At 34.4% G+C, this 72089-nt stretch overlaps 3 protein-coding genes across 3 annotated transcripts; all 3 read left to right on the top strand.

Moving 5' to 3' along the window:
- Positions 1 to 14719: 14719 nt before the first annotated feature.
- On the top strand, positions 14720 to 15756 carry LOC142340704 (enkurin domain-containing protein 1-like). The gene has a single exon (XM_075391401.1). It carries the CDS (start codon positions 14856 to 14858, stop codon positions 15657 to 15659), a length of 804 nt encoding a protein of 267 aa, XP_075247516.1. The 5' UTR covers positions 14720 to 14855; the 3' UTR covers positions 15660 to 15756.
- An 11637-nt stretch (positions 15757 to 27393) lies between these two features.
- Positions 27394 to 30430, top strand: LOC142340703 (neuronal calcium sensor 1-like). Its single transcript, XM_075391400.1, has 2 exons — positions 27394 to 27712; positions 29961 to 30430. The coding sequence occupies exons 1-2, from the start codon at positions 27430 to 27432 to the stop codon at positions 30242 to 30244; spliced, it is 567 nt and encodes a 188-aa protein (XP_075247515.1). The 5' UTR covers positions 27394 to 27429; the 3' UTR covers positions 30245 to 30430.
- A 7243-nt stretch (positions 30431 to 37673) lies between these two features.
- LOC142341441 (calcium uptake protein 1, mitochondrial-like) lies at positions 37674 to 48640 on the top strand. The gene is made up of 9 exons (XM_075392383.1): positions 37674 to 38084; positions 38372 to 38519; positions 39159 to 39196; positions 42821 to 42929; positions 43347 to 43429; positions 44374 to 44571; positions 45312 to 45545; positions 45948 to 46146; positions 48268 to 48640. Exons 1-9 carry the CDS (start codon positions 37710 to 37712, stop codon positions 48450 to 48452), a joined length of 1569 nt encoding a protein of 522 aa, XP_075248498.1. The 5' UTR covers positions 37674 to 37709; the 3' UTR covers positions 48453 to 48640.
- The last annotated feature ends 23449 nt before the right edge of the window (positions 48641 to 72089 follow it).

Here is a 72089-nt window from a genome sequence, read left to right as displayed (position 1 = left end):
GGGGTTCTTGACAGTGAAATGTGGGGTTATAACCACATCCGGCACAAAGAAACTAGAGAGATGCTCGCGAAAACATTATTGATGTTTGTTGGGACGTTGAGGTTGAGCCTTCACTTCAGTTGCATGAAGACAATTATTATACAACGAAAGTGACACTTATGGCAACGCTCTTTTTGGCATCAAAATAAACGGCTTGTGATGGTCCAGGTTCAACCAAATTTTCTTCGACGTAAAAAAACTTAATCTTGCGGCCAATTCATGCCAAAAAAGCCAAGGTTGCTTGCACATACCATGAGGCAGTTGAAAATCTAAATTAGCGTTAACAGATTTTAGAAATTTTAAATAATTGTTTTGTTCCGCTCGTGTTTTCCTACATAGGAGGCGCAGGTAGCTCTGGAACACTCACTATAAAGCAACTACCAACTAAAATCTCTTAAAGACAAAACGACACAAACAATAGCACACGTTGCAAAAAGTGGTCTCGGAATATGTAAAGACATTTACATTTGATACTTTAACAATTTGTGAGTGTTTTAAACTGAAACGCAAAGCTCGAAAACGCTTGTTTCAGAAATCAGAATTAACTTTCAATTGACATATAAAATTCTTCTAAATCACTTATTTTATTGGCGGAAACGAAAAACTATTACAATTCTAGCTGCGTCAGATTTTGAAAAATTTTAAGCGTTTTTATCAATATGAGTTTTCCAGATTTAGCGAGATGGTGCACTTGTTGGCTGCAAGCTGGCTTGATCACTCTAAAATTAGTCTCCCGTTTTCAGGCAGCAAGCGATAACGTTCCAGAAATCGAGGATGGATTGATGTCTATGGACTGAACAAACGGTACGCTTCAGAAGCTGCCGAGGTCTGGGAAAGTGGTGCTCAGCTTAACGATTCATATAATTTTGTGAACGAAGACAAAAACACAGCGCAAAAATTATTGTAAGCTGAACCAAGAGAATGAATTGTAGATCAAGACCTTAATACAGTTTTACGTCACGAACACAAAAAGAGATGTCTGCCTAAGAAAGGGAAAAGCAAGAAACTGGACAACAGGCAAAGGAGTCTAGAGCATTGGCAAGACGTGTGCAGCAAACACAAACTGAGGAGGAGCTCCGGGAGAGTTAGCTTTATTTGTGCCCTGTCCTTGAACTTTATTTGAGGATGTGATTGCTTCTGCCAAAATCGCAGCTCAGTTGTTTTTGGTGAAGATCCCATTGCTAACAACTTGTCTTGCATTTTTGAAAAGCTTAAATAAGGTCACTATCTGCTATTATCTATTGAAATTTTTAAACAATTTATTAACAGCTGAATCATTCCGCATTTTTTGAGCTTTTGAACTCCTAGAAACGAGCTTTTGTTTTCAACAACTGGTGCCTTAATTTTTTTTAAGGCTCTTAAGAAAAAGAAGCAAAACCGTGCTGAAAATCCATAAAGTTTTTGACCAAAAGCTAGAAACGAATAGGAGTAACTTTCAAAAGAATTTGAGATCAGAACAGATCTGATGTCACCCAAAATTAGCCACATCAGGCGTAAAATGAATAATTACTCCCCAGTGGTAAAAACGGGCTAAACGATAAACTGATTAAGATGACAGATAGATGGGACAGACTACTTCAGAACTGCTCTTATAGTAAGATTGTGAGAATGAGTTGAGGTGGACTTCCAAACTTTGTACTTGAGGTCCTATTGTTGGCAATTAAACAGCCTGTATGGGACAAATTTTATGAAGTGCACTTCCTCGCATAAGTTGACAGATTGGTTCGAGAAGTGATCAAGCAAAAGACTGAGCATTAGAGGCTTTGTGAAATGGAAGCGCAAGCAAAATGACGTTCAAAAGAGTAAAGCAGAATTGATGAAGCACTGTAGAATGTAAACCACTAACCAAAGGTTAAGAATTTGCTGGAAATACCGTTCAAAACAGGCTGCCAAAATTGCGTGATGAAGAATTCAACTTACAGAGAAACATCTTGAGGATACTCTGATCAGTTCCAAATTATCAAGTGAGCACAAGATGAAATTGTGATAAAAACAGAAAAACAATTAAAGAACAGCATGCAACAATTGATGGAACAGAGAAAAACCATTGACAAGTTTACTAAGTATAGAGTTCAACTGGTTTACAATCAGCAAATTTTCACATTTTGTCAATATAATCAAAGGTAAACTTCTCAGATCTGTTCTTTCAATGCAAGGTACCCATTAACCCGTGTCATACATCATAAATTAATTTAGTGCAGTAAATTTATTATAAGATGTACTTAATTTAATTTAGTTTACTTATTCTTGAAGGGCATGTGTATAAGTCAATGTTATTTCACATGCTAGTCTGTTATTCCCATCTCCCGTAGCGGGAAATTATTGTTCGTATTTGTTGTGACTTCTGTAATACCAGTTGCCTTAATACTCACTCTTTTAGTTTTGCACTTGGCGAACAGTTGCCTAATTTAACTTATTCTTCATTAACTGTCTTACTAATCAAGTAAAGTAGACTAGTAATTACCAAGCGATTCGCTAAGCGGATTCATTTAGAAATTGTTTAAAGCGCACTCACCGCGCAAGTTAGGATATAAAACATAATCGTCAGTCGCGACTCAAGATTAAGTACGCAATCTCATTTGCGTACATGGCGCAGTCAGCAACTCAGAAGCGGACCCCACTCGGCATTGAGCCATTTTGGGATAAACCTAGTGCAGACCCTCCGTTGAAATGGGAAAAGTGGCAGATGCAGGCCAAGTTAGCTCTTCTTGCGAAGGAAAATATTACACTAGACACTTTGTTGGAACCAAAACCCGAAACAGTACAACTACCACTTGAACCTATCTATGAGGATACGATAACAGGATCATCGGCACAATCGGAGAGGGAAAGATTGGCGAGGAAAGCTCAATCAAAAATGAACTGGGAGAATCGGTGTCAGAGACAACTGGAGATAGAAGTAATGTGTGGAGATAAACCGTGGGCACAGACTGATCCAAAGACTGTGTCAATGCTATATCTCAGTTTGGGCACCGAAGGACGTCGAATTGTTTGTAGCAGAAACCCACACCTCAAGATGGACATTCTAACAACAGCAGAACTTTGGTTAATCATGGAATCAGCATTTATTCGTCAGCGCAATATCACATTTGATAGGTACGTACTTCTCACTACAAAACAGAGAAGAGGAGAATCTATCGAACATTTCTTTGGAAAATTGAAAGAACTTTCTGAAAATTGTGAACTCGGGAGTCAAGAAGATACTCTTATTAGAGATTTATTTATTGCGAATATGTTAGATCCGGAAATCCAAAGGGAATTGCTGCGAGAAACTCTAGAACCAGCTCAAGCATTACGTTTGGCCATAAATATGGAATTAGGTCAAAGAAATCAACTACAAATTACAAACTCGCAACCTGCTCCACAGGTTAACGCAGTAGTTTCTCAACGACCTTCTCGACCACGGAGTCAACGGCCGACTACATCTAGTTTCACTCGACCACCAAATCAACTCTGCAGAAACTATGGTTTAACTTGGTCAGCAAATCATAAATTCAAGTGTATTGCGAGAGGCAAGACTTGCAATAACTGTGGTTTACAAAATCATTTTTCGCGAGTGTGCAGGAAACCGAAGTCATCATCAAATAAACCCATCCGATCTAATGTTAACTCTGTTGAAGAAACTTCAACTGATCAGACGGTAAATGCCATACAAAATATGAATTATAACCCACGATGCGAATCAGATTCCGATAGCTCAGATGATAATATGGTCGCCAGCATCGCAAGTAACGCAATACAGATTGAACCAAAGAACACCATCTTGCAAATTGGTAATACCCAAGTAGGATTTCTCACTGATTTAGGCAGTGTATGCAGTATTTTACCCAAGTCTGTTGCTGCGGAAATAGTGGAAAATTCTCCCCCTGCTCGATGGTTGATGATAGCGCCTCCCCAGGAACTCAAAACATTTTCAAACGAACCCATAAACGTGACGGGTATGATACAGGCACCAATTGCGAGCAATGGATGGCGACTTGAAGAAGCTGAATTTGTGGTCGTCCGTGACGGGCTAAAACCACTGGTTGGTAGAAACTTGTTTGACGCTCTCGGAATCTCTGGAACTCAAACCCCAAAATATGAAGGTAGTATGGTCAACACTATCACATCCCATGGTCCATTTAAAACACGTATTGCAAAACAATTTCCTCAACTTATTACACGTATTGGTAGCTCAAAAATACACATTGTTAAATCTAAATCCCATAGAAATTTTCAACCAAAACATCAAAAGGGCAGAAGAGTACCCATTAATTTACAAGAACGAGTAAATCATGAAATTAAAAAACTTCTTGAAGAAGGACATGTAGAATAATTGAATAACTGTTCTGATCAATATTTTATTTCACCTATTGTAATCACAGTTAAACGAGATCAAACAATAAAGTTAGCTTTGGATTCCAAAACTCTTAATAAATCAATACACAAGAATAAACATCAGATGCCAAATATTGAAACACTTACGGATTCCATATCACAAATAATAACAAACTACAAAACAGAATCTGCGGATAAAATATACTTCTCTACTATAGATCTTAAATATGCATACAGCCAACTAATTCTTCACCCTGAAACTGCTAAACACTGTAATTTCAATATTGTAAGTGGTGACATGACAGGCACATATCGTTTCAAAACGGGATTTTATGGTCTTACTGACATGCCTGCCAAGTTTCAGAAGGCAATGGATTACACTTTGATTGGCCTCAAAAATACATTTTGTTTTCTAGACGACATCTTAATTGTAAGTAAAGGTTCTGAAGATGATCACTTACAATTTGTATTAGATTGCCTTGAGAAACTGGACGCGGATAATCTCCGAATTAACCTTCCTAAAGGCCATTTTGCGAAGCAAAAAATTTCCTGGTTAGGATATAATATAACTCAATCTGGGATATCACCACTCAAATCTAAAACATCCTCTATTATGTCATTACAAAAACCTAATACACTTAAAAAATTACGTTCATTTCTCGGTTCAGTCCAGTATATTAGTAAATTTATTCCCAATTTAGCTCAACTCTGCCATCCTTTAAGACCTCTTCTTCGTAATTCAACCAAATACATTTGGACTGACGCTCATACTCTACATTTTAATGCCATAAAAACTCGCATAGCAAATCATACAGAAAACATTCACTATAACCCCCAACTCGAAACACGAATCAAATGTGATGCTTCTCGCTCCGGATTGGGAGCAGCACTAGAACAACTAACAGTTGATGGTTGGAAGCCGATCTCTTTTGCATCAAGACTTTTAAATAGTAGTGAAGAACGTTATAGTATTAACGAATTGGAACTTCTTGGGGTGGTATGGTCCATAGAATATTTTAAAAACTATTTGTATGGTAAAGAGTTTACTATTATCACTGATCATTGCGCATTACTTTCTATTTTAAAAGAACATCGACCAAATAAAAGTTACAATAGTAGGTGATCACGATGGGTTGATCGTCTTTTGCCTTATCAATTCTCAATAGAGCATCTGCCCGGCGCGAAGATGGGACTAGTTGATTACATCTCTCGGAATCCAAATCAACGAGCAAAAAGTGTGTCAAAATATGATGAGGAATTTTTAGTCGCAACATTATCAAGCATACACTCTGATGCTCAATTACTTCAACAAAAACACAACATATTAGCTCATTCACTTAATAAATTATATATTGATATCGATGGTGAAAATAAAAATACCACCACTAATACTGAACAAGTTTTAAATATAGATTATGTCAAACCAAATCCTCAAACAAAAGTTAACGAATTATTCGCTCCGCGAAACAATAGTTTAAAACTATTCTCAAAACAAAATTCTAACTTTGACATAAAGTCCGCTCAGCGTGTACGCTTAACAAATGTTAGTTCAAATCTCGCCGGCGCGAAAATACAACTCTAACGTAACCTCCCTTAAATTCAATAATCAGTATAGTAAACACGCCTCGCGCGTACACTTAACTCAAAATATTAAATCACTCGCGGATCAAGAGTATAACCCGATTTTTAATCCCACTAATAGTATTAATTGTACTAGTGCACATGATCAGCGAGTACTTTCAACTCAAAATGAAACAGTATTCGCACATACATATCCTACTTCAAAAGTAAACACTTACAAATTAATTAATACCAATTCTGATCACGCATCGTGAGTACGCTTTTTATTTAACAAATTAACACTCGCAAGGCATAATACTTTATTAAATACTCAAAAGATTAGATTGCATTCTTCAGATGCCTCATTTGCAAAGCAATTTACTAAATACCAAATTCATTCTAAATTTGCGTCAAATAGTCTACCATTTACAATTAAACCTCTACAAATTGAGTCTCAAATGCTTGTAGAAACAGGAAAAGCGTCACTCGCTTACCAAAATACTCCTAAATTTGCTTCAATAAGTCATTCTCACTTGTCAATCAAAAATCAGTCTCAAATTCCTACCTTTTTTAGTAATCCAAACTCAAATACTTTAAATAACTTACGTGCCCAATCAACAAACAACAAACAAGTGCTTTTTGCCCAAACTCAACCTTAAATTCAGTTGCCTTCCTCTTTGTCAATCAATTTAATTGAAAAAACTCAACTCTCATCACCAATGAGTCAACAAGCTTCATCTCTAAAGGGAAAATCCACCTCATCCCGAACAACAAAAGCTTCGCCCCGCGTATCATTTACGGATAATGCAACAACAAGCACGCCACGCAGATCATCATCTCACTCTAATCTAAGCACCCCACTCACGGATAGCCCTCAAGTGGTGTCCTTTGAGAAAGTGGTGGGCAAGGTGTTCAACAAAGGGCTAATTGCATCCCTAACAAGCAAGGATGCAGTTCTGAAGGAGGTTCGGGATTGCATAATCAGGGGAGATGAAGAACGATTAAAGGCCCTCAACCCGTATCTCCATAGCTATTGGCGGGACCTTCATGTGAATAGCGGATGTGTTTGTATGGACCAGAAGGTAGCCATACAAAACGCGCTCAAAGATGCACTCATTGAAGATTTGCATGCGAGTCACCCAGGTCGCTGGGGGATGGTATGTATGGCTCAGCACTGCTGGTGGCCATACATGAATCGTGATTTGCTCGTCAAAGCAATAGAGTGCAAATCTTGCACTACTATCGGTAAAAATTTAAAATCTGTTATTCCCGCAAAACAATTTAAAGCACATACACCATGTATAGTTCCGAACCAAGAAATACAAATAGATTTTGCAGGGCCTATTAATAACGAAAAAGAACATGAAATATACATTTTCACATGTATTGATACATTTTCAAAATATCCTTCTGCAGAATTAGTTGATAATGCAAATGCATCAAATGTAATAAAATTTTTAGATAATGATATACAAATTAATGGAGTTCCTCGTTCCTTAAGAATAGACCAAGCTCGTTGTCTTATAGGTAACCAAGTAAAAATTTTTTGTATGAAAAATAAAATCACATTAATACCAGCTCCGGCGAATGACCATCGTGCAATAGGACTAGTTGAAATACTTATTGGTACTATTAAACAACGCTTAGCATGTATAAAAGAATCAAATAAAGAATTAAATTCGTTCACAATTAAAGCAGCATTAAAATCAATTATATACCAGCTTCGCATATGTAAACATAAAACAACTAAGCTTTCGCCATTCGAATCTCACTTTGGGTGCAAAGCCAATACACCGCTTAGTAACATAAGTACTCATCCAAAGTCATCTGATCTAAGTTATGAAAAAATTTTGAATCATTATTTAGATGAAGAAACAGTAACTCCTAATGAATTGTTGCCGGAGGACCACTGGGGTAACAGCTGTAGCGACAATGAAATCGAGCGCAAGATGTGCAAGGCAACAAAGGACGCTACCACACGTGACCGTCTAGCAACAGACAACGAATCCCGTTTCCTTCGCACCACAAAAGCGCATCGTCCACTACCTCTAAAAGAACACGCCGTACAGTTGAACATTGCTAGGAAAAAACATCTCCATAAAAGATCCAAGAAAAATCTTGATGGACTGTATGAGGTGTTGGCTCCAGGATCTGTGGTACAAAAGACCGATCAACATACTTCTGTCATTCGCGAACCGGGGAAAGTGGAAGTAACAGTGCGCAATAGTGACATTGCCAAATTTGGTACTCGGGAAGAACGGAAAACGAAATTAACAGAATATATTAACCGTTGAGGACTCCGCACGCATGAGAAGACAACTGAGGCTAAGATACTTAGCCACATAAAAGACTCCACGCGCATATAAAAGGGAGATCGGAAGATGAAGCATCGCAAGCGAGAAACTGGAAGCGGTGTCTCATCAAATAAATCAAACATTGCTCGTGCAATGCGGGTACGTATGCCCAAAATTCCGGAAAGTTTCGCTCCCCAAGTATTACCCGAAATTCCCGAGGCTGCTCCCGAACAGCAAATCATAACTGGAGAAGTATTGATCGCACCCCTCCTACAAATAACCAACAAGAATTAATCTTGCCATCTACATCGGCTCCAGCAATAGCATTACAACAAATACCGATCAGAGCAACAAAACGGACTAGAAAAAGTCCTAAATACTATGGATACGATAAAGAAGACTCGTCTGGTGAATCTACTAATTCGTGACCCCCGAACTTTGCTCCTCCCCCCAGGAAACGACGCGTAGGAGATATTGAATCGATACAACCTTCAGTTGTACAAAAAATTGTAGACACAGCATCGCGGGTTGAACCCATAGAAAATGACTTCCCATCGCCTATCATAGGTCTGGTATCAGCAACAGATCCTCGTATACAACCAGCGGATCACAGTACATCAAATGAGCTGATAATTGATGAAGAAGACTTATGAAAACTTTGAATAATTAAACTTGATACATTATTATTTATGACTAGCTATGATAACCAGTACATATATTGTTGATACTATTTAACCGGTGAATAAGTTTTAATATTATTCATGTTTTTATTAAAATTTTATTTTACGCAATTTTAATTTTCATTGAAGCGGGAGAAATGTCAAGCATCATAAATTAATTTAGTGCAGTAAATTTTTTATACGATGTACTTAATTAAATTTAGTGTACTTATTCCTGAAGGGCATTTGTATAAGTCAATGTTATTTCACATGCTAGTCTGTTATTCCTATCTCCCGTAGCGGGAAATTATTGTTCATATTTGTTGTGACTTCTGTAATACCAGTTGCTTTAATACTCACTCTTTTAGTTTTGCACTTCGCGAACAGTTGCCTAATTTAACTTATTCTTCATTAACTGTCTTACAAATCAAGTAAAGTAGACACACAATTACCAAGCGATTCGCTAAACGGATTCATTTAGAAATTGTGTGAAGCGCACTCGCCGCGCAAAATAGGATATAAAACATAATCGTCACTCGCGACTCAAGATTAAGTACGCATTCTCATTTGCGTACGACAATCCGAAAGTGAAGTTTCTGGCTCCATATTTCCAAAAAACTACAGAGCGTTAATGTTGAAGCCAGTGTCAAGATAATAAAAGAGCTTTAGAGTCATTTTAACCTGACGATAACAGGCAAAAATTATCTCCTGAGGTAAAAAATTTTTATACCGATATGCTGATTGGATGGGCTGCAAAAATTAATCTAAGAAAAAACTATTCATGCGCCCTGGTTTCGTAGATCCCAAGGTCCTCAACGAAATATTCATTAAAACTAGCAGTAACCAATGATCATTTTCACTGTAACGGAATCTGATATGGACAATCAGATGGCCTAGCATCACTGGGTGAATCACTGGCTGTAGTGCCTACTGAAGTGTGTATGAAATTGTGAGGCATCACAGCAAAAAACATAGCTTAGTGAAATTGTCTCTTAATGTGATCAAAACTGGAGCAGCAAGCAGTGCTCGAAAAAGTGACCTTCCGATTGAAAGGAGTAGAATATGAGTTATTGAGAATTGGTTCCATGCAAAATGCCAATAAGGAGAAGAATATCCCAATATGCAAGACGTTGTTTGGATTTTTACCTACTGCAGTAATCAACAACCAGTTGGGTAGTTTTAGGGACAAAACTGTTTAAAAGAAATTTATAGAAGCACAGTTTGCCCAGTAAGTGGAGACCAGGACGAGTACTTAAATATGTGCAAATATTTTTACACAAAAAGCTGCCATTTACCAAAAAAAGTTAAATTTTGAAGGAGACTTTGGTTTTCCTGATACGAACGTGAGCAACAGTAATAAAATTGCCTGGCATTAGTGTTGAAGGCAACTCGGTTGTTCGAGGCAACCAGAAAGTGGTTGGCCATCGATCAGTTGATTGAAAAAAAAAACAAAACATGCTAGAACTAAAATCAAAATCCTGATGAATGGTCTTCAAAATTAGTGAAGACAACTTGAAACTAAATAATAACTGGCAGTAAAAATCATTTGAAATCAAAACAACAGGAGCATCCAAATAGCAGGGTAGATCTCTTGAAATACCAATTTTGTTTCAAAGTAATGGGGCAACTTTACGCAAACGTTTGTAGGCAAACTGAAAAAAAACTACAAGATTTGCAAATTGTAGTCGCAGCGCAAAAACTTATATAATGCTTCCCTTCCCCGAAGAAAAATCTAAAACCTCACGTGGTTGATGGAAAACAAGTAATTGTTGCGAATCCGTCTATGTTGGGCTGACATGCCAGCATGTTAACACTAAACTTTTACAGCAAAAAAAGAATGATTCACAGGTGCGTCAAAATTTGCTGAATGTTGTGGTTCTACAGGCAGCATTGAATGGACAATGCTAGATACCTTTCACTCAGTGGAAAACAAAAAAAGAAGATATATACGTCAGCAAGTTGAGGCCAGGGTGACACACGCGACCAATTTCGTGTGAGAGAAATCACGCTAAAATAATTGTTCAAATCATATATTTGACTGAATTTTAAGGAAAACATTTGAGTGGAAATTAAAACTTTGCACCAATTGAAAAACCTGAAATATCAAAGATTTAAAAAAAATTCAAAGAGAAGAGTACAATGTGAACAATTTTGATTCACAAGTCTGTGACGTTTAGGATTGCCGATGAAAAATGCAATGCGTTTAAAAAGTTTTTGTGTATTCTATTCCAACTAACTTCCAAGATTGAGCATTGCGCTTCCGAATGCAAAATGAAAACTCACAAAATTATTTTTAAGGTGCTGGTTGTTGCTCTGAAGGCCTTCAAACCTGGTATGTGAACATATCATGTCCCTAGTTTCATTAACAAAATACATAAATTCTCCCAGTTTTCATTTGTTGATCTAATGAAACAAATTCAACACACCTGTATTCTCCTTCCTGTATAAAGTATGCTTCTTTTTGGCCCCTACATAATAATGATGATAAATATTATATCAACAATTATAGAATCATTGCAGAACTAAGTAAGCTTTCTTTAAGTTTGATCGTTTTTTACCATAAAAATTTGCCATTTTGTATACAATCAATTATTCCCTTTTAAATAGATTTTTGAAAATCAAGTTGATCATTACAACTCTTACTTAGATTGGGCCCTCTAAAAGATGCAGTCTAGAAAATTGAAAATAACCTCATTATGTATCTTGATTTTTATTAGGCATATGAAAAAATGCCGCACAATCTCCTTATTCAAAAACTAAAAAATGTTGGCATTTGAGTACTTTTTGCTTAAATTGATCACAAATTACACCACTAATTGATCTCGAGATTTTAAAACCAAAAATTTCTGCTTTGAATTTCTCCCATAACAACTTTTGTTACACGGGGTTCTTGACAGTGCAATGTGGAAATATAACCAAATCCGGCACAACAAAACTAGCAAGATTCTTGAAGACAATCCGTGACGATTGTTGTTGCGTTGAGCTTGAGCTATCGCTTCAGTTGATTGAAGGCAAAAACTTTCACGAAAAAAATCTAGCTTGGACGGCCACGCTGGTCTTGGCATTATAGTAAACGGTTTTAATAGAGTAATCTGTTTCAACTAAGTTTTGACATTAGTCTGAAAACAGAGGTTAGAAGAAAGAGAGCAGCATAAAATTTCGGAAATTTTTAAGACAGTACTACGTCACCAGCATAAAATTAGATGAGTGCTCAAGAAGAGAAAAAAATGAAACTGTGCAACAGGCAAAAAAAGGCTAGAGCCCAGGCAAGGTGGGTACAGCAGACACAAGCATAGAAGGAGCTCCTGAACAGTCGGGTGTCAATTGACCCCTCTGTTTGATCTTCTCTGAGGTATATAATCCCATCCCTTCTGCGAATCTCGTGGCTCAAGTATATTTTGGGAAAATTTTACTGCTAAAAACTTTATCTTAACTGTTTGAAAACCCTAAATACGGTTACTATCTTTTTTTTGATTTCTCAAACAATGCATTAACAATGAATTCATCTTAAATTTTTTGAGGTTTTGCGCTCCTAAAAACACATTTTTATGAAAAAAACATTTGGAAAATATGAGGTACTTTGTTTTCCCTTAAGACTTCTAAAAAAAATTAAACCGTGCTAAAAAAAATCGTAAACCGTAATCAGATGAAAAGTGTGGAATCACTCTCCAGTGGTTTAAAGTAGACTGAATGAGAAAAATATGAACTGTCAGAGAGACGGGACAGACCACTGCAGAGCGGTTCTCATAGCATTGTTGTGAGAATGGATTGAGGTGAAATTCCCTAAATTTCCTTTACAAAAACTTACGATTCGCAAAAAATTACAATTCACCAGTTGTTAGTGGAGACCTGTTTTTTCTAGATCTTAACATAAACATAATTGATTATAAGACAATTCACTGTCATAAGAATCAAAAGTCAATTGATACCGGCATAATCCTGAATTTCTGCAGCTGTGCACCGTTAAAAGATAAGTAAAATGTGATTTAATGGAGTGTGCATAGGATTTTCAATGCAATCAGTGACGGGCAATACTTTGATGCAGCTCTTTAAAAAAATCAAGAGATTTGGATTGAAAATCAGTATCCAACTGAGTGGTCATCCAGCGCTCAAATTTTTTCATGCAAATTAAAAACATTGTGCGATATTCAAATCATTTTCACAACGAGAAAACTGAGAACTCGCATCCCCATCCTGAAACCATCTTTCGATAAGAATCTAAAAACCAATGTGATATATAAAGTTACATGTAATGGATGCAGTTCCATCTTTGTTGGCCAAACCAGCCCACATGTTACCACTAAAATTTTGAATCATCAAAATGAGGATTCCCCTGGGGGTCGAAGAACTAGTGACAATAGAAGTGATCTAAATCAAGACAAAAAACCGCAAATAAATGCGCGCGTCTATTACGGGGGCGGGAATTGATATTGAATTATAATATCAATGCAAAAAATTAGATTTTTGAAATTGAAAAGTTATTTTGGTTCATTTTAATTCGAATTTTTGTGAACCCCAACAATTAAAAAATAACAACAGATAGAAATGAAAGTAAAAATCCGTTTTCAGGATTAGCGATCATTATACCCGGTATTTTGAAGAACTTCGGAATAAGGGTTGAATTACTTTTTGTGTACTAAGTGTAAATAAAATGTTGTAAATATGATTTTAAGTGTAAAAAAATTCAAAATTTCGTTATTTGAACTCATTTTTTTTTAGAATTATAGTCAAAGACAGGTTAATATACTTTGTGAAGAATTTTATTTGATCGTTGAAACTGACTATGAACGCAATAGTCGAAAACTTTCATTTCTTAAATCAATTTTATTTTTAATTGACAATTACTTCTCTGAAATTATATACATAAGCAATTTGAAGCCAGGGCTAAACACGCCACAATTTTCACGTCTGGGAACTCACTCTAAAATATTTGTTCAAATCATAGTTTTGACTGAATTTTAAGAAAGAGCTTTTTGATTGAATTTTAAAGCATAGTAAAATTCGAAAATTCTGAATCGAACGTTTTAAAGAAAATGATAGCAGTAAATATGAAGTTATAGATAAGCTAAATATTGTATGTAAAAATTTTTTCGATAACGCTTTGGATATTGCTTAGAATTGTTTAAATTGTTGTTTCAGACATTTTAAATACATTTTCAACATATGCTTTAGCAATTTGTGAAAGTCTTAACCTGAGGATGAAGGTAAAGATGGAAGACGTTAAAGAAATCAAAATAAATTTTAGTTGCAAATCAGTTCGTTCTACAGCATACATTTGGACGAAGATAAGTTTCGCACTCCTGTGCAGCGCAATTATATGTCTCAGAAGCTCCCGTGGTACTTAAACTGTAACTGAGGTTGATAATACTTTAGGTCTTGTCTTGCGGGAGGGTGTGCTAGACACCTAATTAGAATAGTGTTTTTTCAACTTTTGACGTGGCTCTCCCAGAGCCTAATATGTTGCTGTAAGTTAGATATACAATGCGTTTTTGCGGTAAATTTAAGTACGCTGCTGTGATGTTTTGAAGGGGCTTACTATTCCGTTCTTTGGGTGGAACACACCCTCTTATCTCATTGAATTTGCAAGAAAAAAGGGGTCTCTCCCATTATAGCCACCCCCACGAGATTATAGCCCCCATTGTGTTATAATTACCAGGATGGGGAGGGGGGCTAAAGGCTATCTGATTACTAAGGTGGGGGGGGGGCTATAATGGTAAAGACCCGAAAAAAAACTTTCGTGGGGAGGGGGCTATAATGGGTAAGACACGTTACCTCTACATAACCTTCTATTCTTTATTAATAACTCAGGTTTTATGCATGTGGTGGTGCAGGTTGTTTTGATTCAGATATGGCAAGTGGTGTATTGTCTTCCTGTCCATATCCACCTGACAACTATGTGGAGCAACACAGGCGTGGCACTCTGAGCGCGAGACCCGATTACTATGTTCAACCAAAAATTCGCCCATCTGCGGCTAAGATTCATCAAATGCATAAAGGCTCTGTTGGATTGATGTTCGGACTGGACAAGCACCAAATAGCTACTGGTTACAAATCGCACTCGAACAAAAATCACATGGCTTTAAATGTTCACAAAATGCGAGAAATTCAGAAAAAGAATAAAGAAGTTCACACAACGCGAGAGATAACCCAGACTTTTGGACCAGTCAGGCCAATGACTTCGAATGTGAAATACAGCAGTGTACAATCGAAAGTGAAGCAGAATCTGGAAACGACCAATGAAGCTCCAAAAAATTCAAACTTTCTAAAAGCACATTCAAGGCCTGCAAGTGCCCCCCTGAAGAAGACGGCATCAGAATCAGATCTATCCATAAATTTACAGGAAAAGCCTAACTTTGTCCAGATGAACACCCAATGCATTGCTACTCTAAATAAAACTAACCCCAAATCATATCAGGAAATGATGTCCAAACGGGAAGAAGCAGAGCGAAAAGAAAATGCTATTCAGCAACGTAGAGGAAAAGTACCTAAATATATAGCGGATCGAAAACAACAATGGCAGAAGGAGTTTGAATTGGAAATAGCAAGTCAGCCGGATCCCGAAATGCCTCCTGGTCATCGAAAGATGTCAGAAGCAGAAAGACAGAAAACTTTGCGGGAGCTGGAGGACTCAAGAAAAGAGCTTCTGGCAGAACTGCAGAAGCTACCAATTGCAATAAGGAGTCAGAAGGCAACTCAAAGGAAACAGGAAATTGAATCGAAGCTAGCGTCTGCTGAGGAGGCTATCCTGATCTTCGCACGTCCAAAAGTTTTTGTTAAAATTGATCAGTGAAGTGGCGATAAATAAAATCAAATTGAAATAAAATTGTAAATAATGTATTTACTTGTGAGATATGTATAATAATAGATTAAATCTATGTTTTTGAATATGTCTCTTTAAACGCTCGCAAGATTTTCTACTAAATTGAGTCTTGTTGTTCTATCTGAAATTTGCACAGGTGCAAATTCCAGACAAACTTCAGAGGTATCTGATAGGTTTTGAGCATAGAATTGAACTACTAAAACGGATCTTTTCTGTTTGTGCCCCACCCCCGTACGTTATAGAGCACGTGCCATTACATGGTAAATCATTATGTAAAAATATAGCACGTGCGTCTGGGGGGTGCAAATGATATGAACACACTATGCTGGGGGGACACAAACGGAAAAGATCAACAAAAACAAATTTCGGATCTATTTTGTTTTGGCCCCCAGTTAAAAATTATATGTCGTTATATAGCACGTTACTATGTAAAAAAATGGTACGTGCGCCTGTGGTGCGTAAAAGATATAAGCCCACTAAGCTGGGGGGAGGGGCAAAACAGAATAGATCCCGAATTTCGAGAACGCAGTTTTCGAAAAAAAACACTTTTTGACAATTGTGAATTGGAACAAGATTTTGGCCAATTTCGACATAATTCTAGTCGTTGCAATGCGAACTTGAATAGCTTTTTTGCTATTATGTGTTCCCTGCATTTAGAATTCAAATTCATAAAAATTCCAAAGTTAGTTTAGAGAAAAAAATCTGATACTTGCCCATTTATGGACATTGTGAATCGCATATTAATTTTTTCAAAATATCAATATTTGACTATTTTATGGCTGTTTAATTACTCTCAAGTGACAGCAATTATATTAGTTCTGCAGTCTTTTCTGATGCGATTTTTTGCTTGATCTATTTCTTCATGCTTTTGAGTTCGCGGGTGACCTTTATCACGTTTGATTTCTCCATTTCTACTTTCACTAAATTGCTCATTCAGAATTGATGACCCAAAATCAATCAATTGAGGACATGGTTTATGATAATCGTTTAAACCATCATTTTAAGCCCGTTAAAATGATTACCGCTAAAGAACGGCACAATTTACTCTCGGCTGTCGTTTGAGCGCAATGCGGCTGTTTTTATTGTTCCGACCCCTCTTGAGGAGGGAGGAACTATATACTCATGGGTTTTTTTGTTCAGACAGTTTTCGCTGATCGATATGTTCATCGTTGAGACCGGTATCATTAGAAAGTTCGTCCAGCGTAGAATATGGAATTAAAAAGATTTTTTTTATTTTCGTTTTTTACAGGGAGTTATCGGGGTTTAAACTTTGAGAAAAGTAGAGTGAATTCCGTCAATTTTATTCACATTTTCCGGAATTTTCGTTAATTTTGCTAAAATTTGTTTAAAATTTTTATGAATAGTGTTGTCGATTTTATTTTATAAGACAAACAAAGTATTTTTGATTATTTTGATTTAATTTTTTGCCAAAAATTCTGGCTAAATATTTCAAAAACCAACGTTTTTCATCAAAAACAGCACGAAATAAGCTTCTTTAGTCCACTTTGATTAAATTTGCCGGAAGTACAACCCCAAACAACACTAATACAATCTTTATATACTCAAAAGAGGTCTATTCCTACTTCAACTTCTGTTGAGAGTGCCCTGTAATTAAAACTTTGCCGTTTTTAATTGCTCTCAAAAGAAGTTTGTAGCAATTATATTAGTCCTGTTGGTCTTTTTTTTTATGCGATTTTTCGCTTGACCGATTTTTCGTCTGACGCTTTTGACTTTTTGTCCGCAAAAACGGGATAAACAGGTAGCGCCCAGCGGGCATTAAGTGCTCTTAGAGCCTTTCAGCTCTGTTTCAGCTCAAACTGTTTTGGAGACTTAAACTTATGGTGTGAAGGGCGGTTCTGAGAGGTTGAGAACCCCCCCCCCCGTTGACCCCCATCCCCACCGCGCTGTTGCCCCCCAACCCAGTGTTGCCCCCATCAGCCTTCAGTGCACCCCCCGTGGCTAGCTACTGACGAAGCCAACCGCTCGCCGGTCGTTTGAGAGCAATTCGCCCGACGTTAGTCGGTTATGTTTTGCTAACTTTACTCATTGATTATCAAAAAACGCAGAATATAGTTTTGAGTTATTAACTAACAAATTATTTCTATCTATAACACTCGAAAATTTAAGTGTTTCTAATGGACGAGAAGCATTAGCAGGGCTAGTTTTGGAACAACCTTGGACTGCTACAATCCAAAAAGAATTCGGATTGTAATTTATCTTTTTTATATTAATTAAAGAACCGATTTCATCAAATCAAAGCTCAGGAGTGATAGGTTTAATTGGCTTCCTATGCAACTCAAAGCTAATACATTTAGTTTTTAATTTTAAGCTTATGGTCGTTTTGACTTAAACAATTGATAAATAATTGATTTTTAAATAAATAATAGCTTAATGAAATTTTCCTCTTTTTTTTCTTAGTTTGGTCAACTTTTAGCTTAGTGTCAGCAAAGAAAGAATGCTTCTTTTTCTATTGATTTAAATTTAAATATCTTTTGCGGTTTTAAGCATTAGGTTATTTGTTTTTGGCTTTGATACTACCAGATTTTCTGTTTTGATATTTGCCAGTTTTTCACGTTTTCTAGTTTTGTCACATTATCACTTTATTGACAGTTCTCATATCACTTTATTGGCGTTCAAAATAAGGAACAATTGAACATGTAAAAATCCTGAAAGAAATAGATTATCATTTTAACGGCTTCGACACTTCTTTCTTGCAGAATTTAAATCAAATTTTTATTTTCTTCAGCTGTCGTTTTTACTTTGTCATTTTTGTCGTAAGAAGTTTCTAGTATAATGACAGGTTTCTTTGGCTTTTCATGGAAGAATAGATGGGACGATATTCTCATATTAGTAGATAGCTGATGGCTTTCATGACTTTGAAATTAATTGTTTTCCAAAATAAAAAAAACTTAACTTCGCAATTTTGTTATTTTTTTATTGTCTTTTCATTACCTAGTCTCGTTAATTACAGGTCAATATGACTAAATTGGTGTCAAGGGAAGGTTTTTAATGGGATTGGTGTCACAAAATTTAATATTTTTAAGGAATTTGTCATAACCTTACGGTCTTCGACACCTGTATTTCACAAAAAAGTTATTTGATTTTTGTCATATTAGACGTTCTTTTTGTAGACGCAAGACATATTCTGGATAATTGCAGGTCTCAAGGGCTTCCTTTGGACGAATAAACGAACCTATTTAATTATTTCATTTCGTAATTAATGGATTTTGATGACTTTTGCAAAAAAAGTCAAAAGTGTTACTTTTGCGCATTTTTTTCTTTGTCTACTTGTTATCTAGTCATTTTTGAAAGGCCACATACTAAATTATTGAAGTTTGAAGAAGGCGCAGTCGAACATATATAAGGCCAAAATATGGCTTTACGGCTTCGACACGTTTTCTCGCAAGTTTTAATTGAATTTTTGTTTGTTGTCTTTTTGTTATTCTTTTTAGCCGCATAAAAAATTGAATATGGACAGGTCTTAATGGCCTTCTATAGAAGCATTGGTGTTAATAAAGATATGGGATTTTTTTGATGGATTTCATTACTTTGAAATTATTTGTTTTAAAAAATAATTAATTTTTTGAGTTAACTGTTTTTGTTCTATTTGTTTAATTGTTACCAAACCTTTTTATGTACTGGTCCCTTATTTTTTCTGGTGATTCATAAGTTATTTTGTTTAGTTTCAGTTTTATCTGACGGTGTGTTGACTTTGTTTTTAAGTTTTATTTTTTAAAACGGACATAAAGTTTTTGATGTAATCAATGTGTGTTATTGTTGTTTGATTTTGCTGTTCGTCTTAACTCGCTTTTTTTAATATTGGCACATCTCATCAATCTAGTAGATCATTTTTTTACTCCACTGATTATTTGCTTTGGAGGCTATGTTTTTGTTCACACTTTATTTTTTTGAAATATACTTAGGCTTTTTTGGGTTTTTTTTGGGGGCGGTTTTTGGGATTCCCAAAAATAATTTTCGGGTTTTTCTATCTGTTCCTCATTTGGTAGATAATTATGTCAAAATTGTGGATGAGCGGGGTCGGAACCTTATGTGCGATTGCACATTACCGAGCCTCCTTGTCTGGTTATATTTTAGTCAAATTGCGACAAATTAATTGAGATATGGCCTTTGATATAAGCTCATTTTTAACGTTTTATTGGGAAAACTGGTTGATTTCTGTTCAAATTTGCAAATTAGAGTCAACTGTGTATTAGGAGAATATCGTGACATATTTTAGGAAGACAAAGTTGTACCGAGAAAGACAAAAGTAGTCTGATCCGTCTGTAGTATCTTCTAAAACTGTCTGCTGGCACAGTTCATTGTTTTTGACATTAATTGAAAACTGGTAATCTGAAAAGAAATCGGGGGTCTCATAATATTCTATAAAACTTTTTCGTAATATCTTTTTTTTGGGCTCAATTGGACTGTGATAAATGAAAGATGGTAAAAGTTTGTTGTGCATTTTGGCGAAACTAGTTTTCGTTATTTTTAATCAAAATTTGTGTCTTTTTAAACTGTATTGTTGCAAATTGAGCCAAGTTCTAAAAATGATTTTACTCTGCTGCTCTTATGTCACAGTCTTTGGTAATCAAACAGTTTTGCTATTTGCTGTATTCAACGGGTATATTTAATTTTTGTCTATTCTTGAGGCCCCTTATGAAAAAGTAAGTTTTTTGAAAGCTTTATATTTGTCTCTTTATAAAATTTTTTTCAGCCTAATAAGAATGATAGCGAAGTCAAATGAAACAGACCAGAAAGTTTTACTGATTAGAAACAGCTTTCCCAAATTATGGTGCATCAAATCATAGGAGGAAATTTAAACTTTAGGGTGAACTTCCTGGTATCATCTCCCATTCAATATTCCATTGTTTTCCTAGTCGGTTTTTGGCGAAGAATTACTTTCAAAAATTTTTGTGCAAAAAATGGAAATGAGCTCCTGATAAGTCAATAAGTTGAGCTAAGCTGCAATTTTGTGGTTTGTGAGTTAGAAGTCAACGGTATCTGGCGGTTTTCGCGTTAGAAACTACGGACATATGAGATATATTTGCATTAAGTCAGAAATGACATAGGTTTCTGGCTTTTAATAGCCTCTGCGAGCAGTTGCCAACGGTCATTTTTGCGCTGTTTATTTTTTACAATCCAATTATAATAATAGGTAAGCTTGAAATTTTAGATGTTCGACTTCTAGAAGGCTAATTGATAAGCTCAGAGCTGAAAATCATTCAAAGATCTAAAATATCAGTTTATGTTGGAAATAGTGTCACCGCAGAAATTCTACGAAACCCACACCATCGTGAGATTTTGGGTCTCTCGACAATCTCCTAAAAAGTATGGTTAAATTCTTCATTGCAGGGTATTTTTCTTCACTTTGATTCTAAGGCTGAGTTCTTAAGTTCATTTTCGAACTTAGGTTTTTCTAATTTCTGCAACAGTTTATTTAACTTTGGTTCTGAGGCTGCGTTCATTGTTTTTTCGATCTTTCTAATTTCAGTGACAATCTTGAACATGTCAATTGTTCATTGTGACCTTGACACGAAAAACTGCACATACTAAATTAGATATATTTGTGGTGGCTAATATTCTCTACATCGCGGTTCTTTCACCCTTGCCGTCAGGTGTTAGGGTTCAGGTCATGAAAACAAAAAACCGTGCCTCATAAGTTTTCAATCCTTTGAACAAAGCAATCTTGGAGTGTAGTATTTCCTTGTAACTATCATTAAACCGGAAACTATAAAACTAAAGTTGGCGCAGGGCAAAAATTTGCGTGTCGAAAATTCGATAAAAATCTTACAATGATCATTGTGCCTTATAATTGCGATTTCCACCGCTTTGAAGTCTTCTTTTCTATTCGCTATCAGTGCAAATAAACTCGAATGATTGTAGATAAAGTCTTGTGATAACCTAACGTAGTTTGTCCACGAGATCTCCCCTGAAAATGAATAAAATTTTTGCATGTTTGGTAAACACTTTACCGGGGTTTCTCTTGTTCTTTGCGCTGTGCAATAGAAGAGGCTGGCAGTAGAATAGGCTCAGAAAAGATGACCTTTTATTGAGAAGCAATTGTTACGTTTATTGTGATCGTACAGAGGCGGAAAACCCCAAGGTCTTTCTGTTGACAAAATACTCAAAGCCCCCAACGAACATATTAAAGGGAGAGAAGTGGAATTTGGCCCCAGACGACTTGTTGAAGTCAAAAAAATTTGAGAAGATCGACCCCCACAGGGTCACGAATGGAGTTATGGTAAAAAACCAATAATAACAGCTGGCGCTAACTTTCCAGCTCCATGACATCAGTGTAAAAACGTTTGTTTGGTCCGGATTGCTGTTAAGTTCATCACAGATATAGACACCTTACTCGGTCGTTTTTTGTCGTCAAAGTCAATAAACATCACCTTACTGTTTCTTATAAACATTAATGCCCTCACTCAGAGATAGAAGTTCAAGAGATGATTTCTGCTTGTAAAGCGTCTTCCTTAAAAAATACCTCGACTGTGGTTAATTTTCTCGAAGCAAATTCCTTATTTAAGGTGTCTCAGCCAAACGATGTACTTGTGCTGGACGTAGTTGAATCAAATGGATTTTATGACCTGAATAGAGTGGAAAAGTCAAGACGGCTGTTATTAATAAAAGGGGTGCTGCCGTAAATTTTGCAGAGGAGACAGGACTTCACGATCTGCAGGACCTCTATTTGCAAACCGAAAATCCTCCCGTGACTTTGCCGGGAGCTCCGCGGGTCTCGTCTTTCTGAAGCGCATTGTTGATAAGAGGATAAGAAAGAAAGCACCCATTTCTGATCAGAGTATTTAATTCATCAATTTCGTCTTCAGACAGTCACTGTATCACAACAATACAAGATTAGTTGAGATTTGAAAAACAATTTATCATTTATTTTTTTTTCTGTAAAAGATAAATAGGAAGAGGCGAAGAGTAACTACAGCAGGGATAGACTAAAACTCCTGTTTTATTACTGGCTTTATCAGATGGGTCAGTGTGGAATATATTTACAGGATATTGAGCAAAGAGTACTAATTTCGCCATTAATCGGGACAACAAGAATTTCCTCCAAAGGAGAATGAAGAAACAACCTCTGGAATCTCTCTAAGTTCAATCTTCTGTAGAATTGGACATCCTCGTCGCCGCTATGGAAGCACCAAACATGGACCCAAATGCTGAAAACGAGAATATGTAAGGAGCAGAGCTGTTTCTAGGGGGATGAGGTACCCCCGGAGCAAGAATACATAACTCTCAATGTTCTCAATTCCCACAGAGGATCCGCTCCAACATACGAGTACGAGGGAACAAAATCCAGATGAACTATTTTGGTCAACCAATCGTACAAGATACCAGCCTTGGTGGGTCGGGAAAAGCGATGCCGAAGATGAGGATGACGAACCACCGCCACGACGAGATGACCCAGCAACCCCCAAGGCCGGAAGATCAACCAAACTATGAGCCGCCTCAAGATACCTCAGACGATTCAATTTGAGGGCCCTTCATCCACAACCATTGAGCTATGTGTTCTCGCGTCCCCCTTCCTTCCTCTTCAACGCGAGAACAAAATTATTCGAACGTGTCACAATAAACGGCAAACGTCTCAGGTCGGCAACTTATACTCCTCTAATAGCTTCAATCGACTTCGGAGATAAATTTGTTAAAATTTTATCTCAAGGTTTTCGCTTAGTTTTGGATTTCATTTCAAATTCACCTCGAAAGAAATCGCCAGCATCTCAAAAAATTACTTGTAACTGGGACATTGAAACAAATTATTACTCGACCACTCCGTGAAAACATTGCAAAGTGGATCACCAGCTCCTTTGAAGCTGAGCTCGCCAGCAAAGATATAAAGTGGATGTTCAACCCTCCCATCGCCCCACAGGGTGATAACAGAGAGAAGTTGGTACAAAGTTTCAAGGGCGTGTTGTATACTATTTTTGGCACGCGTCGTCTCACGCATTATGTTGCAAACTAGCTTTTGTCTCGTGGAGCATCTCAATTCGCGTCCGCTAACGTCCGTAAGCTCTGACCCTAGCAATTGGAATCCTTTAACGCCCAACGATTTTCTATTGGGTGAATATTCTACCGGTGTTACGTCTCTTATTGGCAGTAATGAGTTTGATCATCGCAAATGCTATGCCCGCGCAGTCGTACTTTAAAGCTATTTGGTCCCAATGGAATAGAGAGTACGTACCGACGCTGAACCGACGTTAAAAGTGGTGGACGCCTGTCGAGCAACACCTTAAGACCGGTGATTTGGTCTGGGTAGTTGAAAAAGCCAACCCTAGGGGTTACTACCATACAGCTCGGATTGTAGAACTCCTTTACGGCTCCGATAGCGTCGCATGCTTCGCTGTCTTACGTAATTCGACCTGTTCACTCGTCCGCCCGTTTGTGAAGCTTGCACCGATTTGCCCTACTTCGTCCGGAGGATGTTACCGGGCCGTAGGATGTTACCTAGTAAATAAAAACACGTAAATAAAAATCAGAACAAAGATCCGCTTCAATGCGTTGCTTGACTTAGCTTCGAAAGCTTTTTGATTAAATGGAAAAGATGAGTAGCTACAGGAGTGTTAGACAAAAACTCCTTATATTTTGATCTAGTGGTTTTTCATCTGAAACAGAGACAGAGTGGACTAGATTCGCTGGCTGTTAAGCCAAGAGTGCATTTTCTGGCGTTGAAAGGGGAACGGTCAACCACGACCGATACTAAAGTAGTGGGACCATTGTTGGAGCGCTGCATCGCGGGGCAATCTAAGCTGCCGAACACGTGGCCACGGGACTTTTGCCATCTGCTGCGTCAGCAGCCTTAACTGCCGAACCCATGGACATGGAAAACTTGCTCTAAGCTAAGTCAGCAACTCTTTCTACAGCTGTATCCTAGTTAAATGCGCACTCAGGTTATTTGGAGCCAAATTTAAGGCGGTCAGGTAAATTGACCTTCCACCAAAGTTCAACTCAGCGAATTGTAACTCAGTCTAGCCGTTCAGTGTTTTCTTGTCCGAGAGAAAAGACTGAGCGAGATAAAAGACGTTCTCTCTTTCCGTTCAGCCTGTTCTCTCAATCAGTATCTCTCACTCCGACAGCGGTATCTTCGACAAAGGTAACGGAGTGACCATCACTAGCTGAGCTCGTGACTTCACCCATAGCATCTTCAACGGTCCTCTCAGATAACTCGGAAGAGATATTACGATGACGTATCCTGCGTTCAGAGAAAAACCGATTTACTCCTACTGTCTATCGCCACATAAGACTGTGTCCAAACTGAAACACAGAGCTCGTATAACCGTATTACGAAGTTTCTGTCGAATATTCATCTCTTCTATGCTTGTATTATAATAGCGTGATTTTGTTTTGATTTTTACTTATTGGCCTGAGCGTAATTTGTTTTTATAGCTGAATGAAGTCGCTTTTTCAAGGACTTCATTTATTGTTTTGGTTTCTTCATGTCAGATTTATTCATTTATGGTTACTGCTAGTGTAGCAGTGGAAATACTGAATGTGCACCTCCAACCATTCAGAGACTGAGAAGACACTATTCTCTTTTATATAGAGAGAACTGAACTAACTGAAGTCAGTCTATTAGTTAGATACACCATGTGTATAACATTGACTCCGTTGCTATACTTCTTAACCACCGTAATAAAAGAAGTTTACTCTCAGTGTTTTACTGAGTCGGTTAGTCTGAGAGATATAGGTAAGCCTACTTTGCGCGCAGAAATAAGTAGCCCTAGCTCTTTATACTAAAAGGCTGTAAAAGGAGCCCACATCGGGTCTGCCTTACTAGATGGGTCCCTAACCTCTGCTGAAGCGGCATGAAAAAGAGACAATTGTTTTGGATGGAATCAAGCAGGTTTATGGTTTGTTCAAGAACAGAAGTTACTGACCTGATGGCACCACTACCCAATCAGAAACCCGTGGAAGCTGTTTTTTTACACGCTTCCTGCCAAAAGGAGTCTGACCTTAGCGTGGGTGCTCATGAGAGTCCTGGAGGAATAAGTTTCATGTTCAAGTAATTTGTAAGCAAAATTTTATAGAAACAGCAGCCAATATCAAGCGCTTAATTGCCTCAATTAAAAAATACCTCTACTGTGGTTATATTTCTCCTCGAGGAAATTCCTTATTTTACCCTTTTTCTTCAGAATTGCTGACGTGTACAGACCGCACAATGATGTTGCCCGGCAACTGTCAGACGCCGTCAGCAATTAGTTGGTGCTTTTGTATGACGCTTTTGTTGTTACCTATTCAAATAATGCGTGATGTTTTTAATAGCTTCCAGGCAATAGCTGGGGCTATTATTTGTCTCATCGTGGTTTGTCTTATAATACAAGGGTTTGGATTAGATTGGTGCTCTGTTTTTTCTAACACAAAGTTAATTAGTTTCGTGAAGTAAAATGTTTGCAGGGCAGGCTGATTCAGAGGGCTCTTTTTGCTCAAAGAGGTCAATTTTGCAGTTTTTTAGACCTGAGTTTTTAATTGCTCTCAAAGGAAGTTTGTAGCAATTATATTAACCAGTGGTCTTTTTTTCGATTTTTCACTTGACAATTTTTCGTCTGACTCATTTGACTTTTCGTCTTTAAAAACAGGATAAACTGGTAACGCCCGGAGGTCATTAAGGTCTCTTAGATCCTTTCAGCCAACTAGGCTCTGAGTGTGCAATTCAACGAAACTGTTTTGAAGACATTTTCTTGGTGTGATGGGCGGTTCTTGGAGATGGACCCCTCCCCCCACTTTGCACCCCTTGAACTTTACTGCCACCCTCTCCCTGGACGCCCTCCCCTCACATCAGCCCCCTCGATCAATCCTGAATATCGTTCCACCCGTAACCAAGCGCCTTGCGCTCGACCCCCCCCCCCCCCCCCCGTGCGCTTACTAAATGTCCTAAAGCCTCGAATGCAGAAGATGGAGCTCTTTAAGAGATCGGATGTGATTTTTATCCTTAGATGACATGATTGTTGAAAAATCTAAAATTTCGATGATGACATGGCTGTACTCAAGTTAAAACAACAAACCAATAGTAGCGTGACACAATTTTTTATCAATTTGTTTTTTGTTATCGATTTATTAGAAACGATTATTATCCAATTTTTATCTCTACTAATTAGATGCGAGTTATTTTCTTGTTGGTTCTATTTCTTTTCACCCCGATTATTTCAATCCCGAGTAATTTATTATCAGTGCACCCCCCCCCCCCCCGCTTTATCATTTTCCCCTCAGTTTAGTGGTCGGCATTATAAGCATGTTTTGATTCAAAGCTAAACTGTTATTTGGGTAGAGAACTTTAAAAATTCGCAGGTAATCAATTTTTAGAAACAAAAGTAGCTTGTTTTCTGTGGCAAAACTTATGCTCATCGTCAATTTTCAGATTGGTGGTTAGATATAGATAGTTTTTGGAAGTCTTATTGTCTTTGCAGTTTTTCTCATTATATTTCATTTTTAACACCATATCATTTCACCTCTCAAATAAGCATTCAGCATTACAAGCATGTGTTCTCATAACTAAATGGATATTTTATTCCCATGGCTCGTTGCGTTACTGTCCCGTTGCGGTACACATTAGGCCTTGCCATATAATTTTGGTACCATTTTTAATAGCACCGATTATATGAAGATCAAAATCGAGGTGAAATGAGAGCTGTGAAATAATCGGTTTGGAATAATTAACGGTTAAACAAATATGGTTGAAAAAGAGGACAGTGTTTTGATGTCATATCTAAACAGTTTGGATATTTTTTTCAAGGTTGAAATGGGCAGATCAGCGAGCAAGTTATCGACTCCAAAGTTGCAAGAATATCTAGAAAAAACAGCTTTCAATGAGAGTGAAGTGAGAATGTGGTACAGATATTTCATGCACGACTACCCAGAGGGGAAAATGAACCAGCATGACTTTCAACAAGTTTACAGAGTATTTCACCCTGATGGGAAACCAGACCAATTTGCAATGCATGTGTTCCGCGTATTTGACAGAGGACAAAAAGGCCACTTAACATTTGATGATTTTCTTCTATCCCTCAATATAACAGCACGAGGTGAGCAGATTTTTTATTCACTGATGTTTAATTGCTCTTGAACGAAGTTCATAGTAATTATTGTAAACGTGTTGGTCTTTTTTATGCAAATTTTTTGCTTGACAATTTTGCGCTTTTCTTCTAGAACATTCTTTGACTTCTCAAGTGACTTTTTCACGCTTTCGTTCTTCATTTTTGAGTGATCTCTATTGCTCTCACTCTGAAGTAAAGCTTGTTGCTAATATAAAGTCGGTTGCAGCAAAGCAAAGACAAGGACATGAAAACCGAGTGGTCAGTGCATCAGGTTATGGATCGGGAGGTCAGTGGTTCGAATCCCGGCGGGGTGAAATGTTTTTCCACCCGCCTGTTGTTCGAGAGCAATTCTTCCGACATTAGTTGGTTTATTTTTATGAAAATAATTGGAATGGACCCCCCCCCACATGCTAGAATGCATCCTTTTATAACTGATATTTAATTGTTTTCGAACGAAGTTTGAGCAATTATTGTAAACGTGTCTTTTTTATTCTTCGCAATTTTTTTGCTTGACCCTTTTGCGCTTTTGTTTTAGAACTTTCTTCGCTCTCGAGTTACTTTTTGATACTTGACCTGTTGCTTTTTGCGTGATCTTATTTGCTCTCATTCAGAAATTAAGTATGTTGCTCAAACAAAATTGATTGTAATATAATGGGTTGCAAGAAGACGATAGACGAGTGGTTAGTGCGGCAATGTGGCAAGCATGAGATCATGGGCCCGGACCTATTCCCAGTACAAAATTTTTGCTCCCATTAACAATTTATCGACGCTACTTTCATCTATGAATTGAATTGCCCCGCCTGTCGTTCGACATCTTCCAGGGTCGGTTCTTTTCTTTAAAAATTTATCTGGGCTACACCCTATGGAACCAAAATGCCCCGCCTGTCTTTTAAGAGCAATTTGTCGAACGTTAGTCGGTGCATGTTTAAATTGGTCTCTAATGTAACAACAATAGTTTTTTGCATGGCGTTTTCTGCAGTTATGTCTAGCTCAAAGATGTTTTTCAGTTATGGTGTATTACCGGATAATCTTATTTTGTGAGACCAGGTATTCAATTAACGCTGTTTGAGTGGAATTGTCGGGGTTTTAAAGTTTTTTGACCATCGGTTAATCTTTTTTTGTCCGTTTCAATACCTCCTATGAATATGACCGTTTTTTTCGCAGATTTGTTTTTGAAAATATTTTGCGTAATGGTGTACTTTTGTTTTGAAGTCCATAAATGGTTGTTGAAAAAGTTAACACTATTTCTGCAAAATGTTGACCATTTTTAGAGAATTTGCATATTTGTTTCATAAAAACTGGCGCAAAATCAATTGTTAATAGATAATTCTTTCTATATTTCTAAAAATCTTAAGAATCAAAAAAGAAATTATGGCTTCAAATATCCAGTAAATTGGTCTGTTAATTACAATTTTGTGAATTTACTGAGCAAGAATAATCAAGAAAATTGTGGAAACTTCACCATATGCCTTGTAGTATCCTTTTGGGTTTCATTAAAAATTTTGAATGAAGTTACCTATTTGCAGAACTTCGTGCTTAGAACAATTTTTTCAATGGTTTGTTTCATTAGAGGTGACTTGTAAAAGAAGTTTTTAAATGTTTTTTGTTATGCTCTTTTTAGTTCTTCTCTTTACATATAAAATCATGTTTTTCTTTATCCACATCGTTTTATGCTATGGAAAGTGACGTGCCTTAGATATTACTTTCTTGCATAAATGGGCAAATTCTCTGATAGTGATTTTTGTTAAGTTTACTAGCGCTCTTGCCAATGAATTTTCGTGATTATAAAGCAAAAGCGTTATCGCCCGTTATACTTTTTGTTCGGACAAGGCGTGCAATTTTTTGCAGAACAATTTAAATGAAAATTTGTTTGAATCATTGTGAATTTGATTTCCTAGCGTTCTAACGTTTGTCAGTTTGACATTCAATTTAGCCTATCACTTTTCGTATTCAAAACGTAATGGGCGAACTCATTACCGAGCTTCTTTGTTTGATTTGAGTAGTAATTTTTATCGAATGTATCTCTAATTCCATAATCTACAATTCCACCATTTTTGTAAATTATCAAAATGTTTTTCCTAATCTATTAATTTTAAACTAGGAATTCATGGAAGATCATTTTGCTACTTATATATACATAACACGTCTACGAGTACGAAGCTAGAATTATTGGTATTTCAAAACAACAAAACATTTTAAAGCACCAGAACTGTTTCAATAGTTTAATTTCATTCAGGTACAAACGCGCAAAAGGTCCTGTGGACATTTGCTCTTTACGACACAGACAGTGACAGTAAAATATCGAGAGATGAACTCCTAAATGTAGTAGACAGTATCTACCTGATGATTGGGAAGAACTACGCACACGATGAAGTGAGAAGGGAGGCTGCGACTAGCAAAGTCGAAAGTATGTTTGCTGCCATGGACATCGACAGAGACGACTTCATCAGTTTGGAAGAGTTTAGAGACGGGGTTGATGAAGACCCGAATATTCTCAGAGTTATTCAGCAAGGAATATAGAATATCAGGGAAGTAATGATAACAACTAACGTTTAGGTAGTTGGTTTTAGAAGCCAAATTGTGATATTTTCTATCCGCTGTAAATTGTACATATGTGAATTGATGACCAAATTATAGATACTCTATTTTTGAAAACAGAATGAAAATTTAAATTTATTAATTTTAAATTAACACTGGTTGTAAAAATCTGTTTTGAGAAACAAGTCATTGAACTCTGAATATTACGCTTAATAGGTAAAATTGTTTTATAACCAACAGGGTCGTAAAATTGCCTCAAAGTGTTGAATTTTACAACTGAATTGCTAACCAGTCGATTCTTGTTTTCTGAAAAGTATCTCAAGTATGATTTGTCCGTTTGGTGAGAATCCGTTTAGATTTTTGAATTAACTTTTTCGTAGAGTTTTGTATTTTTGTCGTTGGAAGGCCTCTAGCTGGGGACTGACTAGCGCCCAAAAACCTATCAAGATTCCGAAAGATTTATTTGGTAGTTCCTCTTGTTGTAGGGAGCGTATTGTGTTGTCCCCAAAAATGTTGCTCTCTCGGCTGATTGAAAACTTCACTCGGGATAATTGAATTAATAATCGAAATATGTAATACCAGCAACAAGTAATGTTATAGCCAGGGACAGTTAATTAAGTAAATTCAACAATCAAACAGAATTTTTCTATCAAAACATTAATGGTCCACACTGACTCAAACCAATTCAATCACTCTCCGCAAGTATCCACAAATCCGTCACTATATTTCCTATCCCAGAAAACTAAAATAAGTTCTGCCTCCCAGTAGCTATGTTAATGGCCAGAAACTTATAATCTTCGCAAGCAAAAATTTTGAATAACTGCAGTTTCACTCACTGCAACTGCGAAACTATGTTCTTTCGCAAGTAACTCACTAAACAACTGCAATTTTCTCACTCTGAGAACCAACTGCTCCAATTGAGTGTTCTCTCTCTCAATTTTCACTGAGACACCGCTGTTCTTCAGTTTTGTAAGTCTCTCTCTCTCTCTCTCTCGGACTCGCTCTCTCGCGTCTGCTCGTTTTCCTTGTGCTTAAGGGTACTCAACCTTATCAGTTTTCATCAGAAAAACGTAACGTGTCGTTCCTACTAGAACATTTTGACCTAACGTATAAGTGCGATTGTGGGCGTAAAAGTTTGGTGACAAGATGCAATTTATCTTAGGTAGATGTTTGCTCAATTTGACCGGAATTTCGTGAAGAACTCGCTTTGATAAGTTCAAGATCCAACAAATTTTATGGTTCATGTTCAACAGTTCTCATACAAGTACATGCATTCTGTTTTTATCCTTTTCCATGTTACTGATACTTCTCTGCTTTAGCCCATGAATACGTTTGCTCCCCCTGTGGATCTAGCAATGTTTGTTTTAACCATTTTTTAACTATTTTCTTATAATCATAATGACAAAACAATCAGGGAAAATTAAGATCTTTCTACCTTTATCTTTGTACAATATTCGTTAGCGTTAATGCCATTAAGCTGAAAAATAACCAATTTGCGTTCTTCGCGTTTGAATATCGTTTCTGCTAGATATTTTGATTCTGGTAAGATTGTTGTTTCTTTCATAGAAGAACAAAAAAATCAGTTATCGCCTCTTTTTCAAATTGTTTTAAAAGCCAAAATGAACGGTTTCAGAAACCGGAAAAGCCCGCTGTTCTTCTCATTGAGTATGTAGTGGTCCGAAGAGTCACCAGTTAAATTTTGAGGTCAAATGGACTTCAAGTAGGATTTTCAGGACTTGCGGGATGTGGTGGAATTATGGACGCTTGATTTTCTAGCGTTTTAGTTTCTCTCTATCGGAATTTCTTCCAAACAGCCCTTGTGCTCTTCTGGACTTATCGATCTATTCACAAGAATACTTCGGAGCAATAATTAGTCCTATCTCAAACATCGAACTCACTTCGTAACTCGTTATTTCCACTAATAATTCTCTTGCAAACTTTTTGACCTTTTGAACTTCCAAAACCTCCTTTAGTTAGTGGTTTGTCTTAACAATAGTGATTCTCTCCACTGTGTAATAACTTAAACTATAAATATGTTTCTTTTACCTAGCTCTGTTTCAATTAAGTTCTGTAAATTTCCCAAATTTCGCCTGATATACTCAACTGTATGACAATTTGAAAATCAGAACACCAAAAATTTTTTGCCCTTTTTACTCAGATTTGTTCCGTATGCGCCCCTTATTCACAAATTCACTATGAAAATGTCATTCCACTGGATGCTCCTTATGATTACCTAAAGACATTTCATCCAAAACTACAACTATATAAATAACAAACAAGAATTTGATTCAGTTTCTTTTCTTAGTTTCAATTCTTCAGTCATTTCCTTTCAACCAAACTTCTGATCTATTTAATTGCGTTTTTATACCAAACCCGTCTAATTATTCTACAAAAAAAACAAAAACCTGGCCAATTACACCATAAAAGAACCATTTTTAGTTATCGAAATTCTTTTTTCTACCATTCACAAAATGAAAACAATTGGTAAGTGCTTTCTCTTCAAACAATGAAATTGGTGACAAGTACTGTTATCTGCTTTCCTTTGCTTTCTTTCTCTCATACTGTGGGTAATCATTAGATGCAAACAAATATCCTTTTTCCGGCAAAAATTCAATAAATTTGGCCGACAAATCCTTCAAAACATATCTTTTGTTTTTCTCCCTTCTTTAGCAGTAATTTTTTCTAGTTAGCATACCCATTACATCCTTCCTGAGAACACTAACTTGTATTTGCGTTATCAATAACCAATTTGCGTTCTTCGCGTTTGAATATCGTTTTTGCTAGATATTTTGATTCTGGTAAGAGTGTTGTTTCTTTCATAGAGGCACAAAAAAATCAGTTATCGCCTCTTTTTTTAATTGTTTTAAAAGCCAAAATGAACGGTTTCAGAAACCGGAAAAGCCCGCTGTTCTTCTCATTGAGTATGTAATGGTCCCAAGAGTCACCAGTTAAATTATGAAGTCAAATGGACTTCAAGTAGGATTTTCAGGACTTGCGGGGTGTGGTGGAATTATGGACGCTTGATTTTCTAGCGTTTTAGTTTCTCTCTATCGGAATTTCTTCCAAACAGCCCTTGTGCTCTTCTGGCCTTATCAATCTATTCACAAGAATTTTTCGGAGCAATAATTAGTCCTATCTCAAACATCGAACTCACTTCGTAACTCGTTATTTCCACTAATAATTCTCTTGCAAACTTTTTGACCTTTTGAACCTACAAAACCTCCTTTAGTTACTGGTTTTTCTTAACAATAATGATTCTTTCCACTGTATAATTACTTAAACTATAAATATGTTTCTTTTACCTAGCTCTGTTTCAATTAAGTTCTGTAAATTTCCCAAATTTCGCCTGATATACTCAACTGTATGACAATTTGAAAATCAGAACATCAAAAATTTTTTGCCTTTTTTACTCAGATTTTTTCCGTATGCGCCCCTTAATCACAAATTCACTCTGAAAATGTCATTCCACTGGATGCTCCTTATGATTACCTAAAGACATTTCATCCAAAACTACAACTATATAAATAACAAACAAAAATTTGATTCAGTTTCTTTTCTTAGTTTCAATTCTTCAGTCATTTCCTTTCAACCAAACTTCTGATCTATTTAATTGCGTTTTTATACCAAACCCGTCTAATTATTCTACAAAGAATCAAAAACCTGCCCAATTACACCATAAAAGAACCATTTTTGGTTATCGAAATTCTTTTTTCTACCATTCTTAAAATGAAAACAATTGGTAAGTGCTTTCTCTTCAAACAATGAAATTGGTGACAAGTACTGTTGTCTGCTTTTCTTTGTTTTCTTTCTTTCATACTGTGGGTAATCATTAGATGCAAACAAATGTCCTTTTTCCGGCAAAAATTCAATAAATTTGGCCGACAAATCCTTCAAATCATATCTTTTGTTTTTCTCACTTCTTTAGCAGTAATTTTTTTCTAGTTAGCATACCCATTACATCCTTCCTGAGAACACTAACTTGTATTTGCGTTAACAATAACCAATTTGCGTTCTTCGCGTTCGAATATCGTTTCTGCTAGATATTTTGATTCTGGTAAGAGTGTTGTTTCTTTCATAGAGGCACAAAAAAAATCAGTTATCGCCTCTTTTTTAAATTGTTTTAAAAGACAGAATGAACGGTTTCAGAAACCGGAAAAGCCCGCTGTTCTTCTCATTGAGTATTTAATGGTCCCAAGAGTCACCAGTTAAATTTTGAAGTCAAATGGACTTCAAGTAGGATTTTCAGGACTTGCGGGGTGTGGTGGAATTATGGACGCTTGATTTTCTAGCGTTTTAGTTTTTCTCTATCGGAATTTCTTCCAAACAGCCCTTGTGCTCTTCTGGACTTATCAATCTATTCACAAGAATACTTCGGAGCAATAATTAGTCCTATCTCAAACATCGAACTCACTTCGTAACTCGTTATTTCCACTAATAATTCTCTTGCAAACTTTTTGACCTTTTGAACTTCCAAAACCTCCTTTAGTTCGTGGTTTGTCCTAACAATAGTGATTCTTTCCACTGTATAATAACTTAAACTATAAATATGTTTCTTTTACCTAGCTCTGTTTCAATTAAGTTCTGTAAATTTCCCAAATTTCGCCTGATATACTCAACTGTATGACAATTTGAAAATCAGAACACCAAAAATTTTTTGCCCTTTTTACTCAGATTTGTTCCGTATGCGCCCCTTAATCACAAATTCACTATGAAAATGTCATTCCACTGGATGCTCCTTATGATTACCTAAAGACATTTCATCCAAAACTACAACTATATAAATAACAAACAAGAATTTGATTCAGTTTCTTTTCTTAGTTTCAATTCTTCAGTCATTTCCTTTCAACCAAACTTCTGATCTCATTAATTGCGTTTTTATACCAAACCCGTCTAATTATTCTACAAAAAAACAAAAACCTGGCCAATTACACCATAAAAGAACCATTTTTAGTTATCGAAATTCTTTTTTCTACCATTCACAAAATGAAAACAATTGGTAAGTGCTTTCTCTTCAAACAATGAAATTGGTGACAAGTACTGTTATCTGCTTTCCTTTGCTTTCTTTCTCTCATACTGTGGGTAATCATTAGATGCAAACAAATGTCCTTTTTCCGGCAAAAATTCAATAAATTTGGCCGACAAATCCTTCAAAACATATCTTTTGTTTTTCTCCCTTCTTTAGCAGTAATTTTTTTCTAGTTAGCATACCCATTACATCCTTCCTGAGAACACTAACTGGTAACCCCAAACTTGTAGCTACTTATGGGGAATAAATACTCACTTTTATTATAGCAAAAATTGCTATTAGAGGGTGCATTTTTGGGATTTGGGGGAGTTCTTAAATAATTATCGCTGCTTTTCTCAAAATCTTCCATTCTTTTTTTTCTGCTGTTATCATACTTTGTTCCTTTCGTTTAAGAGTTTTATTCTGACTGTTTCTGACAATTTGATCTTTTTGCAAAGCTAGTCTCTCTTTCGTTTGCTTAAAAAGCAGTTAGTCAATTCGCTCCAACATATCGCTTACGTTCAATCCTTTTGTTTACATAGTCAATATGCTCCAAATTCTGCTCCAAACAATTAGCTCCTAAACTATGCAAACCAACTAAACACTCAAAATCGAAGCTTCAATGTCATGTAAGTTCAACGGTTTGAAGTAGACATTTATAGACAAAGAGCAACGTAAATTGCTTCAACGAAAAAAAATGCAAAAAAGCTGACAATTTCTTCAAATTAATTCTCTTCAATCAATTAGTAATTTTAAGTATCTTTGAATGGTTTTTATCTAAAAGCTATGTAAAGACATCATTTCTATGAAGTGAGTACCTTCAGAAGTGAAACTTTTCTATCTTTTGAAGAGGATAAAACAGGATTATTATGAATAGCTTGAAAATTCCTGGTTCAAAGTTGCGCATAAACGAATTTGTTGTTCCAACCTTCTAAATTTACGAGGGGCGCGGCCCACTGTTTATATGGGGTCAGACTTCAGATCAGTAGTAATTTTCAGCCCGTTTTGGCCATTGCATGTCTCTGTGGTGAAAAAAAAATTTGTATCAGTCTATTCAGTTTTCGAGAACTTTAAACATGAACATCATCTCCGCGAGCATTTAATAAGTGAAAAATATTTTGATTTTTTTAAGTGCTCGAGGAGATCCTGAGGTTCAATCTGTTCGTTTTTCACGTTTTCATTTGGCGCATATACACTAAAATATATTGTTAATTGTTGAACTTATTTATCGGTTAGATTAGATAGGAAGATGGACTTATCAGATCTCGTATAATAGATACAACAAACTAATTTTTAAGAACAGCTGAGATTGAATAAAAAAGCTTTGGGAATTTCTAGATGTCCCATCAAAAATAAACGAAAATGAGCTTAAAAAATAAAAAAAAAAACTAATTTTATTCGGAGACAAATTTCAATATTCTTGCTGTGTGCTTGGGGTCAGCAGATGATGGGTATCCAGTTGCACCTTTTGCTTTTAATGAAAACAATTTGCTATTATTGTTCAAAACTCCCGTTTGCAATCATAATAAGAGATCGGGGTTAAAAAGATTGAGACTTCGGCTTTTTTGGTGAGTCAATTTTGACATGTCGATATCTTTTGCAATCACATGGCGGATTCTTATCATTTAAAACTTCACAAAATTAAACATATCCTTGCCGACAGATTTCAGATTTTTTTCTCGAGGAAATGTTCCGACTATGAATTTGAAGTTATTCCACTTTTTCTTTTTTCACGCTATAAGACAGCTCAAACTTTAGTTTATTTAAGCTTTCTGAATGTCCTCTGGTAGGCTTTGCATTTTGCATAAAAAAATGTTCTTTTGCATAAAAAAATGTTCTTTTCTGTTTTTCGAAAGAAGATGGGGAATGAAAAGTAAGATTTTTTTTGTCGTGAAATTTTTTATTCGAGTGTTAAGATTTGAGAAAACGGTGTTTTTGGAAAACAGAATCTTGGTTTCTTCAAAGTAGTGTTCTTTTTTCTTGTGAAGCAATTTGACTTCTGTTTATACTATTTATCTAGTTTCGCTATTTTTTATATCGTTTTACAAAGCCGTTCCTGGTCGTATATAAGGCAATTTTTTGTTATTCGATGGAAATTCTTTGGTAGTTTAGGACTTGTCGCAATATAGTTTTTTGAGAAATTTTTTGTTCTGACCTTGTGATCACCCGCCAAGAAGTCGAATTGCCCGCGCCACTTGAATGTGTATGTATGAGTGACGTCATTTGTTACTCTATTTGATGTGAGCTTGATAATCATAAGACTATTTTTCTTGAAAGACATTGTTTGAATTGTGGTTTGAAAATAAGGATGGCATCTAGAATCTTGGTATCAAAGGTCTTCTTTAACTAAAAGTCTCAACGGTTTATTTTTCTTCTATTGCATGGCATTCTGCAGGCTATATTTATAATTCTTATCATCTTACCTTTTTTATAGATAGAGATATGTCAAATATTGCGAAGCATGAGTTACGTGTGTTAAATCATTGCACCAGAATCAATCGACAACAAAAAGCGGCCCAAATATTTAATATAAATGGAACTATAACCCAGCTTTACTCTCATAGAAAGATTAGTACTCAGCACTATCAATCCGAGTCTCATAGTAATAAAAACTCAAATGCTTGGGGGCAGTATTGGTTCTTGTCAGCGGGTGGACTTTTAAGCGGTGGTATGTTTCTGTGGTGGAATTTGAATAAACCCCGACTTGAAAAGAGAACTTTGCTACTGAGAGAATCTCAAGCAGTTGCTCCTGATGAAGGACTCCCTGGCGCTGATGCGACCTCTAAAAGGTCGAAGACTGGATTCAGAGACAATCGGGTTAATCTTTGAATGCATTGCGTGTTTAATGCTCACAAGCAAATCAAACATACACATTTAAACAAAAGTTAAGCTCGTTTAAAGTCAACTGGGGGTTCATTTCCTATCTAAAATTAAGTGGGGTTTTTCGTGGGTTTTTTTCGAAACCGGTGAATCACAGTTACTTAAAACTGACTTATAGAGCGGTTCCATGATTTGATTGATTTCATGGATGATAGACTGGTTTCATGGAATGATTTTCTGCTCAACCTGGAAACAAAAATAGTGTAAATAATTTTTAAATGCAGGTGATAGAGTACGAGAACAGAATCAAGAGTTACTCTACCCCCGACAAGATATTCAGGTATTACGCCACTCTCAAGGTCGGCAATGAAGTCTACATGACTCCAGCTGACTTCGTCAGATCCATCATACCCGACACTAAACAGCCAGAAGGTATCCAGCAACAGTTTAATTTATCCATACTCACATGAACAATGAGGTGATTATTTTTCAGACGTCCTTGATTTTCGGGTTTTTTCCCGTTATAGCCCCCTTTACTGGGACAGGTGGGGGTGGGGGTGGGGGGAGTTGAGGGGGAAGGTATAATGGGAAATACCCGAAAATCAATTACGTCACCCCCCTCCTGCCCCTGTAAAGAGGCTATAAGGGATAGTGCTCGATTAGCAGGCCCTGAAACGCACGAAAACTGCAACGAAATCGCACGAACCATTGTACTTCGTTACATAAAGAATGGGAACGTTCCCATTCTTTATGTAACAAAGTACAATGATTGGTGCAATTTCGTTGCATGGTTCATTATTAATGTTTGTTTTTAGTACAGCCATTTCAACGCATAAAATAATCACACATGTTTGTAAACTATTTACATCTGACTGTCAATTGGCTTCCAAGGGGTTTCTGGACCAAAAAAATAAGTTAAGCAGCTAATTGAGCAGCAATCCTCGAAATTGAAAAATTGATCAAGCTATCTATCTTGAAAAATATTAAATCAATGTGGCTGAATTCTGCGTTATTTAGGCATCGTTGCCTTTTCTGTGCATGAATGAGTTAATATGAAAAAAACTGTTTCAGGCTTGGGACTGGACAAATTCAAAACATTCAACCCAGAAGTAAGTTATCGCACAAATCCTTTTGTCATTTTTCTTTATTATTTCTAGTAGAACTGAGGAACAAAGAAATTTTCTGCTTATAAAATCTTATAAGTACGCAAAATAAAAATGAAAATGTTGTCACGAATCATTGTATTCCAAATTCTATTGGTGGACAAGTTTTCATATTGTTTGCCGGCGCAAAGGGGGAAAAACTACCCGTTTTCTCGGAAGATTTAGTTGATTGACACTATTTGCATTTAAGTTTTTGTTATATCTCTAAGTGCTGTACAAAATGTCGTATTCAAGTATTTTGTTGGAATTTAACTTAAATGGTATGGGATTATAAAGTTAAAAACTTCTGAGGCGTGATATTCTGCCTTGAAATGTTTCGGAAATCTGAAAACAGACGAGTTAGTGATCTCTAAAAATTGTAGCATATTTGCTGACTTGTTTTGTCGTGATACAAATTTGACTTTTCAAGAGAAATGAGATAAAATGGTTAAATTTTTAAAGGCGTAGTGCAGTTCTCTTAAAGCTTTACGAGTCTATAAATATACAGTTCGCCGAAACAGCTGAGGAGGCTTTAATTGGTTGCGAAATTGCAATTTGGTCAGCTTGGACCCCCAAAGTTCTGGCTCACCTCTCATCACCCTCCTCGCCATCTGTGCCCCCTTACTCAATGAGGCTCGATTGTGCAATTAGCTTAACAATTTTCAGACTTGACCAAAATTTTTCACTTCGTAATTTTTTTGCTCAAAATGCGCCGATTGTCCGCCCGTCTTATATACATTTTTAATAACAATTTTTGGAAATTTTTGATCGTGGGTTTGTTTTACAGAAAATTTTAAGGGGAAAGTAAGATAAACCTAATCATTCATTCACATTGGCATTACAAAGCACAATTTTAGTTGGCAATAAAATCAAGTCTTTTAATTGCCCTCGAACAAAGTCTGAGGCAATTATTGTGAACATGAGTCTTTTCATGCAAAATTTTTGCTTGACCGTTTCCTTGTAGAACATTCTTTCGATTTAACTTTCCGAGTGACTTTTTCTGTCACGCTTGACTTCGTTGATTTTTTCTGAGTGATTTCAATTGCGAGCATTCAGAAATTAGGCTTTTTTGCTAAAATAAAACCGATTGTGAGAGGATAAAATCGGAACCTTTGTAGTTCAGTGGATGCTGTCCAGGAAGCGCTTCTTGAGATTACTAGTTCAAACCCCTGCCTAGTCAGAAGTTTTTGCATCATAAAAGTTTTCTCGCTTGTAAATTGATTGCCTCGCCTGTCGTTCGAGAGCAATTCTTCCGACGTTTGTCGGCTCATTTTTATTGCTTTCCACTGATTATTGTTTCTATTTTTTTTCTTGTACTTCATCTTCAATATTTTTTTGAATTTTTACTGATGTTGATTCTAAATGAAAAATGTTAAAAGTTTTTGAAGAGCGTCTCTTGTAATTTGGATGAGTTTTTGATGCGAGCTCAGATCTATACACGTGGGGTCTTTAAATCTGCAGTACATTTTTTTTGTAGAATATTTGAAACATAGGTTGATCGAAAATCGCTGTATCAAAAGGTGTTGTATTTGTTAATGACGGAGATCCAAAGTTTTTGGGTGATAATACGTTTGCGCATGTCTACGACAGAAACTAGGGAGACTATTATGTGTCGCGATTGTATCAGCTGGCCCCTTTTGTGCGCTGTACTCGTATTCTATGTGGCATATTGTACCCGATATTGAACTGCTTTTGGTAAATTTGTCAAAAACTAATTAATCGATTTGGATAGGGAAAATAAACGAAGGGAGTGTGGTCATTATTTTTTCGAGCTCGATATTTGCTGTTTTTCACCCTGTAATGAGCTTAGTAGTTAACCCAATGCATAATTTTTTGTGATCGGATGTTTTATGCTCTCTATGGTAGACGTTTTGACCTTTTGCGGTTGTAGATTTTTTGTCACGTAATTGGCTCAGTTTAAGTTGAAACTGAGACCACTAAGCGGTGCGTTTGAATTTCGGGTTTCAAAACGCGCATTTCGTCAAACCCTTATCAAGTTTTATATCAGAAAAATTTTCATTATTTGAAGTTGGCTTAAATACTCCCTTTTCCGTTTAGACCCGGATCAAGCCCAGCCTTTCCTTGGATTGCAATTTTTCCGACGGTAGCTAGATCAGAAAAGAAAACTTGGGACATTATATCAAAATTTAACTCTGATTCCCGAAATTTAACTCTGATACCCTTGGCTGACATTAAATGCTATTTGAGAGCCTCTATGAGGTCGACACATGTAGTCTTGCCTCGCGAGCATTGGAAATTCCTCAGTGGCCCGTGGGACTTGATAGCACTCAATTCATAATCGAACATATTATCTCGACATAACATGTTATACCAATAGCATAGTGTGTTTTTAATTGCTGCGGGCCTATTCAAATTGATGAATTTTTTTTTCATTTTCGATCTACTGTCTCAATTTCTGCTTTTAGATCTGTTTCTCGATCGTATTGTCCTCACAGAGGACTCTAGCCGAATGGGTTTTGCGCAGAATGTTAAAAAATGAGAACTTTCCCTTTGCTCTGACTGGTCGATTTTCCACTCATTAATTTGAAGATATTTTTGTGAAAAGAGCTTAAACAGCCTAACGGAGGACTATGCGTTGTCCCTTTGGGCGTCAGGGGGGGGCCTTGCAGAGAACAAGTGCACTGCAACCGCGCGGTATAGTTTCTCAACTTATTTTCTTTTGAACCAATAAAATTATTTGGCCAATCAAATTTAGGCATTCGGCTCTGATTTCATTTCTCCTCATTCGGCTCCGATTCCCGGTTCCCGTTCTAGTACAATACGGACCATGTTCTATGTTATCAAATGTGACAGTAACTTAATTGATTGTGTTTTCAAGATGGATAAGGTACGGTATAATTAATGCTTGCTGTTTAAGTTGAGTATTGTAGATGCTCGAGACATATGATTGAAGCAATGCTAACAACATTACTTTAACCTGATTGGATCTCAATTCCTTTTTAAAATGCTAATCCTACAATTTTAGATGTTGATGCTTTGAGATGCTTTTGTTGCGGTGCTTCTAAAACGTCTAACTAGTTTGGGGTTTGCTGTGAATTTTTGTTTGGTTATGTTCGGTTTAGTGTCGTTGATGATGTAGAGTGAAGTTTATTTTAGAAATGTGTAAATATGAAAAATATGAGTTGGGATTAAATTGAATCCAGCTTTACAAGATTTTATTTCTTTACTAAACTGGCTTAAGACCTAAATGAATTTTAAATTTTACAATGCTTCATATCGATTGGTTACGAAGTCATGTGAAACGCTATGCTTCAAATTATATGGAAAGAGAAAGTATTTTTCCTGAATTTTGAAAACAATCCCAAATGCAAAATCAACCAGTGAAGTTGCCTTTTAGTGCCTTAGAGGGGTAACGGCAGAGTACAGAAAGAAATAACTATTTTGAAACTTTATATACATAAGCCTATACGTTTTTCATTCATTACCCCCCCCACCCCGCGAAATTGGAGAGTATATAGCTCTATAGTCACTAAGCCGCTGGCTATAATAAAAAAGACTTCCTGAATCAACTGTGAGTTGATGAGGTATGTTATTTTTAACCATCATTTGTTACAAGTTGCTTTTCTTCAGATTGACACTTTGTCAGAAGAACTTCCAGAAGATTCCTTCTTCCATAAATTTGGGGACCATGGAATGATCTCCTTCTCTGATTATGTCTTCCTTCTCACTGTACTCTCGAGTAAGTTGTTTTTAACACCTCACGCGTCTGTTGTCACTACGTTACTCTACTACTACTTTCTAGTTGCCCTTGAAACGAGGGCATGGTAGCCGAGTGGTTAATGCTTTCAGTCATTACGCCGGAGATCAGGGTTTGAGCCTCTCCTTGGTCGGAAGTTTTTGCACCCTTTGAAATTTTCTAGGCAAAAATTTGAATTAAATTGCCCCGCCTGTCGTTCGAGAGCAATTTGTCCGACCTTAGTCTTATGGTTTATGTTTATTAGTGTATTAGAAAGTTGCCTATATAAAAATTTGGAACTAGTGATCCGCTTTAGAGATCATTTCTGTTCCGCTCTGCACCAAAGATTAAGCAAACTTGTTTTATACAACAAGCGATCAAATTTGATATTCAATTTAATATTCTTGTTTGTATTTACAGCGCCTGCGAAGAACTTCGAGGTGGCATTCAAAGTGTTCGACATCAACGGAGACGGAGTGGTCGAGTACCATGAGTTTGACCAGGTTGGTACCATTAATCCTCATATGTTTATAATATTCGACATAGAAAGAAAGAAAGAATTAATTTCTTCTTGCATAAGTGAACATTTTAAAGTTTAAATGACCTCAGAAATTTTTAGAATTTATTAAAAAATTAGATAGATAATCAGGACTGACTGGCACTATGGAAACTGAACATGAAGAGGACAGATAACAAGACAAGAAAGTCTGCAATGATCTGCCAGGATTGATGAATAAATAAAATATCACATTAGAGTTACATAAAATTACTAACTGCCAGAAGTTTGCTGCTTCGACTAAACTTCACCCCAAAGTTTGCTAACGTGGAAAATTATTAGATATAGCGTATCTTCTGCAAAATTCAAATCAAAGTCGTTTTGCCAGTGAGAGTTGCAATTCATTTATTTGATCCAAGTCAACCAGTCTGGGCAGCTCTTCAACTTTTACGCAATAGTTTGTTCATCATTGCTCTATATCGTTTAACGCAACCAATGGATTTTCTGTAGTATATATTGTCTGCTTTAATGAATTGCAGCTTTTGAGGCGAAGTGATATCTATAGTGATATCTTTAGCACTGGAGTCGTAAAAATGGACCTGTCCCCCTGAACAAAAGTTTAGTGCAGAAAAGATTTAAATTTTTCTCTGTTTATCATAAAAGTTGATCACATGTTAGTGTTTAAAATCTTTTCTATATAACCCCAATGCTATATAACCAGTTTGTTTCCAGCGCCCCCCCCCCCCCCCACCAATTATGCACGTTATATTAGTACCCCCCCCCCAAATATGCCCAAATATGCACGTTATAAGAGATCCCTTATATTAGTCATAATAAATTGCAGGCACCGGTAGACGAATGGATGACATTTTTCCGGTAGTCAATCAATTAGTGCCAGAAAGTCATTCCTATTAAAGAAGGCTAATTACAGAAGAGATCCGATGTTTGTAGGTAGCAAGTGTGATCCGTGCGAGTGGTTCAGTGGGCCAGAGACACCGCAACCACAAGACAACTGGCAACGTTATCAACAAAGCAGTCTCATCTGCATTAGCACACTACTTTTTTGGACCTCAGCTGGACAAAAAGCTGTCCATTAGAGACTTCCTCCAGTTTCAGAAGGAGCTACATCGGGGTGTACTAGAACTAGAGGTACTATTTATGAGCTGATAAGGCTCTGCGGTCATTATAGTCCCCCGCACAGCCTAGTGGGGGGGGGGGGGGGTTAAATAGTTGTCTCATTTCAAATTTAGTAATTAGTTTCATTGAGGATACAGCATTGGGTTCTATATATAAAAAAAACTCACCTTTAACTCTGAAAAGTTACACACATATGACTAAACATAAATAAGACACGTATTTCTAAAGCAACATCTATGTTCTCTCATATCAATATGTATGTTCCTTCTGTTTTACAAATCAGATTGCTGAAAATGACCGTACGAATGAGCATGCTTATTAACGAGAAGTTATTGCGTAGCAGTAGCATACGAACAGTCTGAAAATTCGATAAATGGGTAACTTTAGTTTTACCTGCACTGCCTTATCCATTAATGTCCCAGGTGTCAGCAGAGCCTATATAATCAAGTCAAAAGACTCTGTCGATTCGAAAAGCCGCTAATTGCTAGGAAGCAGTTTTCAAAACAACTAACGGAGAACGATGAAAGGTTCAAGCTCCCTCGTTTTTGAAAAATGGCCACGACAACCCCCTCCCCCAAGCTTTGAAGATCAGCTGCGATTGAAAAATGGCTCCTAACTATACATGACAATTTTTCAGTGATTTTCCGTCTATAGTTTAGCAAAAAAATAGTTTGGCTGGGGCTTTAATGGGAATCAACCCTTCATCAGACTGGCCGTAAACCTAAACATGACCGACATTGTTCATTGTGTAGTGCAAGAAGTACTCAAAAGGAAAAGACTCTCTCTCCGAGTTGCAGTTCAGCAAGCTGCTCCTTATGTACCTGCCCCAGAGTGCGGGTAGGAAGAAACAGATGCTCAACAGAGTGAAGAAAATCTACAAGGAGAGGGGGGCCAAAGGAGCAAAGGGCGAATCGGGGGAGGACAGTGAGGGTGCCGAGGGAGGGAGTGCGGGAGAGGGGGAGACTGAAGAAATGTCAATTTGTCAGGTTTGTTTTAATTTTTTTTTGAGTTTAAAGGTTTCAAATATTTCATCTAATTGCTACTTTGTTATTTTTCTTGGCTATATTTTTAATAATTCTTAAAAGGTTTTTACGCTACTTTTAATCATATAGAGGTTTATAGAATCCACTGTCGGAAAAACTACAAAATGCGATGAGAACTGCAAAATGTGATAAAGTTAGATAAGAGAACTTGAGTCGATTACGAGATTTAAAAATTGTAAGCAACATTTAAAATGTATTCAGATTATGGCATTGACATCAACAGTTTAAGTTTCTTTTTAATATCAGCAGTCTGTTTATTTCAAGGCAGTGCATGCTTTCTGAGGGCAATTCTAAACAAATGCCCTATTGATATCCATTTGGATGGAAGTTTTCTTCTTTGTTCAGAGAATCCCTCTAGAGGACGTGTACGAGTTCTGGGACCTGTTGACGAGATTGAACGAAGTGGAACATGCCATCTCATTCTGGACTCTTTCTGGGGCAGCCATAGACAAAGACACCTTCAATCATGTCACCAAAATAGTGGGCAAAAAGAGCCTCAACCCTCACTTGGTCGAGGTCGTATTTGACCTGTTTGATGATGATGGTTAGTATGTTAAATATTTCGCAATGCTTAATTTCTATTGAGAATCAAGCGAAATTTTTAAGGTATTTAATTGCTCTCAAACGAAGTTTGTAGCAATTATATTAGTCCTGTAGGTCTTTTTATGCGATTTTTTGCTTGACCGATTTTTCGTCTGACGCTTTCGACTTTTCGTCCTCAAAAACGGGATAAACAGGTAGCGCCCAGCGAGCATTAAGTGCTCTTAGAGCGTTTCAGCTCACTAGTCTCCAAGTATGCGATTATGGTGTGAAGGGCGGTTCTTAGAAGTTGAGCCCCCACAACCCCCCACCAGCCGCCTCTCACTTCACTCCAATCGGCACCCCTGCAGATCGTTCAGGCCGTAAGGGCACCGTGCAGCCGAAAATCCGCATCCCACGTTGCCCCTTCCCCACTGTTCCCCCCCCCCCCCCTCGATGATGCCCCCCCGGACCCCACTGTTGCCCCCATCCCATCTGCCCCACCCCTCCCCCCCCCCCCCCCCCGGTGCGACCCCCACCCCACCCCACTGTTGCCCCCGACCGCACTGTTTTAATTTGTATAATGAAGTTCTTTATTAGAAAGGCATTTACAGAAAGAAATTGAACAAGTGTTATCATTTTATTCATACGTCTTTTTGAATAGAATAGTTTTGGTAAGCGGAATAGCTAACTTCATCAACTATTTTCTGTTTTGGTTTCTACCTAACTTCTGCTGCCAGTAAGTCTAATTTATAATGAAATAAGTGTAAGATATCATAATGAAATTTTGAGGGCGAATGAAACCTTGCCAAAATCTTCTGTAACTGCCAAAAAAATGTACAAAGCTCACTTTTTAGAAAAATTCAAGAAGGACCGAGGCCAAATTCAGTTTGACCAATTAACGTGGCGTGAATTTAAATTTAGTTCATGATGTGTGTGCTGTTTCTACCTATGTATATATTTATCTATATATCTACCATTTCAATTATTCGGTGTTCACAATTCAAAAATAACTTTTTCTGTTTATTTATTTATCACATACACTACCTGCATGATGTATTTTATATATCATTTCAGGAGTTTACGTGTTCTTCTTTTTTATTCGCAGTTATATTCGGCCAAGTATCGACTATGTACTGTATATGTTTAACTGTTGATTAGGGAGTCGATTGACGCAGAGCAAAGTATGTGCGATCCGAGTATTTTATTCCGAAGGATTTTTAACGAACTGAAAACAATGATGTGTACTATTATGTCAAATATTTTATCAGTTCAATATATTATCTCTAATCCTTCGCTATCTGAATAAATCAAAATTCTGAAATACAATTTTGAATGAATAGTTAAATTGGTTCTTTTTCAAGACGGAAAAGGTAATGTATAGCTAATAATGCATGCTAATAAATTTGCCACAGAATAAGAAACTAATAAATTAATTTTAAGATAAAAATCTACCGAATGTGTTTTGTGAATGTAATGAAATACTATTGTGGTGGTGGGGAACGTAGATTTTAAATTTTTCGTATTTTCAAATCCAACTGTTTAAAAAATCTTTTGAGATGAGAAGCGGGACAATTTTCGACACTGATCTTTGAAAACCGAGATTTCTGATCAAATTTAAATGTTTGTGAAGTGCTTTGGTAAACAAATCCATATCGGGCACTACTATGAGGCATGAAGTTTGTAATTAAACTGCCACAAAGTGAAACCATAGATAACGAGGTCGAAAAGCAGTAGTCTAATAAAAAATAATTTACAATTGTATTAGTGGTTCGGGGTTGAATTTGCTTCTGATCCATTAATGGTTATTATCATTGAACAGTTAACGAATGGATTTTATTAATGGACAGTTTTGCGCTTCCTTATTCTGCTTTATTAACGGTTCTAAAAATTTTTATATCTGTAAATTGATTCATAGGAACAATTGGATCTGTTCAGTTTCGCTACTCCCCTACCCCTCCCCCGCGCTCCAATTATTCGTCATATAACTTTACACCCCCCCCCCCCCCGAGGATCACGTGCTTTTTTTACATAGTAACATGCTATATATCAACACAGTTTGCATTTTGCAATTTAGGGTCATATAAACATTTGGGGGGGGGGGGGGGGGTTGACAGAATAGAGGGGAAAATTTTATTGTGTTAAGGTGATGGAATGTTGTCCCACAAAGAGTTCTTCGAAGTGATGAAAAAACGAGTGTCGAGGAACTTGAGCAAATCACGTGAGATTGGACTGCACAGAATGTTCAGTGCCTGTTGGGCTTGTGTCAAAGTCACCGATTTCATCTCTCCTCTCAAGACAAAACTGGCTCAGATGATATCGAATAAATGAACTTACTAAAAGTGTCAGTAATTTATAAAATTTGTATTTGCATACTAAATGATACTAATTAGCTGCTTCATGGATTAAGGCTATGTGAACATATCTCAAATTGCAAGAACTAACTTTCAATTAGATCTATCAAGTGAAATTTATTTACTCTTGTTTTAAATTTTAAATAAAATAGATAGCTTTAAAAAGTTTCTTTGTAACAAATTTGAGTATTAGTTTCTAAGAATTAATGAGCGATGTACAGCCAAAAGTTATGATTTTCATTAGTGTAGTAGTAAAAAAAAATGAAAGTCAGAAATCTCCCAATCTTAGCTATCGAACGAAATTTGAAGCAATTTTTGTAAACGTGTCTTTTTTATAGCTGCAAAAACTGTAAGCTGAGCGTAGCTATCAAGAGTTTGAATTGTATTGGGGAGCTGTCTTTTTAAAACTCAGTATTGGTGGAGCGTCCTTTTGATCAGTTTTTTGGATTGTGTTAATACAGGATTTTAAAAAAATAAATGCTGCTTGTGAAAACTGTATAGATCAAACGGCTGACCGAATTGAAGAGCAGCGAATTGAAGAGAAGAGAAAGTGATTTTCTTTTGGTGCCGCGTTCTTGAGAGAGCAAGAAAAGTGCGCATAAAGAGTTTTTTGCCAAGGGGGTAAAATATTTTGAACAACCTAAGATTTAGCTTTTTCGAAGCCAAACCATGTTAGCAAGGAACTGTTTGTTTGAGAGCATTTTTGACCATTTCAATCATTAGAATTATATGCAATCTTGAGCTATTTTTGTGATTTTGCATTTTAGACGCTCTTTAGCGATTTTGTACTCATTTTCATGTTTAATTGTTTGTGTGGTATTTGTTTGGTAAGAAATAGTTTTCATGTTGGTTTTCATGGCATTTAACTTCGTGAATTTATTTTAAGTTTGCTTTAGTTGTTGAGAACAGTCTAAATTTTAAGAAATTTTTGCTTAATTGTTTCTCTTTTTGACTCTGGCGTTCAGAATGTTTCATATTCAGTTGTTAAATTCGGGTGGGTGTACTGAAGTGTGCTACACTCAGTAACAATATTTGATAATATTAGTGCTATTTTGAGAATTTACGTTATAGTGCGTGAAGCACAAACTGGAATTGGACAAAGTCCATTTTAACGTGTGAACAAAATACTAAATAGTTTTGAATAAACTACTATTTTAAGATCGCTAACTCAAACTGAGAATACCATGACGTGATATTGTCACGCCACTTTGAGAACACCAACTTAACCTTGGTAACTCTGTCGACACTGCTATCTCTATCCAATAGGATACTAGAGAACCACGTGTCCGCAAGTATAAAAGGAGCTTGCTCGCTCAACCACCAGCACAATTTGGTCCCCGATAACTTCTGATTTAAATCATACTCCCGTATTGCTCCTTTGCTCAAATCTCAACTTACTTGAGATAGATTCTAATTTAGAATTTTTTGTGACAAGTTCTTAACTAAGAACTTTCTAAATCGGAAAATATTAACTTAGCACAATTTTGGAAATCAGGTAAGTTCAGCTTAACTTCTCTAAGTTATAAAATAACATCTCTTAAATTCTATCCAAGTTACAAGTCAACTTAGAATATTTCAACCTGTGCAGACTATTGCTATCTCAATCTTAATAACTTTAACTTTTCTATCCCTTAATGCTCAGTTCATATTTGATGCTGTTTAACATAACTTGTTAAATCATATTTGCATTTAACTTTCTTTAATACTTAACTATATACCAAGAGTAGAACTAGGGGTTGAACTCGCAAGTTATACATATGGTCCCGCGATTAACCCCGTCGTTTAAGTATCTAATGTACGGACCAGCAGTATAAATGGTGGTCCCAGAGAGGCAGCTTCAATTTAACTTGTTCATCTAAATTATTTGACTCATTGAATTTAACTTGTTCACTTAATATAGAGAGGCCTTTAAAATAACTTGTCTAATTTAACTATTCAAGAGGTTTCTCACTTAATTTCTTAACTGAATTTGATTTAAACTACTCTTCTGTTCTAGACAGTTTTCATTAAATAACTTCAGTCCTTAAGCAATGAACAGTACTGGTGGTAGTACTGCTCCCCCTGCCGTTACTGCCCAACCTGAAAATCCCATAACACATCCAAACCTCTCACTTGTTTCTTTCTCAGGTAATGATCCTAATCAGGACGCCACTTTTTGGAATTCTGTAGAATACAAAATACTCTTTTCACTAGGAACTAGGCCTACAGCACCCGCTGCACAAACTAGCTATGATAAAAGGCAACAATCCTTATTCGGCTCACTTTTAACTGATACCGCACTAGAATGGTTTGAGAGTGAAATTACAGATGCTACAAATTGGAATGCTTTAAAAGATGAATTTATAAAAAGATTCACAGACGGTAGAGACCAATTCAGATTTAGACTTGAGGTTGAGAACACATTCAGGCAGGAAGGAGAATTAATAAAGAACCATCTACATAGAATAAAGAGTGGAGTTGATAAAGGTTGGCCAGAAAAGATTCCAACCAGCATTACAGGTGATGACAATATAAGAAAGGAGAAAGCAATTCAACAAAGACATGAAGTCAGAAATAGATTTTGCTATAAGAGGACTAAGACTATATTGGTTTTAAGGTTATTGGTGCTTAGTGAAAACAAATAAAGCACATTTGTATAAAAATAAGTACAGCAACTATGAAGTTATTAGTTTTTACATTCTAATTATTTAGGTGATTTCCAGTGGGTTTGGGTTCCGTATGGACGCTCAAAGATTAACCAAAAATCTCTATCGAGATGCATCGCATGCGAAGCTGGTTTTCTAACATATGACGTTATAATGAAAAGGTTTAATATATTAGACAAAATGTCAGCAAAAATTGGTTTTGATTAGGAATTTACAAAAAATTTTTCAAGAATATCTTCACATTTTTCCTTTCCTTTCTAATTTGTTTTTTTTTGTGTTGTATAATGAAGAAAATAGTTTTGCTTGTTCAGTTGGTGGTTGGGTGGGGCGTGAATTAAACTTTGCTGCAAGTTTGATCATGCCTGCCGTAGCACTACTTCAAACAAACTATAAAATTTAATTACTTCAAACAAACTTTAAACGAAAATTGCGGCAAAAATTTAATTCAGTTGCTCAGTGTATGCTGAAAAATTTTATACAAAACAAATTTGTTTTCACTTGGCAATCAAACTCTTAGGTAATGAAAGTGAATTCAATTCCAACTTGAGACTATAAAACAAAATATAAGGTACAAAAACAATTCGTACTCGCGTAAAAATTAGCAAAATAGCTGAAAAACTTCCAAATTAGAATGAAACTCCTACTAAACAAACCTTTAAACCACTCTACAACAGACTCTAAATTTACTGATGTAAATGAAAAATAATCACCAGAAAAATTATCAAAGTACAGATAAAAATATACGTGAAAAAAGATTTCACTCGCTTACAGAATTTTTTTGCAAATAAAATTCGCGCCCTCTTGAATGCGGCCGTATGAACAGAACCAATAACTTTAATTTTTAATTGTTTTTTACACTCAAATCACTCAGCACCCAAACCACTTTGTTCAGCGCAAGAGTTTGGGAAAAAACTCCAAGTAGAAAAATGTCTACAACAGCTGACGTAATTTAACGTTGGATTTAATTATACTGATAAGTTCTAAACAGAAATAAGTAAACCAACACTGGAAATGTATCTGACAACAAAAACGGATAAAAAATATTTTTACAATTTGCGCTTCCGAAACAACTATCATCGATAAATCTGTCGACAATTTTTTCTCAATACAGCTTCAGCAAAATATTTGGACGAAATAATCAAAAAGCTAAATGGCTACTTCCTAAGATTTTTTTGAGAAAAAAACGTGTTAGTTCTTTTAGTCAAAAGTTTAGTGATCTAAAACCTAGTAGAATTATATCGGACAACAAAATCCAAAGAACTTCAACAACGGAATAATTGTGAAACATGTATCATTTAATTTAGAGAAAACACCCTGCTGGCGGTCAACAGCGTTTTTTAGCGAGAAAAACTTTTAAAAAGGTTTCAATTAAATATAGAAAGTAAAATTATATAAGAAGCATAAAATCAGAAAAATAGTGCAAAAAGATAAATTAAACAGAAAAAAGGAAAAAAGTAGGATAAAAGTGCTAAAAGTTTCTGAGAAGTGCTCAAATAAAACTAACAAATCAAAATTAAAACTAGTTAAACAAAAAAGCCGGCAATCTAAATAGCTCAATTACCTTGAATCATAAATTTCCCAAGTGCTATAAAAATGTGGAGAAGAATACGAAAAATTTTCCAAAATGATAAAATTGTAACAACAGCCCAAATTTGAATTTTTAAGTTTCTTATAGGCAGGCATCGAAGGATCAAAAATGTTTTCCAGAAATTAAAACCAACAACAATACAAGAACCAATAAATGAGAAAATTGGGGCTCAGGAAAAAAAATTTCTGAGAAAAAGCCGTTGGCGATCAAAAATATTCCTGATTTTGCCTGATGGGTTTTCTATAGATTGAAAACTTATATATTCATCAATTCTTTTCACTCAAATGCTAGACCACCATGTTTGAGCTTCAATCTTCACTTGTTTTGACGGTCCTTAAGCATGCAGCCTAGCGTAATTCTTGCGTTTTGGGAGGCGCTATACAGCTATGTATATGTTTCGAATTGGCACATGTGTTTGTCCTCATACTATGCATAGCAAAAGCAAAAACAAGCGTGCCAAAAAGGCGTTGACAACAAATTTGCTTATTTAGAAAGGGCAATAGACACAGGGAGCAACCATGGATAGCATAAAGGATAAGACCAAAGGATTTTTAGAGAGGGGCATGGGTTCAAGCTCAAGTCAATATATTAGTTCTAACTATAATTCTATTTTACCATGCTGAGCTCTGAAAGTTCCCTAAACACAGCCTGAGTAGTATATGCCGTTTGAAACCCGCTAAGCCATCATGTAGAAGCTCGTTATCTGTACATGTCTTGGCGTTGTTTAAACATGTAAGGTAGCAAATACAAAGATGTATTTGAACAAAACGTTGCTGGTACATTGGATAATAGGCAAAAGCAGTATTCATCGGTAGCATAGACGGTGTACAAACATACTAAAACTCTTTCAAAAATTTGGTATTCATAACTCCTATAAATCAATTGTATGGCCGTTAATAAGGGATCACATTTTTTTCCACATCGAACACTGTGTTTAAAAAAGCATGCTTAAGAAACAGAGCCTGTCTAAGAGACAAAATTTTTCAGGAATCTTCGGAAGACTTGGTTGAGATTTTTGCTGTTTTCTCGCTATTATTGAGTGCTCATCTCTGTAGTAATTTTCTGAGCCATTTTTTCATGATCTTATTTCAAACAAGGCAACCTGGACCAATTGTTAAAACATCTGTCTATCAAGCTGAAGGTTGGAGGATTGAGCCTTTGAATGCGAAAAAAATTTCGCAGCATGTTCTCTGTCTTTTCAACTTCAATTTTAGCGTTTATTTGTTTCTGCCTCTTGTTTTCTCTCTTTAATTTTATGGCTTTTTAATTGCACTAATTGAACGAGTTTTGAAGGAACTATTGTAAAGATTTGTATCTTTTTTATGCAAAATTTTGCAGGGAAGTTAAATTTAAGCCTGACCGTTTTCAAAATTTTGTTCTGATACATTATTTCTTTTCAAGTGACTTTTTCACGCTTCTTTAATACATATATATATATATATATATATATATATATATATATCATCTTGCGATATATATATATATATATATATATATATATATATATATATATATATATATAAGTAGTGGATAGAACAAGGGATTCAACCACCAGTAAAATTTGTCCCTTTATCCTAACGCTAATCGCGCATGTCGAATCGGGCCAAATTTTACTGTTTGTTGAATCCCTTGTTTTATCCACTACTATAATTAGCTCTAAATTCAATAAAAAAATCAATTAAAATCAAAAATAAAAACAAAAAATCAAAGCAAATTTTACATTTCACTCTTTAAGAATGATTCACTCTGATTCGGAGTGATCCCCAGTAGAAAAGATCGCTCTTTTTCGCTCTTAAAGAGTGAATCCCTCTTTTTTGATATTTTTTTTATACTTTTTATTACAAATTATCTATACTTTTCAACAAATTTATATTTTCTTTTATTTTTTCTATTTTTATTCCATTATTAATAAGAAATGATACAAAATTATAGTATTTACATGAACAACTTTCCTCTGTTTGGTTAATAACTAAAGGACTTACAGCTCTAGGACTTTGCCAACTAGGATTAATTGTTTTATCCGCGAAGCGGTTACACAGATCAGTTATATTTCTAATAAATCCTCTAGACAATTCTATATCTGGATGTTGTTTCTTTACATGAGCCCGTATCCCATCATATCTCAGAACAGAAGTACAATATGGACAATTAACTTTAGCTGAAGTACAACTTCTACATGTATACTTACCCTCATCAAAATTATTTAGTGGTTTTGTATAATTACATTTATTACAACATCTAGTTAATACTTCTGAGCTGGGGTTAAGGTTAGGGTTAGGGATAAGGTTAGGGTTAGGGTTGGGGATAAGGTTAGGGTTAGGGTTGGGGTTAGGATCTGAGTTATAGTCATAGATAGAACCAGAACCAGAACTAGAGCTAGAACTGGGGTTAGAAACAGAACCAGAACTAGAACTAGAACTAGAACTAGGGTTAGAACTAGAGTTAGAATTAGGGTTAGAACTGGAACTAGGGTTAGAACTAGAATTAGAATTAGAATTAGAACTAAGGTTAGAACTAGAATTAGAACTAGAACTAGATTCATTTTTTAAAGAACAACCCCATGGGGAAAAATCATTAGCACAAATACCACTTAATATTATATTACCACACATACAATTATCAGTTTTATCTTTATGAAATGATTCATAATGATATTTTAAAACAGCAATGTTTCCACAGTTATAGTTACACTCTAAACATTGTAAAAGCATTTTTAATAGATAAAATTATCAGTGAACGAGCTTTGCTCGTGGTTCTCCAACGATCTTTGTTCGTGGTTTACCAAACTGCTCAACGGAGTTGTTTTGCAAATTCGCAGATAATATTAGCTATGTTGTAGAATCGGTGTACAAACTTTGTGGATAATATTTAGCCATGATTTCAATTAAAACTTTAGTATTATCTTTAGATGTGATACACTCTGTTAAATATTAATTTCCTGAAGTATTGAGTGTATTAGTTTTACACCTCTTATCTAAAATCAAATCAAGGTCTAATTCTTTTTTATCTTTAACAAAATTTATAATCACTTCTCTAAATTCTTCATTATTTATATATAGTTTGTTTAAAAACTTTCCTCCCTTTCTTTTCAAAATTCCCATCTCTTCATTGACGAAGTCACAGTTACATTGATCAGTATACGAACTTTGTTCGTGGTTTACCAAACTGCTTCCCTGATCAGTATAACTGCTTCGTGTTTCACCTTCCAACTCTTCTCCATATCCAACATTAACTAAGGTATTTACTCTACTCAACATTGTGCTTGCTCCCATTGCTACAGTTCCAGCGTTTCTTGATATCGAATTAGGATAAAAATAATTAAATATAATTAAACCTCCGCCTATAATTCCACCAATTTTTGATAGAATTTTCATACCCTTTCCCAAAATCATTTCTTTAGTTAGAACATCATTCTGAATTTTAATATTATTTAAAGTAAGAATTTTATTAAAATAAAACTCATAATTATCATGATTAATAACATTTCTATCTGTTGCATTAATCATTAGTGGTTTCATACATGCTATAAATTTATTTATATCTTCTTTTTCTAAATCATATTTTAAACTAAGAGCTTTTAAATCAAGGAAACCAACTCTTGAATCATATATCACTGTTCTATTTTTACTAAAAATAATAAAAGTATTTTCCTTTTTATTATATTTAATTATACCATAACGAAGTTCATCTGACATTCCATCTGTACAATTATAATAGTTACTATTTAATTCACTAATGATTTTATTGAAGTCATGTCCACATTTATATATCTCATTAAATTTTTTAAATAGGTCAGGGCCATTATAAGTTGTTAAATAAATAGTATCACAACTTATTCTTGCTGTATTAATTATTTGAGCTGGTTTATGACACATTACAATCATTTGAATATTATAATGTCTACCTTCAGTAAAATAATAACCTATATCCTTATTTAACCTATCACCCATATCATCAAGTACTATTACACAATTTTGAAATTTATGCTTATTATTTTTGTTATCATATTTATATCACATTTATTAAACCCAGTATAAAACTTATTAGACTCAGGATCTATCCAATCTCTGTCATCTTTACAAACTATAACTATGGACCTTTGGTCTTGAACTTGAACTTGATCTTGATCTTGATCTTGAACTTGATCTTGAACTTGATCTTGAACTTGATCTTGATCTTGAACTTGATCTTGAACTTGATCTTGAACTTGATCTTGATCTTGAACTTGATCATGGTCTAAGTATAACTTTAAGTTTTGTCTAATAAAATATGTTTTACCCGTTCCAGTTCCACCATAAACAATAGTATGTAGTGGTGACTTTTCATATTCAAATCTAACTAGACTCCTATTCATAAATCCACCAAAGCTTTCTTCTAGTTTTGTATATTTACTTGGTCTTGAATCATATATTATATAACAAATTCCAATTATAATAATAAAAATAAAAACTGCACTACCTGTTTCCATTTTTATATAATAAATATAGATTTGATTTAGACTTAGATTTGGACTTATAATTAGACTTATTTAATAAATTGATTACATAAAAATGCTCCTCCTAACTTTTGAGGAATTCAATAATAAATTTAATATTGATAATAATGCTTTGAGTGATATCAGAACAAAAGATATAGGTAAAGATATAAGTCTAACACCAATTGAGATTGTAATGAGAGATGATAATCCAAAAATGGTAAGTGAACCTAACTCTAACATTATTGTAAATCTACATCCAACTGAAGGTACACAATGGGTTTTAGTTATAAGAAGAGAAGGTGGTCCAACATATTACTTTGATAGTTTTGGCGTAGAAACTCCACCTTTATTTTTAGAAGAATATGTTGATCTAGGCTCTAATGAGAGAATACAACAATATGATGAATCTTATTGTGGGGCTTGTTGTTTATATATGATCTATCTTATTGATAGAGGATTTAGAATTAAAAGTGCTTTAAATATTCTAGTTAATCAATGTAAATATCCAGGAATATATAATGAGTGTTTTTATTTAAGTTGTAGTAGAGGTGGTGATAAAGATAAGGATAATGTTAATCAGGAAACCTGCTTCGCAGATGATAATGATAATGATAATGTTAATGGTAATGATAATGTTAATGATAATGTTAATGTTAATGATAGTGATAATGATAGTGTTAATGATAGTGTTAATGATAATGTTAATGATAATGATAATGATAATGTTAATGATAATGACAATGATAATGTTAATGATAATGTTAATGATAATGATCTAGGAAGTAGCTTTGCTAATGATGTTAATGATAATGTTAATGATCTACGAAGTAGCTTTGCTAATAATGATAATGTTAATGATAAAGATAAAGATAATGATGATAGAGACAGTTATATATATCTACTGGATGAAAAACATCAAAAGGGTAAACCTAACAATAATACCCCTACTAATAACATATCTGTAAACATAAATGATGATCTATATTCATGATTAAATGATGATAATATAATTACTGAAGCCGCAATCCCAGATAACTTTAGATGTATAATATCTGGTCCTAGTGAATGTGGTAAGACATTCTTATTGAAAAAACTAATTCTAGCTAGTATATACTTTGATAAGCTATACATCATTGGACCTACTGGTGATCAGTACCATGGTATAGAAAGAATAAATCCCCAAAAGCAGATGTTGAATTTATTAAAGATATAAAAGATTTACCATCTCCTGATAAACTACCCAAAGACTTAAAGAAACTAATGATATTTGATGATATTAGAGCCAAAAAACCAGTTATTAATGAATACTTTTGTAGAGGTAGACATAATAACTGTAATATGATATATCTTAATCAAAACCTGTTCTCTCTGGATAGGCAGAGTGTTAGAGAGAACTGTAATCTATTTATTTTATTTGAACAGAGAGGTAAAGTCCTCATATCTATATATCAAGATTTCTTTAATAATGTTGAACTTAGTTATAATGATTTTGCTAATATATGTAATAAGGAATGGAAAGAGCCTTATAATTATATTGTCATTGATATAACTAAAAATAAAAATATTAATGGTAAACTAAGAATTAATTGGGATAGGAAAATTTTGTAGTTTAGTTTAAGTTAAGTCAAAGATTAAGATTAAGATAAAGATAAAGACTAAACTAGATGTAAACTAAAACTCAATACATCACCATTAAAGTCTCTAGGTCGTCCATGCTCATCTTTAATATGAAATTCAATATATTCTATTCTATCTTTAGTTATATTTTGATATAATACATTATTTGGTATTATATTTATCATATAACCCTGTGGTTCTATTAGATTAAAAGTATATAGTATGTCTGTATCATTGCCATTATCTTTAACACCAGATATAATATTACAGTGAATTTTAATTGTATTAAAACCCATTATATCAACAATCTTAGTTGCTATATGTATACCTGTTGAATATATTTGTCTATCAAATCCAAGTAATGATCCTACCGAGTTATCTACATCAAAGCTAATCACATCTTGTATTACTTCTATTTTGCATTTCATTGTATTTTTATCTGCTTGTATTAAAACATTATTATTTGTTTCTTGTTTTATTATATCTGCTATATCAACTATCTCATAGGCGCCAGGTGGTATAGTACTAATCTTACTAACATATGTAAACCGATTATTTCTTTCCGTTATATTAAACACCGAGTTATAAATTGATTATTTAATAAACGTAACTTCGATGTATTAAGTATAGGTTCATTGAAATGAAATCTTTCTGTCGGTCTCATCATTCTAAAGTTAAGTGTATGTTCATCTTTAGTTTTGGTTAACTCTTTAGTTATCTTTTGTAGTTCCCATAAGATTAAGTTGTCTGTCATTTTTTATCTTATAAAAATGGACTCTAATTTCGTTGCAACTCCCGGTTATAATAACAAAACAAGCAGCAGATTTTAAATATAATTCAAATTATAGCTATAATTATATCTATATTTAGATTAATGAAAAATGAATCTGATAATCTCGAATGAAAATGAGCTTAATTATATTTAGATTGTGAATCTAGCTTTAATTATATCCATATTTATTTTTATAAATGCGAATCTGCTAACCCCTAATGAAAATAAATTTAATTATACATAAAAGTAAGATTATAAATCTAGCTATAATTTTATAAATATTTACCCTCAAAAAATGGATTTTAATTTGGATGCAACTTATGGTTATAACAAGGAAATGCACAAAAGTAAGATTATAAAATATAAACCTAATAATCTTGCAACAATGAATACGGTTAATACCAATATTATTATCATACTCAATAGAGAAGAGAAACACTTAAATTTGCGTGTTTCATATCTAAAGATAGAGTTTGTTGTATCAAATGATGCTGGTGGTGTATTTGCTAATGATGCTAATATTAGATTAGTTAATTATGGTATGATGGCATTGTTTAGTTCAATTAAGCTTGAAACTAGTGATGGTAGGACTATTGAATATATAGATCATTGTCATCCTAATCTATTGATGTATAAGTTATTAACTAGTACTAAGGATGAAAATGAGAGTGGTTTTGTTAGAAATCAAGGTAATAGAGATAGTCAACTTAGAAAATGATCATATTGCTGCAGAACGAGGTCATATGTATATGATGATTAAGATGAGTGATCTGTTTGGTTTTATAAATGATTTGGAAAAGATTATATATGGTTTAGGATTTAAACTAATATTAAAAAGGAATAATAATGATAGAGCTCTATACAGAGTTAATGCTAAGCCTGGTGCAGTTGCTAATATTGGTAATATAGAAATTAGAAATATATCATGGTGTGTACCTAGTATTGATCCTAGTTATGATAATAGAATTATTGTGCAAAAGGGTTTAAGTAAAAAGAATAATGTAGACTTTAGTTATTATGAAAGAAAGACATTTTATAAGAATGAAACCAATGCTACTAACTTATTGTTTGATCTTGGTATGGAAAGTGGTATGGAAAGACCGCAATATATAATAGTTGGTTTTGAAAATAATAATGTTAATGAACAAACTCATGATGCAAGTACATTTGATGTAATGAATGTTACTGAATGTTATTGTAAGATTGGTAGTGAGTTTTATCCTGAGGATAGAATGAATATTAATTATAGAACCAATAATTATAATGAGGCTTTTAAAGAGATTGTTAGCTTTAATAAAGATTATAATGGGCTACCACATAATATAAAACCATATATAAATCATAGAATATTCAAGAGTAGTTATAGGATATATGTATTTGATACTAGATATCATAGTGATCATATAGGTCCACAACCAATTCAACTTAATTTTAAATTTAGTGCTGCAGTTGTTGATGTAATATGTCATGCATTTGTATTAACTAGAAAGGTTATTAGTGTGAATAGTGATGGTAATAAGATGGTTGATATAATATCATAGATATAATTTAAGTCATAGATATAATTTAAGTCATAGATATAATATAAGTCATAGCGATAATTGTAATTTTAGATATAACTCTAGCGATAATTATAATTTTAGATATAACTCTAGCGATAATTTATAATTATAGTATAATATAGTTATTGTTATAATTATATACTTATACTTATACATAACCATATACTTATACTTATGTTTATAGCTAGTCAGCACTAATTGTTACTGTTGTTAATACCTAACTATTTCTTATTAGTATTAACAAAGCGTTTAGCATAAATAATGTCTAATTTCTTTTATACTCTAGAGCCAAACCTCTAACTTCAAGCTTAACCTTGGGCTTGGGCTTAACCTTAGGCTAGGCTCAGTCTTCGAGCTTCGCTCGCGGGTGGAACCCATAGGCTTAGGCTTAATAACAACAAAGGGATTATACTTTTTAACTTCCATTATTTTTTATATATAGAAATGAGTATTTTAAATAAATTCAAAACTAATTCATATCGTGTTGGGGGTAGACATTATAGTGGTACTGTTAATATAAGAGGAGCTATCACTTCAAAAGGTACTAAAATGTTAAAAGGTAATTGTGTTTTATGTAGAAGGAATAAATCAATGACTGTTAGTGATGTAACAATAGAAGCAGAGGGATTGAAAGATTTCTTTAAAAGTGTTGGTAGGGCTACAGTTAACTTTGGAAAGAAAGTAGCCAATAATCCAGTAAGAGCATTAGAAATAGCAAGTAAAATAGGCAGTGCAGCTGCATCTAGAAATTCTAAAGCAGCTCTAGCGGCTACACCTGATTTAATTAAATTTGCAACTGCTGGTGAAGGTATAAAGGTAGTACAAAAAGGTAGAGGGTTATACTTAAGTACAAAGAAAAGATATTTATTTGGTTATGATTATGATTATGTTTATATTTATGTTTATTATTATGTTTATGATTATGATTATGATTATGTTTAAGATTATGATTATAGCTATGATTATGTTTATATATTTATCGATAAATAATAATACTAATATTATTATTACTAAAAACATTGTTATTACTAAGCACTAATATCTTTAATCTAAAAAAATACTCAGCTTGGTTTTCTTATTCTCCTTATATTCTTCATATAACTTAACAAATTCATTATATTCATCATTATCTATTTTATTATCATTCATTGATTTAGTATATAGTTTATTAAACTTATCACTAAACTGTTTACTTAAAATATACATTTGTGAATACTTTATAAATTTATTTCTAATTTTAGTATTAATTGTTTTTGATAATGAACCACAAACAGTTGCTGTAGCAAAAGCTGTTGGTATAGAATCCTATACCTGTTAATGAAACTGATGTTGTTGTTGCAGTTGTTGCTATTGATGATAATACTATTTCTGTTATCTCAGCTACGTTAATATAATTCTTATATCTACTTAACTTCTTCTTATAGTTAATAGTTTCAGTTTCATAATAATTTCTAATATCTTTTATAATGTCAATATTTTTGTTAAATTTATTATTAGCCTGAATCTTTTCACTTATGTATTGTTCTTTAACGGTTGACAAGTTGGGATATAGTAATCTCTCACTCGGTGCTGTTGGATTGCTCATTTTCATTAGGAAAAAAATTTTCTATTTCTTTTATAATATCTTCTTGATTAAAATCATAATGCATCTCAAGTCTATCTTGTTCTTTATTTTCAATTAACTTACTTCGTAAAAGTAAGGCAACTATATATTGTACTATTACTTTTCTAAGAGGTTTATTGTATTCTTTCTTTACTCTCAGACCGTTAGTAAACATATCATCTAAGTGTATATTAGTAAAATTTTCATTAAACTTATTATTATCAATCTCTAGTTTTAATTGATTATATTTAGAGATAGTATCAGCAGCAACTTTATTGCTAAATCGAGCAATATTATTTTCAGATTCAGTTAACTTTTTAGCTAATACGGTTAAATTATTTGAGTTAAAAGAAACTAATTCAACTGTCTGATATCAATCCATACAGCAACTCCATTGGTTGTAGAGATGGTAGACGAATAATGTTTGCATTTAGTTGACCAGTTGTAACTTCTTCAATTTCACCTTTTCTTAGTTCAGTTTTGTTTTTACTTAAGATGTCAGTCTTATTATTAGACAATAATAAATTATTGTCACAATACTCTTTATTAACAACATCTTTTTCATCTGTAGGAGGATGTACGTTTGTAATTTTATAGGTATCCTTCATGTTAATATTATTATTATCTTCTAGGAACAACCCTCGGGCCTTACTTAATGTTAAGTTGTTTGCTGATGTTGATGTTGATGTTGATTGGTGTTTAGCCTGATTGAATCTGCTTCCTGTCATTATTTGTTTTAAGAAATATATTTAATGATTCTAAAACTTTATTATTAGATTCAAAATCAAACTCGGATTTTAATAGTTCCTGTTCATAATATTTACCTTCTATTATCTCACCATTAATATCTTCTATTTTATATGTTGGTGGTTGCGTTTTCAAAACTTCATTAACTTTAAACAATTCTCTATTCCAATTAGAAGTGTAACCTTTAGAGAAGATTTTACGTTTATCTACATTTCTAACATAATCACCAACTTTAAGTTTATGTTTAATATTCTTAAAACTAAAAGTGTATTTAACTTTATCAGGATTATTAGAAGCATCAACTGGTGTCATATTAATTGCTGAGTGAATGTTATTGATATATGTTACAACAGCATCATTTAGTATATTTATCCAATTACCATCGCCATTGAGGAACATAGGTTTATTTATTATGTGTAATAATGTTCTACTAAATCTCTCTATGAATACAACCTTTAAATCACTATAAGTAGAATATAGTTTTGTTTCATATTCTTTAAGTAAAGATTTAAATGTTTTATTGTAAAACTCACTACCTCTATCTACCCATAACTTTTCTGGTTTTCTAGGTTCAGAGCCACCTTGTGGATGTTCACTTAATACTATTTTAAAACCATTAGTTATAGATAAACCAGATTTATTCTTTAATGGAATAGCCCATGCATATTTTGTGAAAATATCTATAACTGTTAATATAAACTTATAATTATTTTTGTTTTCACTTAGAGATGACTTATCAATTAAATCAGCTGACCATGTTTCATCTTTATATAGTGGTATTATTCTTTGTCTTTTAAACTTTGTTATTTGAAGACTGAATACTTCTTCAGCTAGTTGTTGTTGTTGTTGTTTTTCTATCATTATTCATTTACCATAATTAAAAACAAAATTTTTTAGTTGCTCTTGATTAATAATATTCATAGATAATAGTTGCTTAGATATATCTAGCATTTCATCATATAATCCATGATGACCCGCTTTTGTTTCTAGTATTAAAAATTCTAATCTTTCTATTAAACTATTTGGATCTGCGAAGCAGTTTCCCTGATCTGGGTTGCTATTTAATTCCCTACCATATACATCATCTTTTGCCCCCATTATACGTTTTATTGTTCTATATCTAGCACTTTTCTTATCCCCCTTTCCTAAATCATATCTAATATCCTTTAAAAACCTTTTAATTTTGTTTTCATCTTCCTCAACATTATCATCATATGTTACATTTGATTTAGTAAGAAAATCAGTAAATCTTTCTGAAAACTCATATACATTATCCCTAACTAAAAATGCACCCTGCTCTAGAGTTATATCAACACCATTCTTTTTATATCTCCTACTAGGCAAATCTACGAGTTCTAATTTTAATTGAGGATTAGTTTGAGCCCCCATGTCATGAAGAAGTTTGGCTGTCTTTGTATCAACAAAAACGGGTGCTATATCTTGAGTCCCCTTTAACGTTTCACCAATCTGCGAAGCAGTTTCACCCATCTTGGAATCAGTTTCCATAAACTGGGAACCAGCTTGCTCGATCATCTTAGTTTATTTATCTAACTCTTGATTTTGCCAATCTATTGCTCTTAATGTTTGTTCACTTAATGCTAGATTCTGTTCATTGTTTGCGTTTATCTGCGAAGCAGTTTCACCGATAGTTTTAGTTAAAGGATCAAATAACTCTTCTATTTCACCATAATATTCTTGTTGTTTTAATTTATCTTCTAATCTATTTTTTTGTTTTGTTTTTTTAGATTATTTAATTCTATAAGTTTATCTAGTTTAGTCATTTTATATGTATTGAAAAATTATAATAAGAGTAAAAAATGGATAATGAAAACAGCTTCTCTCTTAATCTAAAAAGATGTTTAGCTTGTAAAAGACGTTGTAATACTATAGATGAGTTTCTTGATCATATTAAGGAACCAAATCATGATGATTTAATAATTTCAACTTATTCTAAATATGTAGATGGGGTTGAGAAGATAATAAAACTTCTAGAATATAATAAAAATATAATAGCTGGAGCTACACTACATAAGAATACAATCATGGGAGACAATATGGAAAAATATATGGCTCAGATAATGACTTATAATATACTAACTGCCAACCATATGGATCTAATGAATGAATTAGGTCTATAATTATTTGTTATAAAAATTAGCAAAGCTCGTTATATAATATAATAGCAACTTCAATTAACTTTCTATCATCATTAATGGTTAGTTCTAGAATATTATTAACCAGTAGCTCTTTGTCTTCATCTAATGATCTGCGAAGCAGTTTCACTGTTGCTTGGTGGATCATTTTTATTAAATCTCTTTTGAATAGATATAGATTCTCATCATGAGGATAGCTTTCAATATTATTTACATAAAATATTTTATCATCAATTGTGTTTAGACTTATCTTTCTTGTTTTTGTTGTTGTCGTGTTATCGCCAACTTTTTGTATTCTACCTTCATCTACTGTTCTCTGTGTATTATTCATTAATGCATCATAATAACTTATGTGCCTAGCATTATTATGCTTCTTTATTCCTTTTTCTTTAATGTTTTTAGGATAATTTTTGAAGCTATATGTTTTGGGGGAGAATGCTATAAATTCCTCGATAATCCTACTTCCCAGCTCGTGCTTAAACTTGCCGGGGACTTTATTATTAGTTTTTTAAAAGTATGTCTAGATTACTTAAGTCCATATGCTCATCACTAACTTTACCTTCACTATAACTTAATACGAAACTGTCCGTATCCATATAGTGAAGTGTTAGATCTTCGAGGGATGGTTGTAGAATATTATAGAATACATCATACATGTGTAATTTACTTAATTCTAAGATAGTAACACCTACATATACTGGAGAATCATATTCTATTTTTTTCTTTATATATTCTATTTGGCTATAATATCTATATCTAGTTATATTCTTAAATGTTAGTTTACTTACACTTTTCATTATCTTTTCTTCATCATGCAAGAACTTGCTTTGAAAGAAGTGTAGAGGATTCATGCACATTCTTCCATATAGTGAGTTATTCATTAATTTCCTTACATTCTTTTCTGCTTCAGTTTTAGCTGTTGCTCTTTTATTTGTATTGTTTTGAATATAATCGCTACTTATATGATCTTGTTCAAATTTAATTACTCTATGTATTTTTGTTACTTTTACTCCCATCTTAACATAGAACTTTAACATCCTATAATGAACCATATATTCTGTTTTGTTGTTTTGGTCTAAGATTAATTTCTCTGATCTTGCTTTACTTTTCTCTCTTCGTTGGTATCCCAATTCATTATCATTTATCTTTCTCTTATTAGGCATTAGTGCTAACTGTTCTGTTATCTCTTTACATTCATTAGTATAATCAATATCACATAAACTATATAGTAACCATGATTACTATCATCTGGAGTATTCAATATTACATCTAGAGTAGTAGCAGTAGTAAATTGGAAGTCCTTATAGGGTAATTTTTGCATCATTGCATAACCATATAGGTTGTTTGCGTCTATGTACCATATGGTCTTACCATCACTGTTATCTATATATCTATCACCCATTATGCCGCATATACCACCTATCTTTGCTCCAACAAAATCATCTAGCATTTGTTTATCTTGTAATTTATCTAATGTTACACCGCTTGGCATTAACCAACAATCAAAACTATAAACCGGGAGACTTACATAGTGTAGGGGATTGAGCTTGAATTCTTTCATGCTTAGTTTAACATTTTCATTCATGCAATAGTCTAATATTTTGACATCATTCTGTAAATACTCTATAGTTAGATCTTTACCAGTTTTTATGACTGTTTTTATTATTAAAGTTATCTACTTCTTCTTGTGTTGGTAGTTTATTATGTAGTGAGGATTTGAAGTCTTCTATTTTTAGATTACCTATAACTTCTTGGTAATCATCCAAACCAAAGTATTCATATGGATATAATGTTTTAGTTTTACATCCCTATATCTTTGCCATTTGATCTAGAGGCATAGCTGGGAAGTTATAGCTATCTAAGAATTTGAGACAACCAATGCTAAACATCTTAGATTTACCAGCAGCTAATGGTATGTTATCTACTTTTCTTTTATCATTATTCTGTTTGAAGAGTTCACTGTATAGTAGGTTGAAGTCATAGCCAGAGCCATTATAGAATATTACTGTAATGAAGTTTTGTTGTTTGTATCTTAGATTACATATTTTACATGCTTGTCCTCTATATTTACCAGTTTCATGACAATGATCTCTTACTTTATTAATACATGTTTTGCTGCAGATATGACAAGTGTTATTAGTTTCATGATATAATTTATCTTCTTCAGTGAATATCATCTTTTCATTATGTTTGAAAATATTCTCAGTTTCTATTTTTAATAGATCTCTAGCAAATCTTTTGATGCAGCCTAGACCGAAGTAGTGTTTGAAGTTACCTTGCCAGGTGTAACCCACAGCTATTGGAACATGTTCAGCTATTACATTTTTTGAATCATTAGTTGTAACTTCAACCATGCAACATTCTATATCGGCAGTTATAATATTTTTTATATTCTGACGTTTGTGTTCATTTACAAAAGTATTATGTTTTTTCTTAGGACAAACAATCTCTGGTTTGAATGAGTTGTTGCATTCGTGTTTATCATATTTAATTTGTGAGTTAAACCAATAGGTACACCTATCGCAATAATAATATTTTATGTTATTTTTATTTGGTCGTTCTAACAGGGTTTCTATATTTTTTATTAGGGCACAGTGTTCTATTTGACCATTACTCCAAACTAGTATTCTTACATCTTTTCTATCTTTATTAAAATCATCCACTTGTTGAAACAATTCTATTTTACCATTACCACAAGGTGTGTATACCCAAATATTAATATTATACAATTTCTGTATTCTTATTGTATAAGCAAAATCATCTTCATGTTGTTGTCTTGGTTCAATTAGTTTATCTAAATATTTACTTTCTCGAGTTGCATGGTGTGGGGCGGGATGTAGCCAAGCAGTTATAGTTAGTTGTAAGCAATTGTATTTATAACTACGTATATTTAATATCGATTTAGAATTTTTGAGATCAGGAGGTAAATCCATATAACTACCAATAGATGCTTTAGTTGGTTCAATGTTTAACTGAATACTTCTTATTCCTAGAAACTCAAAATCATAACCATAACCTTCATATACTTCCTTTTCGAAATCTAACCACCGATTGAAGTCACCATATTCATATATTGCATTACTATTAATATAATCAGTATTGAAAAACTTTTTAGTAGTTTTAACTTCTTCTTTGGTTCTCTTCTTATAATCACATTCAGCCGTGATCTTATATTTAAAACTCTTAACTTTACGAAACTGGTAACAGTTTTTAATTTCTTCTAAAGAGTAATTAGTTGCTTCATCTATATCTTCAATGTAATTCCCACCTTTATCAGTAATATAAAATTCTCTCATGTTCTGACTTGAGTTTATATCGAAGTCTTCTGTGTTTTCTAAATACATGCGATTGTGACTATATGAATGAGTAGTTAGAGCTACTTTACTTCTAAATTCTTCATGACATTCTTTACATTCATACTTAATTCTGGTGTAGATATCCTCTTCAGTTTTAGTTTTAGGTTTCGTGGCTGGTTTAGTTTTAATAATATAATCATCTTATTCCAAATTATACACCCTCTCCGAGATTTCCTCTTCTTCAGACTCAAACGTTTTCTCCAAAAGTTGCTTATGTTTGAGATCGTATGATTGATGCCTGTATAAAGCCTTCTTTGATTCAAAGGATAAATTACAGACATCACAGAAGTTTATGACATTAGTATTTGTTGACTGAGACATGATGTATTTTTTTAGGGAAATAATCAAACAATAATTTTTCGAAAAATGAAAATGAAATGCGATAAGTGTATAAATAAACCTTGGAAAGAATGTTGGAATAATTGTAAAGAATTAGAATATTCTTGTTATGTATGTAAAAATATGGTTAAGGTTAAAGATTATATAGAACATTTGGGATATCATTATTCTGATTCTGATCAATATCTAACGTGTAGTATGTGTAATGTTTATAAACATATATCACTGTATAGATTTAGAAATAGGAAATGTAGACTATGTATTGATCTTCATAGATATAGATATGGTCACACTAGAAATCAATTCAGAGAGCATGTTTATAAGTATAATATTCAAGAAGACATAGAAAAACACTAATCACTGTGTTTCCACCAATCTCAGTGTTTTTGACTGTATACCCATCACAGTGTGTCCCATATACAGTCTCACAGCAGGGGCCATCCTTTTTAAGAACTGTGAATTTGGTTTTTTTTATCTCACTTAGTTTCAAAGTTTTCCATTAGAATCGGGGGACGTTCACTGGAGTCAGTGAGGAAGGAACCCCAAACCTTCCGTTTGCTAAAGCAACTTAACTAGACTCGATGATTTAACCACTACGCCAAGTGAGACAGAAAGTGTTAGTTTTAGATTGATTAAATATTGATTGCGGAACATATGAAAATTTTTATTATTTTAATAATTCTTTCAATTTTTGTTCAAGTTTTCTTTTTTGTTCAAGTTATCCACGAAGTGGCTCCACAGATTTCGCAAGTTGGTTTTACGTGCTTTTTACACGGTCTCACTAGTTTTATACTAGTATCTGGGGACGTCCACTGGAGTCAGTGGGGATAGAACCCGAACTATCCGTCTGATAATGGTTAATTATCAGCTTAACTCTGTACTAGTGGTTTGCACTAAGTGAGACAAGAAATGATAGATTTAAAATATAAAAGAAGTGAATATAGAGCTAATATATAGTAGTGGATAAAACAAGGGATTCAACAAACAGTAAAATTTGGCCCGATTCGACATGCGCGATTAGCGTTAGGAGAAAGGGACAAATTTTACTGGTAGTTGAATCCCTTGTTTTATCCACTACTTATATATATATATATATATATATATATATATATATATATATTCAAATTGCCACAAAAGTAACTGGACAGCGGAAACCCCTCTTTGAGGTCTTGAAATTCTAACTAAATATTTAATTTCTTTTATTGTGTTTCAAATAAATTGACCAAGTTGACAAGAATTTTTGCGCGAAATTCTTGCGATTGGTCCAAATTTGACAGAAATCCGTAACAGCATTCAAAGAATAAGACCTTTTAATCGCATTTATCCAAGACAGCCCGGGCCGAGGAATTTGGCCAAAATTATGTAAGATCAGCGGCAACTAGCGTTGACAAGTCGGAAAATTCACCGCAATTTTCTTACAAAATTTTGCGTTGAATGCGTTGAATTTAAAGACAAAAATTCAACGCATTCAGCGCAAAATTATGTAAGAAATGGCGGTGAATTTTCCAACTTGTCAACGCTAGTTTCCGCTGATCTTACATATTTAGCGTTGAATTTAGCGTAGATCTTACATATTTAGCGTTGAATTTAGCGTAGATCTTACATATTTTTGCGTTGAATTTAGCGTTGATCTTACACAAAAACAACGAGTAGAACTCTGGGTATGGGACTCGAACCACTGATCTCCTGTTTACTTGTCGCCTTTTCTACCATTGCGCCACCGTACCTTGGTTTCCTTAAGAGCCGCAATCCTTATAAAGCGTAGATCTTACATATTTTGCGTTGAATTTAGCGTAGATCTTAAATATTTTGCGTTGATTTTAGCGTAGACCTTACATATTTTGCATTGAATTTAGCTTAGAACTTGCATATATTTCGTTGAATTTAGCCTAGATCTTACATATTTTTCTTTGAATTTAGCCGACATTTTACATAATTTCAACGTATTCAACGCATTTATCATGTGAGAAGTACTGGGAAAAATAAAAATTTTTTTTTAGGTTTTGAAAAAATTTTGAATCCCTAAAATGGTTTGAAATGGTTTTTGCACCGTAAGAGAGCAAATGGTTATTTTTTGTTGACTTCATATTTCTCAATTGTGCAGTATAGGGGTCGAAACAGTAAAAAAATTAATTTTTCGAAAAAAAACTTGAAAAATTTGAAATCTTCAAATGGTCTGATTACTCACCTTTGGAGTATAGGGTTCGAAATAGTGAAAAAATTAATTTTTCGAAAAAAAACTTGAAAAAGTTTTGAAATCTTAAAATGGTCTGAAACGAATTTTGCACTATAAAAGAGCACTAAAAAGTGATTTTTCTCACCTGTGCAGTATAAGATCGAAACAGTTAAAAAATTAACTTTTTGAAAAAAAAAACTTGAAAAATTTGAAATCGTAAAATGGTCTCAGTTGGATTTGCACTACAAAAGAGCACTAACAAATGATTTTTCTCTGACTTCACGTTTCTCTCCTTTGCAGCATAGGAGTCAAAACAGTGAAATTGATTTTTCGAAAAAAACTCGGAAAAGTTTTGAAATCATAAAATGGCCTCAAATGGATTTTGCACTATAAAAGAGCACTAAAAAGTGGTTTTTTGCTGACTTCGCTTTTCTCACCTGTGAAGTATCGGGGTCGAAACAGTGAAAAAATTGACTTTTTGAAAAAACACTTGAAAGAATTTTGAAATCATAAAGTCGTCTGAAATGGAATTCAAAAAATTCAACCTTAAATTTGTAAGATCTAAGCCAAAAATATGTA

The sequence above is a fragment of the Convolutriloba macropyga genome, chromosome 6, assembly GCF_964194025.1.
Source record: "Convolutriloba macropyga chromosome 6, txConMacr16.3, whole genome shotgun sequence".
NCBI classification, from domain to species: Eukaryota; Metazoa; Xenacoelomorpha; order Acoela; family Convolutidae; genus Convolutriloba; species Convolutriloba macropyga.
The sequence above is the reverse complement of the archived record's forward strand: the minus strand, read 5'-3'. Positions and strand labels throughout refer to the sequence as shown.

Excerpts from the sequence above, each read along its gene's own strand:
- LOC142340704 (XM_075391401.1), top strand. The coding sequence starts at position 14,856 with ATGCATAAAGGCTCTGTTGGATTGATGTTCGGACTGGACAAGCACCAA.
- LOC142341441 (XM_075392383.1), top strand. The coding sequence starts at position 37,710 with ATGTCAAATATTGCGAAGCATGAGTTACGTGTGTTAAATCATTGCACC. Across the intron at positions 38,085-38,371 it reads CTGGATTCAGAGACAATCGG|GTGATAGAGTACGAGAACAG; the intron begins GTTAATCTTTGA and ends TTTTAAATGCAG. Across the intron at positions 44,572-45,311 it reads GGGGTGTACTAGAACTAGAG|TGCAAGAAGTACTCAAAAGG; the intron begins GTACTATTTATG and ends TTCATTGTGTAG.
- LOC142340703 (XM_075391400.1), top strand. The coding sequence starts at position 27,430 with ATGGGCAGATCAGCGAGCAAGTTATCGACTCCAAAGTTGCAAGAATAT. Across the intron at positions 27,713-29,960 it reads CCTCAATATAACAGCACGAG|GTACAAACGCGCAAAAGGTC; the intron begins GTGAGCAGATTT and ends AATTTCATTCAG.